The 72089-nt window shown below is 38.5% G+C and overlaps 5 protein-coding genes across 5 annotated transcripts in view; 4 read left to right on the forward strand and 1 right to left on the reverse strand.

Moving 5' to 3' along the window:
* The first annotated feature begins 4280 nt into the window (after nt 1–4280).
* nipal3 (NIPA like domain containing 3) lies at nt 4281–10229 on the forward strand. Its single transcript, XM_062440318.1, has 11 exons — nt 4281–4489; nt 4834–4902; nt 5329–5500; nt 5698–5757; nt 6300–6445; nt 7232–7328; nt 7451–7586; nt 7850–7938; nt 8141–8204; nt 8317–8411; nt 8695–10229. Exons 1-11 carry the CDS (start codon nt 4418–4420, stop codon nt 8871–8873), a joined length of 1179 nt encoding a protein of 392 aa, XP_062296302.1. The 5' UTR covers nt 4281–4417; the 3' UTR covers nt 8874–10229.
* A 1338-nt stretch (nt 10230–11567) lies between these two features.
* On the forward strand, nt 11568–48548 carry rcan3 (regulator of calcineurin 3). The gene is made up of 5 exons (XM_062440466.1): nt 11568–11699; nt 13564–13849; nt 42477–42650; nt 43991–44162; nt 47819–48548. The coding sequence occupies exons 2-5, from the start codon at nt 13628–13630 to the stop codon at nt 47971–47973; spliced, it is 723 nt and encodes a 240-aa protein (XP_062296450.1). The 5' UTR covers nt 11568–11699; nt 13564–13627; the 3' UTR covers nt 47974–48548.
* Nucleotides 48549–64461: 15913 nt separating this feature from the next.
* ncmap (non-compact myelin associated protein) lies at nt 64462–66753 on the forward strand. Its single transcript, XM_062440863.1, has 3 exons — nt 64462–64555; nt 65250–65334; nt 66474–66753. The coding sequence occupies exons 1-3, from the start codon at nt 64462–64464 to the stop codon at nt 66751–66753; spliced, it is 459 nt and encodes a 152-aa protein (XP_062296847.1).
* A 1607-nt stretch (nt 66754–68360) lies between these two features.
* On the forward strand, nt 68361–71642 carry tmem234 (transmembrane protein 234). Its single transcript, XM_062440389.1, has 5 exons — nt 68361–68558; nt 69009–69160; nt 69270–69336; nt 70426–70518; nt 70657–71642. The coding sequence occupies exons 1-5, from the start codon at nt 68546–68548 to the stop codon at nt 70758–70760; spliced, it is 429 nt and encodes a 142-aa protein (XP_062296373.1). The 5' UTR covers nt 68361–68545; the 3' UTR covers nt 70761–71642.
* Nucleotides 71643–72041: 399 nt separating this feature from the next.
* Nucleotides 72042–72089, reverse strand: part of dcdc2b (doublecortin domain containing 2B) — a 5006-nt gene continuing 4958 nt past the window's right edge. Inside the window, exon 12 of the mRNA XM_062440864.1 lies at nt 72042–72089. This exon is cut by the window's right edge and continues 48 nt beyond it. Coding sequence (XP_062296848.1) covers nt 72042–72089 — 48 coding nt within the window.

Below are 72089 nucleotides of genomic sequence, written 5' to 3' on the forward strand. Positions count from 1 at the left end.
ACTGTAAACATCTTTTAGTATTGTGCATCATGAATCAAGTGCTTTGCTAGAGTGTTGATGATAATTGCTGCAGTTGTTTTGTTGAGAATTTGCATATTTAATGACATGAAAGCAAATTTAACACAACTGCTTGATGTTGGTGATGATGATTGTCTGTTGACAAGAAAACACATTTTAAAGGTCTTCTGTTGGGTTTGTTATTTAAAGTAATTAATTATTGCATTGCATTACATTGCATCCATCCTGAAAAAGTTTTATTGATAATGATGGTACATTACATACATTTCTAATATTATAATGTCTATTTATTTTTTCATGATGTAATTATATTGTTTTCCACACTGTTTTCATCATATTGTATTAAGAGATGTTATTCAAATTTAATTTGCTGTCAACATTAAGAGTTTATAAAAAAGAAAGAAAAGATCCTCATAGTTTTAAACAAATGAAGCTATAGTAAGCTAAAATGAACCAAATTAATTGTGTTTTCATGCAAGGTGTTGATGCTATAATTTGTGTTTTCTATTATTCAATTCTTGACACTTTGACTGTGAAGTTAATAGACCGGTGTACTCACCCTTAATGACATGATTCATACCTCATATGAAGTAATGCAGTGGAAAAAGACATTTACTTGAATACCTCCACACACCTGTTAACACCCTAGGGAAGAAGCACCTGTTCACCAGCTCTATTTACTCCCCCTCCCCTCAGTCTGTGAGTTGTAATCAGTGTCTGTGTGATGAGTATCTACACCCCATAACGCCGTGTCTCATTCCAACAAGTCATGAAGGACATTATGTTATAACAGGCATGGCTGGTAAGAGAGGCTTTGTAGTTTGGAGGAAGATGATGATTTAATCTGCAAACGTAATTTGACTATTATAAAATTGCACCTGTCTCTATTTTACCTTCATGAATTACAGATATGTTCACCATGTCATGCAAGACCTGGCTGCAATCCACTCGAAAAAATGCAAAAGTTGTGTTGATCATTCTTTTTAGGATAAAGATGAAAGGAAACAGTAGTGCAACTGGACTGACACTGGATATCACTGAGGAAGAAGAGCACATCCATTTCCAATCAAACAGTATTCAGTTATAACATTGATAAAAATGCAAACCGGCCTTCTATGACAGAAGGCATCAGCTCACAGCTCTGAGCAAAAAACTGCCTCTTGCTGTATGCCAGTCAGAAAAAAGAGGAACAGTTGTGCCAAGAATCTATACTTAATGTCTTGTATTACTTTCGTGTGAAGAATGCATTCATGTATTCACGGTGTCAGATTATTGCAGGCAAGAGTAAAATTAATTGCCAATCAAAATGTCTGCAGAGAATTTGCATAGGAATGTCTTGGCTTTGATTTTAGCACAACGGGACAGGCTGATGGCATTCTCCCAGCCTGGTGCCTCACTCCCTCTGCTGGTTAGCAAATTAAATGTTATTCCAGATTGTATGTCAAAAGTAAGAGGCAATTTTGGTGTCTGATATCAAGCTCAAATTGTCATGTTAGATTTGGAGACTGGGCCAGCCCACATATATCCTACAATATATATTTACAGTTGTATACAATTTGTGTTAGTTTTTTTATTTCCGCTTAGGTTCAGTCTTTCATTTTAAAAATCTGACATTCATAGAAAATGTTCTTAAACCACAAGTGTTACCAGAGCAACTGCACTTTGCCATATTTCTTGCCAATATCGCGTGTGGAAGCAGTGACTCATCAGTTGCTCTCATGATTTACACCTGCTTTTCAAATATGAAAAAAAACACCTATGCTGTCTTCTAAAAGAAAAGCTCACACCCTTCTTTGACCTACCTTTGTTTTTTTTTCACTGCTCCTGTTATAGAAGCACTGTTGCTGACGCAGTGTCCTTTTTTTTATTGCTTCAGCGAAACAAAGAGACAAACATACTATCAGTGTGAGTCAAGATTACAATATGATAACACGATGAGACTGTCATTATCACTTTTTTCTGGGAGGAGAGGAGAGGCTATTCAGTCAGTTTTTTAAGGAGGTGCAGGTGTTTACGTAAATACACTGTGTTGCCTAATTCACACCCAGGCTGTCTGGTTACAATGGATGTATAGCAAGCTTAGAAAATAATGAGGCTTGAATATTAGTAAAGTGTATAAATGATGATAAACCACTGCCCTTTTAATGCGACCCAAGAATTTATTGGCATTTGAGTACCAATTAAATTGATCAATATCAACTGTAAATGTATTTTAGGCAATCCTAGCTAAATGGCATGACCTACTGTCCGCAAGTGGTATTGCAACGTTGCAGGCAAAACAGTTTATGGACTGCTGCAAATATTAGGAAACAACACTGTTGGGGAGTAACTACTTACATGTAAGGGCGTTACGTAATTTAATTACAAAATACATTCCTTGAAATCAATATTTTTTTATATTTTGTAAATAAATCATAAACCATTATTTGGAACACACATGGGCTTATTTGGTGTCACATTAACCTCATGCCAGAATTTTTAGTTTTTTCATAAAATATACTTATTTTGTATTCTAAAATCTACATTAACTAATGAATAAATTTTCAAATGAGAGATAAATATTGCTTTATAAAAAAAATATCTCCCTTATAAATCCATGAAAAACACCTGGGGGGTATTCCAGGTAGGAGGTTCAACAAACTCTGAGTCTAACCCAGAACTCTGAGTTGACTTACTCTGAGATGGGAAACTCTGAGTATCCGGTTCCAGAACAGCTGATCTGAATTAGGTAAATCAACTCTGAGTATGTTAACCTTGAGTTTAGCGCGTGCGCGACCACTATACAAAGCCATCATCAATGGAGCCCCGATACCTTGATTCACCATGGCAACTACTGAGAAAAAAAGCTCGAGTTACGTCACCTCACTGTAACTGGAGCTCCCCCCGCAGGCCTGTGGCGAATATGATCATATATTTCACAAAAAGTAACACCGCTGCAGACGCTAAGGAGAGAGAAGCGGCATGGGAGAAAATTGCTGCCCGAGTCAATTCTTAAATTGTAATGCACTACTCCACTGACTTAACTTACCTCACTTAAAATTGTAGCATACAGGTGAAAAAGTGGTGTAATGTATTTGGAAGCAGCTAAAAATAAAATAAAAAAACAAAATTCAGAAAAGTAAGGCACATTTTGCTGGGCTATGATTGTACCTCGCTTTGATTGTATTCATAGTTGACGTAGGCTATTAAACAAAGTAAATATTAATTCAGTGGCTATTTCAACATGTAGTAATTTAAACCTCAAAGAGAAAGCTGCTTAACACACTGTCCTCTCATCTAATATCCTGCTTAGTAGATTAACATTTTACACTATTTTAACACTTTTATTTAACACAATTTTACATATAATACATATTGGAGTCATTGATTATAAGACTAACATGTGACGATGTGTACATGAATATTAAATAAAATACTTCCTAAAAAATAGATTAACAAGAAGGCAGATATGGCCGGACAATGTTAAGAAATGATTGAGTGTAATGAACAGTGATACCGTTCTAACAGATATTCATCTCGGAATGAAAGCACATCCAATTGAGCCCTGAGTACATCTCCCGACATAAGGCATTGCGAAAATAATTCTGCCTCGATATCTATCGGATTGCGAAGAAACGGACAACCCATGTCTGGCAGCTTGCTGTCTGGCAGGTGGGAGGAGACAGGTAGAAACTCCGGGTTTCTTAAAGAAAACCTGCCAGCGAGCAGGTTGTGTTCACAGAGTCAGTTACGATGGTGACTGACTCAGAGTTTCAGTTACCTCTCTTTCTGGAACGGATAACACGGAGTTTCCCTCATCTCAGGGTTAACTTACTCTGAGTTTTCACATAACCCGCTTTCTGGAATACCCCCCTGAACTTAGATTTTGGTGGGCTCAATGGGTACACTTAAGGTCCGTGTATCTTTTGGTCATTTGTTTTTTTTCTTTTCAGGAACGAGTAATGAAAAACAAAAAATGATTGACTAAGTAATTTAAATATTTACATTACCTATTACATTTTAAATAGGGTAACCAGTTATCTGTAACCCTGGTAAACACAACATGTAGCTACTTATAGTTACGTATCGTTTTGTATGTGGTACTGTATGTCGTATTTTCATAAATAAAGTGAAAAATAATAATAAATGATAGGGGGAAAAGAAACAATAGTCCTATTTGTAAATAGAACCTCGCCGTTTTTCGGAGTCACGTGACTCGAGCGTCACATGTCCTGCGTCACGCCGCATTCTGAAACAGGTGAACTCAATCCGGAAGTGAGATGCTTCGCGACCCGAGGATGGTGTCTTCCGCTACGTAATGTCAGTCAAACACTACAAAAAATAAATGATAGATAGATTAAGTCCAACTAGAGACAAAGCGACAACATGAAATATCTTGTATGTGAGTGTTTGGCTGCTGATGTTAATTAATGAATCGCCTCTGAAGGCTAACAGGATGCAAAACATCAGAGCTGTCGCAGGCTCCTACACGGTGAGGCACAGCAGTTCACTTACTTCACTTTTTAATCGTCGTTTCAGTTTATTATTATTTTTACAAACGTTGAAACTACTTTAAGGACATTATTGTATGTGTATTTTATGTCTTTCCACGTCGAAAAGTGTTAATGACAAAATATATGAGAATACTGCAGACTACGACAGTAAACAAAAGTATCCTGAAGTACGATATGATAACTTCACATCTTGAAGTGGCCACAGAGACGCAATGTTAATGGAAATACTCAACTGAAATCAATTTTTTCTTAAGTATACTATTATTATTTATGCCAGTACCATGAATGAGTTTATTTAACTGACTGTTTCTTTCTTCTGTAGGACAATCTCATTGGGACTTTGCTTGCTATTTTTGGAAATGTACTTGTAAGCATCGCCTTAACTATTCAGGTACAGAGGTACTCCTTCTATTACATAAACGCTGATATTTATATACTCTGGTGTCTGTTACCATATCCTTGATAATAAGGTATTAGTTCAAAGTAAAAGTACATTTATTAAGCCTTCTATATGATATCATTTTACCTTTTTATTGCTGTCCGTATTATGTCATTGCTCTGTGTCAGCATACATCATCTTCAATAGGGCTACACTTTAATTGTTATATAGTCTATTAGCTTTCATACAAGCTTTTATGCTTTAAATACTTTACCACCTCTTTGTGATACATTTGTTTTACCCCTATTGCCCATTTCTGCTATACTGTTGATTTGTAATCTATCAACTGCAAAACCATTTTGGCTTGTTTGTTTGGTTTAAGACGACTTTAAATTTTTGCAGTTGGTTTTCTGTTAATCTTCTGCCTTTCACCTGCAGAAACACAGCCACGTGACATTAGCAGGGACAAAAGACCCTCGTGCCTTCTACCGCACTAAAACCTGGTGGTGTGGTTTTCTACTGACCTGTCTTGGGGAGGTTGCCAACTTTGTCTCTTATGCCTTTGCACCCCTCGCTCTCGTAGCGCCTCTTAATGCTGTGTCTATCCTGGGTAAGTGTTTGTTTCACGCTCCCTAATATATTACAAATAATGTATGAACATAGATATTCAGCAAAACCTCAGATAAATTGTGTACAAAAGAAGCAGTTTCACTCCGAAATAGTGGTATTGGCGGTATCAAACTTGTACATCAAATAAATGAAAAGTAAAGTTTTTATTAACATTTTGCATCATGCTTTGTTTTTCAGCAAGCTCAATTTTGGGCCTTATTTTTCTGCGCGAGAAATCTAAGCCAAAGGACTTCATAAGTAAGTTCAACATAAGTAAAAAGGGATTCTGAATGCATTTGCCAGCAATATGCAGCTGGTGCTACTCAGATAAGGCACAGTACATTTTAGAAAGAAAAACTGTTTATAGTGCCAACTGTAAATGCACTATTAGAGGCTTCAAATCAATCAAATAGTTTTGCATGTGCGTTTGCCTGAAGATGTGGTTGCAGTGGAACTGTCACTGACACTCACAAGCAAATGATACTGAACTTGTGCCATTATATGCAAATTCCTAATCAGTCTTATGGCAGACTGTATTCTGCCTCTTTAGCAGTTATACAGTGACTGAAATTACATTTGAAAGTTTTGCCCATGTACAGGTCTTATTTTGTTGAAAACTAATGCTAATATACTAATGCTACTACAAAGTACAATTTGTTGTGTCGTAAAAAACAAATACTGTTGAGTTTCACTGTGATTTCTACAAGTCCTTCTATTATATCATCTTTTATTTAACATTTTAACACTTTCCCTACTTCACAGAAACTGAATACATGTACATTTTTTGCGTGTTATTTCAGAGCACTATGGGCTGTCCTTCCTGGGCTGTGTCCTTACCGTGGGAGGAACGTACCTCTTTGTAGCATTTGGACCAAACTCTCATGAGAAGCTGAAAGCAGAAAACATTGTGTCGCACATTGTAGGATGGCCGGTTCTCTTGTATCTGGTGAGACATATTCATTTAATTTATAGAAGCTCAAGGCTGTAGACACATTGGATTGAGTTGTTTCCAGTCTTCAAATCTACTGTACTTCCACTTTACACTGAGATATAAAACTATTGGTTTCAGGTGTAGCAGACAAATGTATGAACATTGCTAAGTAGTACATTCAACTTATAAAAGAAACAGCATTTTTAAGAAATTGTATTTTCCATAAAATGCCATTTCTGCTCACCTATTACACCCATCATTCATGTTACACCAATATAACATCTGTGAAAACATTGCAGCCTAGCTTTGGCAGTTCTCATGTTATATTTTTGTTGAGACTGTCAAATATGTTAAATTATATCAGTACTGATTTTTTAAGCTGTAGTTTGTAGTGTTGATCTGGAAATACACCATGTATTTGAGTCAGAGTTAGAGGTGGTCTGGCAAAATGTGTAGTTCACCTTGCATAATTGCAGTTTATACACACCAGAAGTTCAGGCAGTAGCTACTGTGAATCTCAATTATAATGACATCTGCAGAAGTAAGTCATGAAATATTATGTTAAATAACAATTACTAGTATGTGTCATCTTAAATCATTGTCTGAGAGTCACCATTTTTCTGAATTTTTAAGGCACCACATTTTCACTCCCTGAATTTCTTGTGTATCAGTCACAAATCATCTTTTAAAGTGGCAAGAAGTAAATGTCTGGATAATCATTATGCTATTGTTGAATCTGCTGTGATTCCTGTTTTGTCTGTTTGATATTAATTTGGTGTTTGTTATTATCCTTATTGACAGCTACTGGAGATTATCATGTTCTGCCTGCTTTTATACTTCTACAAACAACGTAGTGCTAACTACCTCGTTATTATTCTGCTGCTGGTTGCTCTACTTGGTGAGTTTTCAGTATTAAGGCCAATCATTTTCATACCATCTTTAAATTGGTGCAATATAGGTTATTTTTCCTAATGTTTTGAATGTGTTTTGTTTAATTGTACTTTTGTGTTTGGTGCTCAGGCTCTGTCACTGTTATAACAGTGAAGGCAGTGTCCGGCATGTTGGTTCTCACCATCGAAGGCAACATGCAGCTCAACTACCCGATCTTCAGTGTCATGTTTGTGTGCATGGTGGCTTCAGTGATCTTCCAAGCCAGGTGAGTGTCTGGAACGCCAAAAACAAAGTATTTACTGCAGTTGACTGTTGCAAAAGGTTGTGGTAGCAAAAAGTCATGATGACAACAACTAAAGATACATACACCTTCATGAAAGAGCTTTTATATATTAACCACTGTAACACTCGCTTGTTTTTAATCATGACTCTGTTGCAAGCTACAGATGAACAAAATGACTCATGGTCTTTCAGTAAGTTTTATTAAATAGCATTTGTTCATTATTCTATGTGTTACTATCTTCTTAGATTTCTGTCCCAAGCTTGTAAGCTGTACAACTCCTCTATGATCGCCAGTGTCAACTACGTACTGTCCACCATCTTTGCAGTGACAGCTGGTGAGTTCTGGGATTCTTTGCTTCAGGGTTTTTTTTGTGTTTGACAGTCTAACTGGGATTAACAGGTATGTGCAGTTCACTGGCCAGAACAGAAGCAGCGGTGTTATGGAGCCTGAGGAGGAGTGCTCATTTGCTCCTTTTACACATCTTTACAGTCACAACATGTTAGTCATCCAAGGTTTGTTTTTGTTTTTATTTTCAGGAGCTGTGTTTTACTTGGAGTTTAAAAAGGAAGATGTTCTTCACATCAGCATGTATTTGCTGGGGTGAGTGACCATCAACCAGTGCAGTATTTATAATGCTATAGGCCAACTCTAAGCTACACAGAAAACAGACATTTGACAAAGGCTGTAACTGATTACTTTGTACCATGTGCAGATCTGCAGCCTGTTTCCTGGGCGTTTTCCTCATCACCAAAAACAGGAAGAGGACCAAGACCTTTGAACCTTATGTCACAATGAATATGGCTAACGGTTGGTATTAACTGCACATGAATAGAAAATACTTTTATTTAGATTTAAAGCTACACTTGGCACATTTCTTTATCAGTAGAGATACGTATCTATGTATTTTAACTAATTACCATGCACACCTTTAACTGTCTCACCAAACTTACCTAGTGTACCCTTAAAACACTAAATACAAGGACTGTGAAACTAAACATTTTGTATGAGATTTTAACTTTGCAGTTGCTTATTTTAAGTTGTCAAGGAAGTGTGTACGGAAGTTAAACTTACATGTCTTTTCTGTGATCAGGTGTCCCAACTATTCATGACAAGGGCCTGGTAGTTCAGCCAGACTTCAACGGTTCTTTCTCCTATGGTGCTCTGGTCAACAATGATGGAGTGGCTCCAGCTAATCTACCTGTAAACCTCGAACAACCGTCGGTCAGCTCCAGATCCATCGATCCATCTCATGACCTGAAGAAAGATTAGAACCAACCATTTATATCTTTTTTTTTTTCGTCTTCACTCCATTTGACTATAAACACAATTCAAGGACATGGAAAGGCCAATATGGGTAGCTTCAGATTTCTTTTCACATAAACACCAGTAAAGGAAGATTTCCTGACTTTCCAAACTCTCCAGCGAGTTGAAGTTGTCCATTGGGTGCTTTAATGTTCTCTTTACTCTGTCTTGCACACCTCTCTACATACCTTCTTTTTTTTTTTTACATCTCTAAACCAAAACGTAACCGTTAGAAGCTTTCCTATTTTCAGATGATGTCAGATATATTCATTCCAAAAATGAACAGAAGTAACCTGAAGCTGCTGGATGTCAGTGTTGGTAGAGGCCATGTGGATTCACAAACATGGCTGCAGAAATACAACAGCAGATACAGTGTTGTGCCTTGAAGCTTACTGCCCTGTGTTAGCTTTGAGATGTGAGGGCTGACCTCTATGACTGTTAAGCAATGCTGTTCCCATTTACTCTTAAATGGGAACATACAATGATGCGTTCTTCCATTTGTAAAGAGGATGGTCAAGTGACTCCTCAATTTCAGGTCATTATCAACAATATTATGTACATAATGTTGCTGTAGACTTTTTCAGAAGACTTGCCAATGAACATTTGAACTTTGAAGCTGTTTTAAATATCTGCCTGTCTTCTTTGAGCAGTTTTCACTCCACAGTCTTCTGCCTCATTCGTGGGATTGTATTAATACTTATTTCCGATGTGACCAAACAATAGCTGCAATTGTTTTAATTTATTGTAATTTATTTATAACATTTAAAGTATGCTTTTAATGTGCCTTTTTAAAAGTAGCTTTACACTGGGTATACTACTGTAAAGGCTGTACAAGTTAGGGTAGGTGAGGGAAAACCTCACTGCAGCAGTTCAGTTATCAAAGGGAATTGGATCTGTCATAATGGTTTTGACAAAACATTTGCATTTTGAGATTGCTCATATACTGTATAACTAGTTACACGTATAAGTAGAGAAAGTCTATTCGAGTCTAAATTGTTTCTTTTGCCTTAAAAGAACAAAAAACATATTCATTTGGGCTGTCATTTAACTTAATGCCTTGGAGTTGATGGCAAATCAAGAAAACTGAAAACATGCAGTTGATGTTGCTAAATTACCATGTTTAGTGTATTTCTGATGTAAATTGTTCATGCATTTATCAGAAGCTGGAAGATAATACAGCACTAAATGAAATATCTTTAAGTGCTCTAAAATAAATACTCCATAATGAATTAAAGGCTGCGTAATATATACACTCCACTTCTACATACAGTATGTGGCAATCTGTGTATACAGTGTTAATAAAGCAGAGTCTTGGCACAGTATGTAGTACGTGGTTATTTTGGTTTGGCCCATGATTGTTGACTGAAGTGTGTTGTGTGTCAACATTTGCATCCCTTTGTGAACTATCTGAAACCAGTTTTGCTGTTAATGTTGACTTCTAATGAAACCCGTATAGCCTTCGAAACACTGTCGTACATTTTCTCGTTGTAAATGATATACTGATAATTACTTGTTTGTCTTTTTTTTTTTTTTTTTTTTAAGCAAAAAAAATTTCCTAATTTTCAAATTCCAGTTCTTGAATCTCAGCATTTTCTGGTCTTCTGTGATAGTAAACTGAATACCTTTGAGTAGCAACCCTTCATCAGTTCTCACAAACTTGGCGAGTTCCAATCAGCAGCGTAGAAAGAATGAGGCCAAACCAGCACCGTCACTGCCTTTTGCCCGTGAGGCCATAAAGGAAAATGATGAACCTGAAAAGAAATGGTTTTTAAAAGCTTGTTATAGGTCTAATACTGTAGTCTGTAGACATGGTTCTTCTCACTGAATATAATGAGGCAAAAGCTGAGGATGAAACCTAATTTTCTTTGTAATTCACACTAATGTCACCACCCTTCTTTTGTTAGGATAAATGTGCCAACATACTGGGCTGCAACAGAACAGTCATGTTGATGTTGGATCATTCTACAAAAAGGAAATCTTCCAGCTCTTTCTGATGAAAAGTAAAATCTACTTCACAAACTGCACACTCCAGCTCTCCACACAAGCTCTGTGACAGCAATGAGGAGGATTATTTTGGAAAATAGCAAAAATAGCAACTATTAAACGACAATTTAATTTATTTAGTTGTATGTGAGTGTTGTCACAATCCCGTAATCATGTGTGCACTCTGGTGCGTAAAAAATGCTACTAAAACCAACAACCTGGCCCCTTTTTGAAACTGTATGGCCTCATGTTGTCTGCAACAAGTAATGCAAAGTTGAGGAACTAACTATCTTAAATATTGAAATATTTTGTCCTGTAAAAGTGTGAGCAACAGGTGGACCCAGAAGTATGCATTGGAATCTATCAAACAAACATTAAAACATTAAAAAGGTCGTTACAGATGTAACTATTTCGTAATGTTTACACAGTAGATGTGATTAGTAATTGATCCACAGGCGGAGTGACACGGCTCAAACAAACCGAAGCGTGGTTTTGCAGCAGGGCGTGCACTGGGCCACTTTGCCGTTTGATCGCCACCAATCTTGACCCGGAGCATCCTCCCCTTTGCTACAACGTGATTGGTCACTTCGAGGCTGCGCCGGCATTTCATTGGTCACACCTGCAGGCCCTGACGCTGGAATAGGCTGCATCAGATAGTGTCCAGTAATCCAGCAACAACAAACAACAACGACGGCTCTGACAGCAGCCTTTAAAATGTCACAGCAGCTGCAACAAATTAAACTGAAAATTCTCATTTTAGTCCTTTAAAAAAAAAGAGTTGTCGTGGCTACTTTCTGTGACGGCAGTGAGGTGAGTTTGACAGTCATTTAACAGCATTTAAACCGAGGAGAAACAAATTATAACATTAACTTCATTTCCAGGGTTTACTAGTCGTGTGAGCGCTATGACTCTATGGAAACTTTCCTTTCACTATAGGCTGAAAATAGTATTTAGTTTTGGAGATTAGAAAAGGTGCCTTCAGGAGAGAATCTGTTGGCTATCATAAACGTGCCGGCAATTTTTGCAGGAGCCCTGTGCGTAATGTGTGGACTTTCCTGTTTATGCAATGCAAATCTTTGATGTCACGATCCTCTCCGGCCATTTATACATCATACGAAGACCCGTGATGTTACTGGTGCCACTGCCTTCGTGTGCCCCAGCTCCACGTCATTGTACAGGCTTAAATTTACTGCAGGTTTCATATCTATAATCAACATCCACTCTGTTTTCTGAATATATGAGTCTTACGACGTTATTGTGATTAACAAAAATACAGATGATAAGCTTCATTTGGTTAAATGTGCCGCTAGATGTCACTCTATACACAGTACAGTATTGGAAATTTTGGCGTTACAGAAAATCTGACAATTAGTGTCATAATCCCCCTAACCCGTTTCAGATTTGGCTTCATCATAATATTTTCTTCAAATTCTTTAATCATTACAAATTCTTTATATTCTGGGCTGCTTTTAAAATTGGGTTCTTATGTTCTTTGTTGTATTAATATATATTTAAAGGGGGAAGTTTGTTAAGAGACTGTTACGTTAATATAGATATTAAGCATCAGATAACTATAATAATTTTTTATTATGGATTATTTCCAGTTACTCTTTGGATTAATCGATTAATAGTTCGGTCTATGAAAAAAACAAGAAAAAAGGCAAAGGTGAAGTCTTCAGGTGTTTATGTTTATCTTTATTTCTAACATATAGCAATTAAGAAAAAACAAGAACAAAACAAGAATACAAGAAAAATGAACAGTAAACATCCACTACAAACTCTCAATAAACAAATACTCATAAACAACTTAAATAAACAGTATAAATAAATATGTCTGAATAGCAGTAGGAAGAAGTATACGCTTATAGTCCTACCCCTTCTTCATAACTTTAACAATTGACTCATGGTTTATCATCAATACAACTCACAACCAACAACCTTAATTATATTATGTATAACCCAAATATTCACCAAGTGCCAATCAGATATATATATATTTTTTTTTAAAACATAACCAAAAGATATTCAATTTACTCTTTGTCATATATTTAACTTTTAAGATGCTGGAATCTGAGAATGTTTCCCCTTTTTTTCACAGTTGTTGCTTGAAAAATGACTGAAAGATGAATCCATTATCAATTGTTTTTCTGTTGATCAACTGATCATTTCAGCTACAAAAGCACCTCTGCAAGATTGCAAGATGGTTCTCTAGTGACTTTGTACTGGGAGCAGCTGCTATATTTTCTCTTATAGTCACCAATGAGTGCCCAGATGTAACTGAAGCATTAACAGACAGACTGAAATTGTGATATTTTAAGCAGGGAAACTGACATAAAAGAAGGATCTAAACATGGAACTTGAAGCTATTTTCCTCCTCTCTGTTTTCCAATTATTTCTTTTTTTACTTCATCTTTGCTCCTGTTGACATTTCTTCCTCATTGTGTGCTTTTTTACTGCCACTCACTCCTTAATCTTCATTCTTGCCACTCTCCCCGTTTCTCTTTTATCTCTCCTACACCTTGCCTAGTATCATCCCTTGATGAACACTTTACTGCGGTCCTGAAATCTTCACGCACCAGTGTTTCACTATCACCTCATTTTCTCCACAAACATCCAGCCAGTATATTCCCCTTATCTGCCGATGTCCAATCTCTTAACCTACCCTTCTCCCTAGTCGGATCTTACCCAGCCTCTGTGGTCCCACTCCTGCCTGTCTGCAGCCTCCTAAAAGGCTCAAGATGCTGCGAGAGAGCTCCAAGGCTTGGAGCAATGGCTCAGAGGCCTACAGCAGCGATCCTGAGGAAGACGACGACGACGAGGAGGAGGAGGAGGAGGACATGGTGTTTGGGGAGAATGATCAGGACAGCATGGTGGAGGAGATGATGGATCTGAGTGACCTCCCCATGGCTCTCTTTGCGTGCAGCGTCCATGATGCCGTGTTCGAAGAGGACGTGGACAGGGTGAGATGGAGCAAACTCACTTTCTGTGTGTGTGTGTGTGTGTGTGTGTGTGTGTGTGTGTGTGTGTGTGTGTGTGTGTGTGTGTGTGTGTGTGTGTGTGTGTGTGTGTGTGTGTGTGTGTGTGTGTGTGTGTGTGTGTGTGTGTGTGTGTGTGTGTGTGTGTGTGTGTGTGTGTGTGTGTGTGTGTGTGTGTGTGTGTGTGTGTGTGTGTGTGTGTGTACTCGGAGCCCAGCAACACATGCACAACGTAATCCACAGCTTTTGCTCCTGTCTGTCAAAGTCCAGTCACCATTTCAAGCTGCGCTGCTGATTGCTCAACGGCACAGGCACACAAACACACACGCACCTGATGCCGGCTGTTTATTTGCCAAGGAGAGAGGATAACAGTATGGCTTGCACGGAATCGTGAGCCTTAATCCATGTGCCTGTGCATGTCATTCAGTCATCACCCCATGCAATGTCTCATACATGCCCACTTATTCTTCTAGATGTGGCAACAGGCATCATACAAATGCATCAAATACAGTCACATTTATGCATGCACATTTGTGATCCTGTTTGCTTGGAGGAGGACACAAAGATCATACTTTACATTTTCAAAAATTTGCTGTCCATCCATTCCTCCATCCTTGCAGCTGGCATGCTTCATATCTTCTTTACTCTCTTTGTATTTTGCCCATTCCAAGTCTTTGCTTTTCTATCTATTGTATCTTAAAGCTAACCATCTAATCTTCCTCTTAACAGTTTTCTCTCATCTTTCTGATCACAATATACACACTTGCATGTTAACTTTTTTCTCCTTTCTCGATTCTTTTAATATTTCCCTTTCTTTCTTTCTTTCTTTCTTTCTTTCTTTCTTTCTTTCTTTCTTTCTCTCTCTCTCTCTCTCTCCTAAGTGTTCGTTATTTATCCTCTCTGTGTATATAAATTCAAAGCAGAGAGGCTAAATCTGGCACATACACAAAATCCCTTTAAATGAATCACTCCTGCTTTGTGAGTTTGCTGTTTGTATACCCATTGCTCCTAGCAGTGGAGCCCCCCCCCCTTCACTCTTTTCGTTTTGCCTCCTCACTTCATTACGATTCACACTCCGGCTTTTAAGTGGAAATGCCACCCACGCACCCTTCAGTCAGAGCATGTCAATAGATTGTTCTCCATATGGTTCAATTGAATGAGCCATGCTAAAAATAGAACTTTTGACATTTATTTAAACTTTCAAAATGAGGACAGGAAAGGGATGAGGTATGAAATATAAAAAGCCAGGTTGCTTGTGATATTTTCAAAGCACGAACAGGGACTTTATTAGGTTGTTTTTGGCTTGTAGCAATACTGGTCGGATTTGTACATTCACATACACCCATAGATTCATTAACTTATTTTAAATTGCAAAATTTCAGCATTTTCTTAACTGATAAAAACTTGACATCTCTAAACTCTACATCATCAGTGAAGAACAGGGACATGGCAACCTACATTTTTGTGTCTTTGGGCTCTTGGCTCTCTCCCAACACAGACGTTACCTTCTGTTTCTGTTCTCAAAGGCTTGCATGCAGGAGGATGTGCTGTTTCAGTAATCACGCTGTTCTCCTTTAGAGAAGGAGGGAGGCAGAGAGAGAGAGAGAGAGAGAGGGAGATATGTGCCCTCATATTTATAAGACACTCTTAGCAAGCTGTAAAAGCCTTTTCCTTTCTTCTGCATTAGTGCAAAGAAAGTAAAACCTAGTGGCACACTTTCTCTTTTATGTGCAGTATTTGTTTCCTTGACCAGCTTTTAGATAAAATGGAGAGACGCTTTAAAAGTGTTTGTTTGGAAGTTCAGCTGAGGTATTGCCACATCAGCCCACCTCTTCACTGAAACAATTAGGTTAAAACTTTTAATTAAAAAAGCCTCGGACAATATACATATTGTGCAACAATAGAAAAACATATATTGTTTCATATAATGCTCTATCATTTATTTAGTTGTGATGCAAATTACACACTTTACAGCAATATTTTGTGTATCCATCTTTCACATTTATAAATTACTCTTCTTGGAGTACATACCAACTATTTATTAATTTAATTGAAATATCAGGTATCATTATCGGGGTATGAAATGACCTACATCAGGATGTAAGATTTTGGTCATATTGCCCAACCCTAATTCTTGTATTTATGACAGAGCTGCACTTTCATATTTTTAAACATTTGTCAGATCAGTTGCTCAAATGGCCATTATTTTTGATTCTTTGTGTCTCCATTTAAATTAAGTCTAGTAGCCCATTTTGTATTTTGTACTTAATGTCTCAAAAGGTCAAAAGTCTGAATGCATTGTGAACATCAAGACTATTTTTCAAAGCCTTTTTAAGGATTTTAGATTAATTAATTAGTTTTTTCCTACCGTCTGGACCACTTTCAATAAATATCAAAATTAAAACATGAGACTTGCTTAAAGATACATTTTCACAATGAAAAGCACGTCAGCGAGTCTTTCCTGTTGAATTCTTTGGAAAAATGTCACACCAATACCAATACATCCTTCATTCTATTTTTCTTCCTGAACTGTATTTTTGTACATATGATTCAATTTTTTTTAGTTTTTTAGTCAAATGCCTTTCTTCATCTCAATAAAGGTTGGTGGACTGTATAAACAGCAGGAACAATAATTGGAAGTAAGCAGCTTTATCGGGTTATATTTCAATGTTGTCTATAACCCAAAATAAACCTTCACCCACCCTGCAATTGTTACCCAAATTGAATTGTACTGAATCTGCACTGAGCTATATCAGATTTGACTTGTAAAGTGCTGAGTTGGATATAGCCCTGATTAGCTTCCTTAGCCTGATTTTCATTTTGGTCTGAGGAATGTTCATCTCATTACATTGTGAATACGATTAACAGTACTGCACAGAGTGAACACAGCTGTAGCCAGTGAGGCTTCTAATTTTGACACGATTCATTATCTATAGCACACTCAGCAAACAAGTGTGCACAAAGAGTGAGGGAGGTAGAGACAGAGGTAAACGAGGCAAAGTGGTTACTGTGCTTGTCAAGAGAAGGGTCACAGAAGACATTATAAGTGGTCCCTCATAGGGCCCAGTGTATATCAGGCCTAATCAGCACAGAGCAAAGCTTTCATCACTGCTGCTACTGCTGTCAGATTGAGCTCTCCTCAATCCATAATCAGCACAATCAAGCAAGCGCCAGCTGCTAGCTTAACACAGCACCAGGGAAAATGTTTTTATCTGCCATGTAATCACAACCGAACAAAATGTTTTTAAGTTGGTGGTCTACAGTACATTGTTGCAGGGTGACGCTAAATAATTGTTTTCAACTTGAAGCTGCACTAATCAGTATTTTTTTATATATTAAGAGTGGGTCAAATTGTCAAGTGCAATGTGAGAGATGCCACTCATAGTGTTGAAGCCACACAGAATTATCACCCAACGTAGGCCCTTATGAAGATAGGAGATAGGACAAGAACCCCCCCCTGGAGTCTAGGCACTGGCGGTGGTGGAGTGGAGCCAGCAGGTGGTTGATGTCTTCCTCGATTTGAAGCTCATGGTGGGGATGTGGAGGCGGTGGGTAGGGCTGAAAGACAGAATGGCAGAGTTGAGAATATTTAAAGAATGGCATCTAGAGGCATCCAATTGGCTTAAGGAATATGGGTAGAAATATTATTGGTCAGGTATGACGACATCAGAATTGTGAATGAAGGGATTTTGAAAGCATGAGAAAACAGATGTTACGGAGAGAAATGGAAGGGGAGGGATAGCAGACATTCAGCTGTAGAGGAATAAAGTCAAAACTCGGAGGAAGATAGTTCCTTCTTAAACTCTTGCCAAAGCTTCATTGCCCACTGTTTTTGCTACATGCCCAGCACCAAATGATAAAGAGACCATCAGCCGCTAGCAGGTAAACATAGTGGAGTATTTAGCAGCTAAAGAGCTAGATGTTTGCTTCAGGAGTTGATGGAGAGTTGAAGGACACATCACTTGAAATGAATGGAAATAATGACCTTTGATTTCTGGATGTGTAAATTGGCAACTGTTTGCTAAGACATATTTATATAAGCGGATAATATGTCAATGGTGTGTTCACAGCTTGTTCTGCTGCCCCCAAGGGACCAAATATATTTAGACTGCTTTCAAGGTTTGGCTTACCCAAATTACAAAAAAACATATTTTCTCTCTTACCCCTAGTGATATCTATGCAGATAGTTTAGATTTTACGTCTGTTTTTGAGATTACTGCCTCTACATCATTAGAGGTGAATGTAATTTGTTTGTGTTGCTCACAGCATTGAAAACTAAAATTCACCAGTAGGGTTGTGTATCTTGAAATTCCTCCGATGACAATAATGCCTAAGTTTAAAGAGATCACTAAGCACAAAAAGAATATCTATTCTATCTGCATGGCTAGGTACTACTAGAAGAGAGAAAATATGTTCCTCTATTTGGGCCAGCCAACCCTTTAATGATATGCACATTGGTTTCCCAGTACCAAGAATACCAGCAGCAATGGATAACTTTCTCTATCTTTGCTGCAGAAGTGCTGTAAGGATTTGTCAAACAGTTCCACTTAACGATGCATTAGCAGTGTAGCAGTGATAGAGTACTGTAAGTATGTGAAAAGTTGAGCTGCTCTGATGGACCAACTTCAGTCTAATGTGTTCGGTAGTATATAAATATATATGTGTGTGTATATATATGTGTGTGTATATGTGTGTGTATATATATATATATATATATATATATATATATATATATATATATATATATATATATATATATATATATATATATATATATATATATATATATATATACACACATATATATATATATATATATATATATATATATATATATATATATATATATATATATACACACATATGTATACATATGTATACATATACATATACACACATACATATACACACACACATGCGGTTTCTTTTTTCATTGGGATGAAAAAGTACAACAACCCCAACTCAGAGTGGAGCAATGAAACACATCAGGGACTAAATATAGCATGATAGAGGATGTGAAAAGGGAGATGTAAAGTGAGTGTCAGTGCGTGCACCGGTCATCCGCACACACTATACATGTACATACAGTGTGCATGCAAGCGCATTTGTCAGACTACAGTCTATTTTTGGGCGTTGGTCTCGGGGGGGCGGGGGGGTGAACATGAGGGAGAGGGTGCTTGGCAGGCTGAAGGTCAGACATGATGCAGTGCAGTGCAGTGCAGTGAGTGAGTGCCGCTGGCCCCTGCTCCTGCTGCGGCCTAAATATATTATTCTGGTACACTGACTGGGGTTGTCTCACCGACCTGGTGTGCTTGTTTTGCATCTATTTATCAAACTGAGGAAAGCATAGAGCAATTTCATTGTTGAGCAGACTGTATATGCAACACAATTTAAACAGAAATTTCTAAATTACTTATCTTTTATTGAGATTAAACCAATTTTTGCAAAGGTTACCAATTGTTGGCCTAGATTACAGCAGCTGCATTAAAGGTATGTTTGTGTGGGCAGAACTTTAAACAAGGAAGAGATAAAGTAACAGATAATATTAAGGGCCTGTACACCCATGGTAAAGCCACACACGTAATTTTAATAGTTTTGGTTGATTAGATCTTCTCTCATGACTGTGCTGTGAGCAGATGTGATTGGCATCCGCTTGACTCTCCTGTTAGCTTTGTTGTGCGTGTTAGGGCAGGACAAATTGGTGTGATCACACTAGATTTTACCTGGCGAAAATGTGCTCATGTGGTGTGTCGAAAAGCAGACAGGATATGAAATGGGACCGGTGTGGTTGTAAGCATAAATCGCAGCCTTGTTAGCTAGCTGGCTGTGTGTTTTCTCATAGTTCTGAGACCATTAGTTCTGTCAATAAACAACTGTTTTGACAATGATTATTATTTAATGTGTTAAACAAACAAAAATGTCAAACAAAAGCAGAAAACCTCATATTCTCAAACATGAGGTTTGCTGCTATTTCCTAATTTCATATCATTGCTGGAGTGCTACTGATAAGCACCTTGAATACATTACATTGGGCTAAGAAAATTTGATAGGCATTTTTAACTATTTTCTGCCATTTTATTAGCATTAATCAAATTATGCTTTAACAAGAAACTTTTTTATTCACACTGTCTTGTCCCTCCTTTTTATATTCTTCAAAGTGGCTCATCCCAGAGTTGGCTCATGTTGCATTTTTGAATCCAGTAATCATATCTGTACTCTGATATTGGATTAGAAAATACCTCTTGAACACATTAATTGTGTTTCAATTCAATTGCAATTTGGGAAAAATGCTTCCCACAGCTTAGTTTATTATGTCTTGCTGTGCTTTCTAAATCCCTAATCTATAAACATCTATCTACACGCATCTATTTAAAGGCATCATAATATTCCCTCCATGATGAAAATCATTTCACAGCAGCAGTTTGATCTTTTTTTTCACTTGCCAGTCATACAGTACCACTCCCACACCTTCAAATAAAGAGCTTCAGGGAAACACATTTTTGGCTCTTTAATGAGTGATTATGATTTGGTTTTGTGCACGGTTGCCTCAGTAAAAGCATCGGCTCTTCTTGCCCCCCACCTTTCCTCGCCTATTACACAGGGGCTGATTATGAAACTATAAGATTTAGGATGCTATGTAAGCCGCTGTGTCATTTGTTCTTGTGCGATTCTATTTAAATTAAGATTATTTTCTGGTTCAATCAGTCTAAAAAAAGAAGCGCACTGTAGGCGCATTCAAGAGTATCAGTTCTCAATACAACAAGAGTATAACCACTTATTTAACTGATGCCAAGACTATGAATTGAGGCATAACTACAATCATATAATCCATAAAATTAGCTAAACAGCTAACTGTGACTGTGAGGGTTTATGAGAACCAGTCAATTCTTGGATCTGTCTATTTGTCTATATTCTATTTGTGCTTTAAAACTATATTTTAAAGAGGAAAAGGTTTCCTCTTCACAGAAAATCTGCTGGACTGCGTTGTACATCTTAAACTTCATAATAAAGACATTATTTTATCTTTTTGTTTACTTGCAGAACTTTTGTTGTTGTGTTCAAATCTGCAAAGCTAGCTCCCCTGTGAGGCTGGTTCATGGAGTTATTTAATAGAAGGAAGGTGGGGAGACCAGGATTCAAACCAATTTCTGCTGGTTGTCATTTACAGAAAAGGACTATTGACATTCTCCTGGCAGTCGTGTTTGTAGTGTTGTTACTTTGCTGGAAAAACGATCATGAATGTGTCTCTCCCCTATTCATACTTTGGTTCATGTTTATTTCTGTTGTTCTTTAGATCTTTCATTTGTTCATTTCTCCATTGAGTGTGTTTTCATTTAATGTATAACCACCTGAAAATAAGAATCATGTTTTCATTAGCTTAGAATGAGCCCTTGAGGGAGCGGGTCCTCATCCACGGAGCCCCCCATTTTTCTACAGAAGCCCAGACTGGACAAACCAAACACTGGCTTTGGAGAGGGCCTTTCACGTTTTTTTTTCGTGAGTTTCACGGCCACTGTAGGTTCTCCTACACCCTTGGAAGGGGAGGAAGTATTCATTTTGTTACATTCTGCAACTTCACCTCTAGATGCCACTAAATCCTACACACTGCCACACTGCACCTTTAAGCCTGTCTGTGTTTGCATCTCACTCTCTCTCACTCTCACTGTCTTCATCATGTTGCTTGTTGACAGTCTGTACCCATGATAGCGACGTCTGGGGGTCCATGTGGCCGTCTGTGCCTGTGATTTGTACAGTTTGAGCATCTGTTGCTTTGGTGGCTGCTCAGTTGTCTGAAACAGATCTGAAGCTATATCAAAAACTCTTCTTTTCTTTTTCATTTAGTTTGCTTATGGGCCAGCCTCATCCTTTTAAAGTTTGCAATCTCATCGCACCAGTTTGCCACTTAGGCTCATCTCAGTTGCCATATGGATCCCATGGCTTTAAATTAGACCTGTTTGAAGAGAAAGAATAGAGAGCTCTTTCTATCCTCTGGTGAAGCATCTCTTTGTTTGCCTGCCTCAGAAAATGGCACCCACTTCTCAGATTGCTATGTTGTCTTCGGAGCAGTGTGTTTATGTAGATCTGAAACCGCCTCGGGTCCTTTCTTTCTTTTCTGAACGTTTTTTTTTTTTCTTTTGTATTTTTTGTTGTGTCTGGTATTCTAGCAGTAGCAATGCCTGAATGGGGGTTAGAGAGTCTGCCTAACCCATCCTAGGATTTGACCTGATTTCAAAGCAAAGTAATCAGCAGAACCATCGGCACGTGTCGCTCTGTGCTTCCTCTGTCTCTGTCCTGCTCACACAGCTATGGCAGCTCATCTCTGCAGCTCCTAAGCTGCTGGACTGGGTTAAAACACTGAACAGCTGCTGGTGGCCCACCAGATGTGGGCTGTGAACCAGAAACATACTATACTCTTATATTTCTGTGGCACTGTTTCTCAATGTACAATGTACTGTACATAACGCAGCCTTTTTGACAGGTATTTGTATTAATTTTTTACTGTTTTACAAATTAACATCATCAAAAGGTGTTCCCAAAGTAGTTTCTGTGATATCCTTCAGCAAGCATGTTTTTGAGTGAAAAACTCACTAAATGATCACTGCACGTTCTTTTAGCACAAATGATTGTACACATTTCCCGTGAGAACATCGTTTTTGTTAATAAGGCGAAAAGAGTTGGAGTCAGAGTTGCCCTTTGGGAGTTGTCTATCACTAATAATTAAAACTTGATTGCCAGAGGCCATGTAAATCCATATCTGTCAAAATTTTTAAAATCCAAATGACTAAATGCTGCAGCAGCCACATTCCCTCCTGCACATTTCATCCTGTCAGCTCGTCTGCAGAATTCAAACCACCAGAGAAACCAACTTGGAAGGAGTGTTTATCAAGACTACTCATGTTAGTCATTTACAGTGGATGACTGGTGTCTGCTCGTCGTCAGGTATTCATGCCATCTTTTGCACCTGACGACCCCTCCGCCTGCATCTCTTTCTGTGTCGTTTTTTTTCTATTTTCATTCACCCTCTCACTACTTGTGTTCCCTCTGTGCTATCCTGCCTCTCTGTGCCTCTCTGTTCTCCACTCCTCTGTCTCACCTACACTCTTTAGATCTGTCTCTTTGCCCTGTAGACACTCTTTTATCCTCCCATCCCTCTGTCTCCCCCTGGCTCCCTGCGCCTGTACTTGGCTGCTTGCTTTATAAATAGCTTGGCCTAGATTACAGCAGCTGCATTGGTGCTGGCACTAGGGGTTGATTTGGCAGAGCTAAGTGAGGTAGCCTGGTATAACAAGGGGTTGGCAATGAAGAGATTGTGTGTGTGTGTGTGTGTGTGTGTGTGTGTGTGTGTGTGTGTGTGTGTGTGTGTGTGTGTGTGTGTGTGTGTGTGTGTGTGTGTGTGTGTGTGTGTGTGTGTGTGTGTGTGTGTGTGTGTGTGTGTGTGTGTGTGTGTGTGTGTGTGTGTGTGTGTGTGTGTGTGTGTGTGTGTGTGTGTGTGTGTGTGATGAGGACTGCAGTCCCAGCCTATCCACATTCACCAGAGTCATTCCTTTCATTCTTCTGCTTTCACATCACACACATACAGACAAAGCTCATATAATTTGTGTGTCTGTGTGGACTCATATTTTTATACATTTCTATTTTGAGTTAGTGTAGTGAATAAATGTTTAGTAATATCTGCTGTCTGTTAGTATGTGTATGTATGTAGGTGTTTGTGTGTGTGTGTTTCTGTTTGAATCCAGCGATGTGTTATAGCATAAATACAATATATATTTGATAGCAGATTCCAGTGTTTGTGTTTGCTGCTTTGTTTACCTCCTGTGTGTGCGCCTGCATTCACATACATGTGTGTGTTATGAGCATGCGTATATCAGGACACCGTGATGATCCACTGCCCTGATTTCCTCCCTCCTGCTCCTCTGCACAGCTCCACTTCAGAATACAAATTCTGCTCGTCAGTGAGTCTGAGACACAGCTTCTCACCCTTTGAGCCTCTCTGCCTGCTCCTCTTCTCATCTCTTACAAAGTGCATCATGCATTTTAAGACTCTGCTGTAACTAGATTTGTACCCTTCAATTAACTGTGTGGCTCATCAATGAATTCATACCGTATGCATAATCATTTATTGTTACATGGAAATGAAAAAACAGGAAAAGGAAACACTAGTGGAGCATAGATTTTCTAAATCTAACCATCTGTTTGTATTTTATAAAAACAGTTATTATAATTCTATTTTACTTGCATGTTATTATACATATTTACATATATTTGATGGACTAAAACAGCATTTCAGAGGTGCTCGTAGGTGGATTTTGTGACTGTTACACATATGATACACACATGATATGAGTAGTATTGATCTTCTCATCTAACTCGCAATAAAGTAAATGTATTTCCCAAAATGTCACAATATTCCTTTTTTTATTGTGGAATAATCTATTCAATAAATTAGACATTTGAAAAGAGTAGCATCTCCTATTTTGAAATACTTGTTGACATTAAAGTAAAACACCTACTGTTATGAGCATTTGAAAGGTTGTAATCATGTGAAATGCACAGTCGATCTCCACAGTCACAAATCATTTTTTCCCCCCCAAATAGAGAAACATGTTTATACTTTACAACATGGAGTCTTGTTCAGGCCATGCTAACTGTGAGAACTAGCAGAGGGAATTGTGAATGAGGAGCGGAGAATTGAGAATGAGGAGGAGGAGGAGAACTGCAGAATGAGGCCAGAGAGGAAGAAAAGTGCTTCATCATCCACAGCGATCCATCCTACTTATCAGCAGTGACAAAGGGATCAGAACAGCGCATCGACGCAGTGCTTTGATAACCAAAAAACATTAATCCAATGGGCTGTATGTTTATGGCTAATACTATACAGCAGGAAAACATGACATGACACTAGATCATGTTAGACTGGACCAGATTAAAGTGCATGTGAGGTTTTAGTTTAGCCAGGATGGCTTTGAGGACCCTGGTTCAAATCACTGTGCGCCAGCAAGCATCTCCTCTGCTGAAGTTTCTTTGAGCAAGACGTTGAATCTCCACCAGCTTTTGTTGACCCTCCACTTTGTAAATAGGGGCAAGTGAAAAGAGAATTTTCCAACACTGCATAAATAAATTATCACAACCTTCGGCAAGCTAAGACTACATTAGATCCCAGAAAACAGCGTAGATTCAAAAGAAAAGGTGACACAGGCACTCTGCTTTATCTTGTGATTAATGAGCTGCGGGGGTGACTCTGAAATTATATCTAAACCTGTCATGTAACATCATCTGTGTCGCCCGCTCTTACTACCGTGACATGAAAGCATAAAACAGATTCACTCCCAGCAGATGAGCGGGCTGACGATGCTGTCCTGGCCTATGGGCCAACATGCTATAGTGTCTGGTGTGTAGAGGCAGATTTTTCCAGACTTGTGCGGGTGACTGACTGATGCTGTCTGGTTGAGGAATGTCACAGTCATCCTCACATATCTCACTCATGTTCTCCGTCTGCTCAGCGTGGACAATGCCTGACACACACAGACATAAATAGCCCTTACCGCCTAGAGCCTTAATATTAATGGCTTATAGTGGACTTAGCTGTCTCAGTCAGCTTGGCAATTATTATTATGAAATGAAGAGAGAGAAAGAGAGAAATGATCTGAGTGATGGAAAGAAGACTTGGTTTGTTAGGATATTATGCAATGGCATAATGTCTATGGGATTTTTTTATGATCTGTCTTGAGCTCGAGTGGAAACTCTCACTGTATCATCGTAAAGAAAAAAATGAGCTGTAGCAGCAGTGGTGCAGTCATCAGCTGCTGCTTTTATTGTGAGTGATAAAGAGTCACGGTACAGTTAATCTCTCATCAACAAGTGAACACTAAAAGTACACTACAGCTCACTGAGAAGTTATTTTAAAGTTTTCATACGTTGGGTCTTAAATGAGATCAACAAAGTATCTGCATGGCCATTGTATAACCTTTAATGCCCAAATTAGGTGCCTCTTTATTTTCTACCATATCTATTAGCTGCATGTAGGTAGATCCTGTATCATATCAGCATGTTCACCATACACTGCAGCCATGCAATCTGTCTGTTATTCTTAAGCCAGCAAAGCCACAGATCATGTCAACTGAAGGCTGCTCTAACTCCGGAGCATGCAGCTGAGAGGCTTGCTTATGCAATTTTGCATTGACGGGGTGGAAAAAGTGGTGTGGACGCCTACATTAGGCAGTGAATGTTGACACCCAGTAATTTGAGCCCATTTACTGTATATAAAACAATATTTTGTGATTTGTTAACGGCTGTTCAAATATAGCTCTTATATTATTGTAATTTAAGTGACACAGACACAGGAACCTGTACAGTCTGATGCAGTGGTTTCCAACCTTTATTTCTTGTGACCCCTTAATACAAAGCATCATCTACTTGCTTCACAAGGAATTTAAGACAGATTTTCCATTTTTTCATTGGCTACTTTGAAGACTGAAGAAATGAAACAATACAAAAATACACATACAATGATGTAGAAGAATTTAGATTTTCTTGTTTACTATCCCAGAAATCATTTCACAACACCTTAGATTCATCTCATAATACCCTGTGAGGGTCCAGAGTAGTAGGGAACCTCTACTCTAATGTAATCCAATAGACAACCCTTCTTTGACGTGACTGTGTGAGATGTTGGTTTAACTTGATGTTGATTTTTGAATATTAATTTTGCAACTTTGTGAGACTCGATTTGCGTCATACAGTAGATGTTCCTGTTATTACGTCCAACCTCTATGGCACTTATTGTGTTCATTGTCAATACAGAAGAAAGACATAACCGCTAAATCACAGGCTCTCTGCTGGAATGCAGGGTTAATCGGGGACAGGGATGCTGGTGTGCCATGTATAGGTTGCCACAACACGCATTTTGTTTCACCAGCATCTCAGCGAACACACAACACACCAAAAAATATAAGAAAAAAGAAAAAAAGAAAGCGGAATAAACCGGACCGTGAATTCTGCATTGCCCGTGCCCGGTTCGTCGAGCACTGTAGTGGCGTAAAAACGACGAACGTGAGGATGGTAATGACGTCAATGTGAGGCAGAGGGGAGGGGGAGGACAGGAGAGAGTTTGTGCGGCTGCTGCAGCATCACTGTCAGCAGCGCGCCAGTGCAGTGAGGAGTCCAGCAACTCTACCAGCGCACACAAGACACCACAACAGTCCGCTGGACTTAACGTTGAGTTTGGGGAGGAAAAACAGATTGACTCTTTCTCTGCGACTAGCTAAAGAGGGAAGAGAAAGACTTCAACTCCATTTTGGGTTTTTTTTCTCCCCCCAACCACGAAAGGGAATGCCATCGATAAATATGAAACTGGAGATGGTGACCATCATCGCCTGCGAAGTAGACACCGAGGTGTTTACGTCAGACAAAATGCAGGTACGGTTTTAGCACAAAAACGCACGTTGCAACTAATCAGTACGGTTTTGCCCTTGTGGTGTGGTTGTGCAGCAATGTGCTCGGGACCGACTGCATGCTGCCCTGTAGAAGTGTATGCATGTAGTGACGTTGAATGCAGCCCTATATCTCAGACGAGGATTTTTGTCAATGGGAGCCGCAGCTCGCCGAGACGCACGGCACAGTGATTGACGTTGGATGAATTGCAGAAATGGGTTAGATAAGGCAAGAATGGCACAAGCATAAAACGATCCTTCATGCACCAATTGTTCTATCGTTTGGTTTCAAGTTTTTACAGAACGAGTTTGTTGGGAGATGATGCGCAACTTGAACGGGAGGGTGTGATGAATTTGATTGTCCATGCAAGGCACATGCAGTGGAAGAAGTGAGGCAGTTTTAGACGCAGTGGCGGACAGACCCTCATGCTCCCCCTCTGTATCTCTGCTCTCTCCTCATCCCATCAGCATTGCAGGTGCGCTAGGTTAGATGAGATACCGTAAGAAAAAAGAGCTACTGCATTCCAAGTAAACATTTTTGAGAAATTTTATAGAAACGTCACAGTATGCCAAAATATCGTATTTTAAATAAAACTACTACAAGTGAGGATGGTATTGATGCCATTGAACCTACAAATACATGTAGCATTGGTAATGTGAAGGTTTTTTTCTTCTGCAGTTTTAAATTAAAAAGAGAATTAACACAATGTACATTTAGGTCATTAACTTAGTACTGACTAACCAAAACCCACCCTACAAAGGAATACAGATTTGTCTGAAAGGCAAGCACAGGAAGCCTATTTGAAATGCATTTGTCAGTCACAGAGCAGGAAAGCAGTTGCACTTCAATGTGTTCAAAGTGAGCCTTGGATCCCTAACTTTGGCACTGTAAAGTGCCAGTTTTGGGGCTTAAAAGGCCACACAGATGGTCTACCAAAGCTTGGCTCCCCCACTAAACCCTTTAGAAATTCCATGTCAGAATGTATTCCCTCACCTGCTGGCTGCTTGTCTGATTTGACTCATCACCAAAGAGACGGAAAGAGATGCAGGAAGGGTGAGAGAGAGAGAGAGAGAGAGAGAGAGAGAAAAAAAACAAGTTACAGTGCCACTCAGCAGTCTGACACCAGTGAGAACACCTCACCTTTGACCATGATCAGCATGTTTACAGACATCACATATATGCATAGTTAAACAAGAGCAGCCAGTGTAGGCAGGGGATGTTCTTTTCTGTTGTGGAAACACAAAGAAACAATCACATTTCTTTCTCTGTGCCAGGTACTCTTCCTCGCCAATGTGCTCTGGTGCGGGGAAGACTGAATTCAGCTATTTGTTGCAACTAATAGTAGCAGTTGCAGATTTAAAGCATTCAGTCACCCCACACTCATCCCCCACAGCATCTTGATCAGCTATACTTTATATATTTATGTCCATCATTAACCTTACACCAGACATCCAATGTATATGTGTGCGTATACTGTTCCTACAAAGGCATGATTTGCACGTAAGAACGGCATGTGCTTGTGATCTGATGTCACTGAAAAATGCCCACACAAACAATGCATGTTGAGCCACCCTGTGGTCAGTGTTTCCCCCTTTGAGCCAGGCAGCTGCTGTTCTATGTTTGCTTCCAACTCTCATTACACTTTCTAACCACTGCAAGGTGAAAGACACCAGTGTGTCACCCTGCAGTGGTGCTGTAATTATGTGGTTGTGGTTATATGTACAGTAAGATTTCCAAAGGCCTCAGGTTGAAAGAAAATATAGTGTGAAATCTCAGAGGTGTTGATTGTGCACTGTTTCTGCTGAATACAACTTCTAATACTCCTGATCATGACATAAAGCAAATGTCTCTAGTTGTGTGTTTCAATAGCAGATTTGGAACACACATGTCATTGTTTTGTCAGCTTTGTTAATGAAACTTGGTTAGCACTCTAAGATTAACCATCCTCCCCAGACAGGCTTGTCACAGTCTCAGACAGGACAGTCTGATCAGAGTGTAGACTTCACTAAAGCTCCCTGTCAACCAGCTCTTATCAGACAACCTTTCCCATACCCGTCCAAAGAAAAAGGGGGTCCACACACAATTAAAAGAGCAGACAGAGGGTTGACTTTCGAATGGCACAAAGAACACCACTAATCCTGCTTTCTGGCTCACAGAGAATGATGGAGAGCGCTGGGGGAGAGGGCAGATTAAAGCTAGGGCACGTGGGGAACGGCTTCTGATTGAGCTCACCTCCCTGTCAGCCTGCTTTTGTTTTTGTTATCGGTCGACAAGATCTGAGCCCATCTTAAGGCCCCTGTTCTTATTAATATCCCTGAATCTGAAGATGAAAAGCAATAATCAGACTCCTGTTTTTTTGCAAAGCACTTTGGGTGAACTAATATGTGGATTGCTGCTATTTATAGACACTTCAGGGAGAGATTAAGCAATGGCAGTGGTGCTTTAATGGGCGACATGAAGAAAATAAGTGAATGGTAGGCTTTTAATTAGAGGAGGAGGGTTTGTGAATGGGCTGTGGTGTTTAGGTGCCATTGTTTTGACACAGCTGAAATGGCTTGAATCTGGAAAGCTCACACCTTGGCTCAATTCCTGCTGGTTACATTATTAATGAGCCAAACCGAGAGAAGCTGTAGACAGGACAGTTGATAATAATAATAATAATAATAATAATACTAATGGCAGAGCCTGTGGTACTATACAGTAGGCTCTGACTCCAAAGTGCTGTGTGTCCATTTTGGAAAGAAACAAAAGGACTATTGTTGGGAGGTTTAGTGAAAGCAGAGCTGTGGGTCGAGGCCAGACGCTGTAGTATGTGTCTGTTGGTCACAACACTATCATTACCTGGAAAATCTACCAGCATCAGCAGATGATAGCACAGGACACATGGTGAAGGTCATAGCATGTTGGCAGGCCGGCTGTGAATGTATTACTGAACACAGAGTGTGACGCAAGCTTTTACAGTTACCTTGCATGCTTGATTTGATGCTGGCATTTACATGTTATCATTTATTTTGTTGCTTGTCAGTTTAAAGGTTGCTCATTTATTTGCTCTTTTTTATACATAATAATAAATAATCAGCCTGTCAACCTGTTTTTTTTTCATGATAAAATGCCTTTCTGGCTTCAGCCGGTTATTAAATGAAATGTGCTTATTTTAATTAGGAAACATTTAACACATCAAGGTTTTTGCTTGGAAACAGTTTGGACATTATGGTCTGTTCTCAGGTCATTATACTTATTTATTCAAATTAAACTCAATACCATATGGACTACATCACAAGGCACAATGTACAGTTATTTTCAACTTAAGCCTGCTATCCCACACACAGAAAACTGTAGTAACACTGACATAGTCACACACTCCAACCACAACAGTGAGTCAGCGGACTCACAGACCTACAGACAAACACCTCTGTCAGCAAAAACACACACACACACACACACACACACACACACACACACACACACACACAAACTCCTCGCCAAGGATGCCTGGAGAAGTTTCCATCAGCCTGGGTCACTTTCCGTCTGTCCTCTTGTTTCTCTGACATTTGTGTCATGTCTGTTCTCAGGCGTTATCATCAAAGAAATCATGCTGGTTATAAGGAAGGAGAAGAGATTTGATGACTAATCTGCTATTTGTTGTTCAGCAAAACTGGAGTGAATTTTCTGACGTCTATGATGTTTTCTTTCTCTCACACAGTATCTTTTGATGCACTGACTACCTTATGTAAGATGTTGTCATTCCCTTTGATTAGTGATGCTTATTTTGAGTATCTACGCAACAAAGCAAGGCACAAACTACACATAACTGTATTATTTAATGTGATCAAATGTGGAACTCTTTTCTGGGCCCACTAAATTACTGGCAGTGTAGGATGAGTTAGTGTAATGGTTGGTTTGAATATTATTTTTAATAGGGTTGCAACTAACAATTATTTTTTATCAATCAGTACTCAGATTGTTTTCTACAGTTAGATACATTGATTGGTCAATATGATGCCAGAAATAGTGAAAATCAGCCTTCACGTGTTCCCAGAGCCCAGGTGCAAATTGTTTGTTTTATCAGATCAACAGTCCAAAACCCAAAAATATTCAGGTAACTAACAAAGAAAACTAAGAAAATATACACACGATAGAAGCTGCAACCAGTGATGTTCTTTCTAATATATTACTATATTCATTAATTCATCATTCTATTCCTTAATCGTTTTATCTCTTATTATCTACTTACAGTAAATACCAAGTCTGCGTATCATCCTCGCCAAGTTCTTGGTTAATTCATCACCAGTGTCAATTTTAATTGTTTTTTATTAACATGGTAGCCGTTCATGTCGAACATTCTTTGCCCCTTTTCTGAATAGCTCTTATTTTGGGAAAGGACACTACCAGACCTCTCAGGCCATGCTCATCAAACATACATCAGATCTGATTGTTAATATGATCTAGGAGCATCATTTGAAAACACTGTTGATGTACTGTACTGACCAGACATTGAGGTGAAGAAAAGAGGCAGAGGAGCACAGGCAGGACAGAGAGGATGGATGTAGACGGTGACAGTATCATGTTCTGAGCTAGTAGGAAACCAGATCTGCATCTTGGCAGGGTTGAGCGATCCTGGGCCAGAGCAGTGGGCTCAGGTGTGCCTGCCTCCCCCAGTCTGGGCACTAGGCAGGTGGAGATGGGCAGCTCACATTGGCCTGAAACCCTAGAGAAGTGCATGGGCTCAGGTGTCAGCTAAAGGTTAGCGCTGTGTCCGTTAGGGTGACGTAGAACAAAAGACAGTCTCCTGGGTGGGGTGTCTGGTTACCATGTGGCCAAGATGACACGACTGTGAAGTGATAAGATTAGAAGCAAAAAAAGGCCTCACAATAGATTGTAAAGGCCCACAATTTATCCGCCAAGGAAGAACATGGCGGAACAGCGTCACACAATAATTAGCCTTTTGTCATTGAAATGACCAAATGAGCATTATTTTTGTGTCAGAATTTCCAATCGAATTTCCACTCTGACACAAATGCTTCTGGAAAGACTGTACTTCCAAAAATAGTAACACCTAATCCCATTACCGTAAGAGAATAGGACTTCAAAGCATTGTAGTCTATATAAATACAGCGCACGGCAAGCTAAAGGTAAACTCCAGCAGTGTTTGCTTTTCTGAGGACATGTTGAATCTGTAAGTGGATTGACAAAAGTTAAATTGACTACAATTTGGATATTTGATTCACTGTTAATGTCATTTATAATGACAAACATTTGCTGGCTTCATGCTTCCAAATGTGAGGGTTTGCAGATTTTCTTAGATTACTTCTTTCTTTGGTCATGTAACGCTTGATCATCATTAGAGCTGTGAGCTGCATCACCACCAAAGTGATGCACTGATGCCACCAGAGAGATAGGGAAAGAGGGAGAAATAGAAAATGTAAGAGAGAGCAATAGGAAGAGCTCATCGGTCCATATACTGTGGTGGCATAAGGTAGGAGCTGTTGGTGCGGCATCTCTTAGCCACCTTATGTAATGTTGTGTTTCTCTTTGGATTACTGCCGCCTTTAAAGTGTGTGGGTCTGCATGGGAGACTGTGTGGACACTCTTGCATGATAAAAGTGTGTGATGTAAGAAGAATTTGTGCATGTGTGTTCAACTGAGCCTAAGTGCCACTGATGAGGAAAAGCTCCTGCCGCAATAAAAACCATAACGACCAGATTGCTGGTAATGGGATTAATGTGTCCCCGCATGCCGTAAACTGATTTCAATCTCCCTGCCATGGACAGAGTGTCCCCGAGGGAGCGACAGTGTAGCGCCGCAGCGTCGGCCCCTGTCGATACCGCTCCCTGCTCGAGGTATCGATCCCGCTGTAATAACACATGCCCCATTCACATGCTTCCCCGGTGCTTCTGCAGCCATCACAACGCAGACAAAGCTGTCATTCATTGGGTGTTTTTGTTGTTTTGTAATGCTGAGGATGTGCTGTTATGCTAATATTAATGGCTGCTTTGACAGGAGCCATGTTTTTCTCTGTGTTGCGAATATTGGGTCACTGCACACACAGCCCCCAGTTTATCCACTGCTGTGACCACATATTACATCATCATAAGTAGTCAGCAAGCTAACTGCAGATTACAGTCTTTCTTAGTGCTAAACTATTGACCACTGAGTTACAGGCTAAGTGTACAGCCACCAGTGTGATTAACATCCCTGGGTAGACTATGTATGTAATTAAAAGGCATCTTTGGAAAGGATAAAGTAAGGTAAAGGATAATATTTAAAGGAAAATCTTCTATATTTATCGTATTGTCAACAAATTCCTTAAAAAGACCAAAAGCAACAATGAATTGGTCTGTGTAGCCAAAAAAGGCCCTTCAGTGTTATCCAAAAAACTATTAAAAACTCATCAGTGAGCCACACTGGGTGACATGTTCCTTCATTATAATGAAGACAGGCACTTGTTTATCTTCAGTCAGTCCCACAAACACAATCCTGCTGCGGTAAATACTCACTAGAGCATCAAATGTGTAGTAATCTGCGGCCGAAGATGGTCCCCAACAAATGCACGATTTACTCCTGTTTGACTAACATTTGCAGACAATCACAGTATCTAGGTTTGAAGAAAGTACTGAGTTGTTTTTTTAATGGAACGACATATTTGTAGGTTGTTTGTTTTTTTGTATTTTTATTTATAGTAAGAGTCCCACAGACAGGGTAGGGAAGTTAGACAGTATTAAGAGGCGGGTTTTGGTCAAATCAAACACTCTTTTTTCCCCAAATCCTTTCAAGATGCAGGTGTTTTAAAGCAATAAAATATTAGGCAGATATTTTTTGCAAAAATTCTAAATAATAGGTGGGGATATTAATTTGCACAATTTGGCACTTAGTAAAAGTAACTGTTATTCTTCAGCCCTGTTGCTGTAGAACAAGGCTGAAGACATGACAAAACGTAATGGAAACATCTTCATATTTTGAGTGTTTGTTTTGCTTTAGATAGTATTCCTATTGGAGTGTGGCGGCTGAAGGCTCTGCCCTGTTTCAACATAATATATTTTCATGTCACAAAAGATAGTTGTAGCTGCACACAGACAGAACCGCAATGGAAAGTTGGCTCTGCTTTATGGAACAGTCATGGAAAAAAATGTGGAATGTGATAAGCAAAAATGTGCTGGAACAGGCACGCATGCAGGTATGAGATTTTTCATCCAGCTCCGTCTGTTATCTATACAATCTCTTGTTCGACCTCATTAGACTGGTTCCAGTTTGGCCCTTTAGGGAGGACGGTAATTAAAAATGATGGTCTACACACTTAAGAAATGAATTTTCTTAATTATTCCAACGTGATCTGTCTATTTTTAGTGTAACACTGTCCTTGACTCACCCTGAGGCTCCGTGGCCTAGTTTGTTGGTTTTCACCCAAATCCCATTCAAGCACAGGGGTCTGGATTAGACTGTGCTAAACCCATGCACGTGTCGCAGAGAAAGATGAGTGATTTGCCAAAGGAAAAAAAAACCCTGAATAACCCTTCTTTACGTCCCAATTAGGTTCTCTTAATCTCTTCATTTTGATCCAAAATGCCAAATGGTGTAATTCAACATAAAATTGAACTAGCTTATGGATTACAGCAATGGACTTTGGTATGGGAGTGTCAGTGTTACTTAAATACTATGTACTAGCTTAAATGAAAAAACCAAACCAAAATAGGACAGTGACTCTGTCAGTGAATTTAAATGCTACAACTGCAGACACTGCAGGCACTGAATTAGGGCTGCAAAGAACAATTATTTTCATTATAAATTAGTCTGATTTCTTGATTAATCGTTTGGTCTAAAAAATGTCAGAAAGAGCCCATGTTAACTTCTTTAAATTACAACTGTCTATAACCTAATAATATTAAATTTACTATCATACAAGTCAAAGAAAACTGGCAAATATTCACATTTGATAGGACAAAACCAGTGAAATTTGGAAGCTTGGGTTACAAAATGAGTAATATATTGAACGGCTTATTTCTTTGTTCTATGCTGAATTCAGTTCTCACTTCCTATATGACTATTGTACAGTTATCTCTATCAGTTGTCTACATGCTGCTCTCTGTCAAACTGAACTCCAGCAATGTAATTGTATGCTGTTTGCTCTGTGTGTTTAGAGCATATTTGAGGCACATGGCCAATCAAAAGGATGATGCAGCGTGTTGGTGTGTTGCAGACAATGTGACTCCTCACCAATGTGACTTCTCACCAGTGACAGAGAACAAACAGCTGAATATGTGAACCTTATTTAACTCCCTCAACTGCACGATGAGCTGACAGTGACAACAATGAAAGTCGACATCATGCAGGAGCTTTTGTTGAACATCACGGTTTGCTGACGATACGTTCATTATCTAGTATTTGAGCGGAAGTTTTGGTTCAGTCACGGTTGGTTTCTGTTTCTGTGCGTGCAAATGCATGTTTATCTATCTTTGTGTTTACTGTGCTAACAAAACAGGACGGACCTGCAGCTCTGTTAATTATCAGTGATCCTTACACATTGAAGAAACATAATCCTGCCTTTACATGAGAAAAACACTGAAGTCACAGTTATCTGCCACAGGGTTACACCTAAGTTCGCCACTTGACTGATTCATTACCTGGAAGGTGTGATACACGTGCATATGTTTTCATTCCTCAGCTTTATTAATCCTCCTGTCCTCCAGGTGCCTCTGCACTCTTCTGTCAGTCACTGATGTTTATTGTTATGCCGCGGGACTTCGCCCCAGATATGAAACCTTGTCGACATCACCAAATAAACCCGCGCCTCATCCGTAAGATGACTGATCTTTTGTTCAGATGATTGTGTGTCAGGACTACTAGCTGGCTCTGCGCTGTGCTGCTGAATGTGAGTCATGCCCACAGTCATGTCCTGTTGCCACCGTGATGACAGCCTTTCCATTACCGTCAGGAACATAACTGCCTCATTACCCAGGAGGCAATCTGCTGAAGGATGGCCCTGCAGCCACCATCGGAGTGGCTGCGGTTCACTAGCAAGCTTTACATCACTCCACATTGGACTTTTTATGGTGCTTTCAGTCTCTTTGTTGGGCCTCTTGTATATATCTTTTCTTTTCTTTGTCTATTTGTACTTCCTGTTTCCCTCTGGACATACAGGCTTTGCTACAGCAGTAACTTGAGTGAATGTTAGCACTCAAAAGTTGATTTACTTCACTTCCTTCTATACATATATAAATATCATAGAAAGGGTTCATGCTACATAATATTAAAAACTGTGTGGAAATTTAACATTGAAAATACAATTAGCAATGCGAAACTAAAAAATGGCTGTCAAGAGGACTTTATTTATTATAAAATGTGTTCATCAGGGATCAGTGTCATTTTGCAGCGGATACTTGACCACTTTTGATTGTACAGGGGCATAATTTCCATAATTTTTTTGTTTTATCAAATAGAAAATCTGTAGAGACAGAAAAAAGTAACCCAAATTGTAGTATATTTCCCTGCTGTACAATGTGACCTTATTTCCTTCTGTATTTCTTTTTAAACTATTCCTTCAAGCTTATATTAGCTTTTTTTTTCTGGATCACTTAATCAGTCGCGCAACCCCAGAGCTGCAGTTATAGACACATTCTGGGAAAGGAGAGGAAGGAAATTGAACCTGTTGAGGTACACACTGGCTGTTATGTAAAGGTGACATGGAGAAACATGCGGTCAACATTGACAGCACTTGCCGTTTCAATCAAGCCAAGTCATTAGCTATTTGAGAACTGTGACTTAACACCTCCTCCTCCTCCCAAAAATACATCATCTAGATTCTCTTATCAGCTTAACAAAACGTGTGAGTAAAACATGACAGTTGTATCAGCAGAAACACTAACTTTTAAATGTTTTTGCTCTTCAAATAAATCCTTTTTTTTTCTTGTTTTCTGTAACCTAATTACCAAGATAACTCACTATTACTCTACTATTTTCATCCAGTTTCCCCAGTAGATGTTGTCATCTGCCTCGTTGAGAATGAAAAACAAGAACACATTGTCCTTCCCAGCACTCTCACCTGTTGTCTTACAGCTCTCACTCACTGCAAATACAGTGGCAGGTGCCGCATCAAGCTGTGTGCATGTGTGTTTTATGTGGTTAAAACCAGCCCATCTGTGCCGGCAGACCAACAGTCATCTTTTAGTTGTGCTTAGATACCACTTGTCACGTTATTTTACCATGCAGACATGCCCTCCCTCTGTGTGTGTGTGTGTGTGTGTGTGTGTGTGTGTGTGTGTGTGTGTGTGTGTGTGTGTGTGTGTGTGTGTGTGTGTGTGTGTGTGTGTGTGTGTGTGTGTGTGTGTGTGTGTGTGTGTGTGTGTGTGTGTGTGTGTGTGTGTGTGTGTGTGTGTGTGTGTGTGTGTGTGTGTGTTTTATGAGCTTGGGTACCTACACAAATAACAGCTAACTAATTGTAGAAACACAGGGAAAAATCCTGAGCACATCGTCCACATCACACACATGCTTACTCACTTGCTAAGTCTCCCTTTCTCTCACACACACGCATAGAGAACAAAGGGAGTGGGTCACCGCAGGGAACATTGCGATGGCAGATGAGTAGGCCACTTTTCAGCCGTGTGTAACTCAACACCCCTCTCCTCTTCCTCATTCCCCCTCCTCTTCCTCCTCTCATTCCCTCAGGATGTCCGCTCAATTAGTGATCAGCATGCTCACTTGTTACACACCAATCTGTCGTGGGTGTATCACGGTCCATGTGCAGGGTTCAAAACAAACAGCGCATGCTATTATGGAACATGATCTTGGAGCTTTCCCACATCTCTCTTCATGCCAAAACATCAATTTAGGTTAAGGAAGTACCCGCTGTGTATGTGTGTGTGTCTATTTATGTGAAAGACTACCTTATCAGTTATCACACATGGAGTTTCATGACATGTGAGTCATAGTAGCTGGCTAAGGCTCATGGAAAATTCACGGTTTGAATAAGGGCTTAAGTGGGCTGTGCAGACAGGGCAAACAAGTGCCTTGTTGTTGTTCTCAAGCTAATTATGATCAAACCCAAATCAAGACAGTTTGCATAAAGCGATAGCTGGTTACTGTAAAATGCTCTATAATTAGTAGCTTGATTGTAATGCTGTTATATAAGCCTCTGATGTTTTAGTCTTATTTCAGAAATGATCCAAAATATACACAGACAGTTTTGGCCAAGAGCATACTATGAAATGTTCATGCTGCCACACAAACTATGTTTCTTGGCTTTGGAAATGATTTACCAACATTTCTTCAAAAAGTTACACAGATTTTTATAGCTGTTAATTGAATTAAATAATTTAAATAATGCGTAATTGAGTTTAATAGATTTACCAGCAATTTATCACCTGCAGTTTCCCTCAGCACTTATTTATTATTATTATTATTATTATTATTATTATTATTATTATTATTATTATCATTATATTTCAACTCACTGTTTTGGTTTTGCTCCCCACAAGGCACCTCATTTCTAGCAGCATGCAGCTGTTTCCAGTGAAGAAGCTCTGATATATGCAGATCTACTGTATGCTACTTGCCCAGCACCAAACAGCAGACACCAGTTCCCAACTAGCCAGTGTATATATAGTGCATTAAGCAGCTCCAGAGACAGAAATGTCTCTCAGGACTAAAAGGAGAGTGAGTTTTGGAATAGCATTCACCGGGTGGTAACTGCTGTACGTGTGAAAACTGTTTGCTAACATGTTTGCCATATCAGCTTTATAAGTTGATAAGATGTTAATGCTCTGCTTACGGCTTGTTGTGCTGCCTCCACATTGCCAAAAAAGAAAAAATCAGTTAATCCATGTTTAAACAGCAACACTCTTTTAGAAAGAACGAATATATAAAACTGCGCCTTACTGGGTCACATAAAAACTTGCTATGCCCATGTGAAAGCCATTTATAAACAGTTTTGCTGCAGGATGTGTCCTGGTTTCATGGGCATGAAATACCAGGAAACAGCCCCATAAACAAAGACTGTAATTAAAGGGCTGCTCCATGGTTTTCTCTTTTATTTCAATTAATTTTTGAACCTCGGAAGAGACTGACGCTTAAAAGAACAATCAGAATCGATGCTAAAATCTATGAGGATATTCAGATTTTTATTCCCTATAAAATTGGAGGAGTCATCTTTTAATTCAATATTTTGATATGTTGCTCCTTCTGCTGTCTATGTACAAGTAAAGAAAGGAAGGTATTTGGTTAACTACTATTTTGCAGTTGACTGTGTTGTCTGTGGCTTGAGAGAATCAATTTTAAATGAGCACACTTAACACTTGGCTGCCCTTATCGTGGTGGCTCACCCTCTTCGCTCTCCTCTGGCTCTTTGGGATGGTTGCGTTCTAGTTGCTAAGTTAGCTGGTAATTCTCCCCAAATGCAGAAAGATATTCACACATTCCTGACTTGACCTCTTTTCCTTGCTTCTCTTTTTAGAATGCACCTTGAAAGGCGCAGACCTGACTAAAAATGGTATCACAGAGCCTGGATGTGACGTTAGCTCTCGAGTTCAAACTGCAACCCTTAGGTGTTTAGCAAGGGAACACCAGATGCTCTTACATGGGGAGAAGAAGGGGAAGTAAAACAAGAAGGGAATGGGAGGATTATGAGCAAAACTGTTAATCTGCTTATTTTCTAAAAATGCAAATTATCTTACCACAGTGTACACCACACTGCAGCATAACTGTGGCTCACAGCTTGCTGAATCATTAACAGCTCTGCATGTGTCAGACAGAGTGATGGTGTGATTTCTCCGCAGAGATGCAGTATAAGCTGTATTTTAGAGCATATTCATTGTCTCATAATAACAACTGCTAAAAGTACTTAGTACCTAACTGTAGTAAAAAAGGCACTTGATTCATCAAGGCCTGCAAAATAGTGATACGTAGGTTCATCATTATAAGATGTTACAATTGCTCCACTACACTTTAAAAGGAAAATCAAAGTTCAAATACTGTTACATCTATGTGTGTTTTTTGTCTTGTCAATTGTGATAGAATATGTATTTTTAGGTGTTAAAATGTGCAGATGATACATAGTATAATAATATACTACATTCTAACATAGTGACTTTATATATTTAGTGCTCTCTGCACAGTAGTATTTATGTTTTCATGCCCTGAAATTACATAACGCAAAGTAGAATGAGAGGATTTTTTTAATTCGACTGAATTTGTTATATTCTAAGCTGATTCTCAGATGATTTTTAATTTAAAGGTGACTTTAAGTGGATTTAAAGATGACATTTTAATAAGTATTTTGGCTCTTTTCTGTATTTTGTTGATCCAACAATTAATTGCTTAATGGAGAATAAGCGGCAGATTACTGAGAGATAATAAAAATAATTGTTAATTTCAGCCGACGGCCTCTTTCAAGTATTTTGTAATCAGTATGGAAATAACGTCATATTCACCTTCACATTACCATAAGGTCCATGTAATAAGCACACTCAAAGCTTTGCAGTGTGTTGCTTTGTGACGTACAGTTTTAAAAGCTGTGAAAAATAAGATTTTTTGGAATCATAACACATCAAAAAAGATAAGACTATAAAGTTTATGTGTTACAGTTTGTGGGGATTCACCAGGACTAACAGGACACATACTGTAGACAGAAGTAAGGTGCTGAGTTTACAGATAATGCCTCCCATCAGTAAGCTGTCACCGATGTGCAGAGGCAGATCTCACAGCCTACATGCAGCCTGTGTTCCTTCAGGTAACAAGAACCCGCTCCATCCTGGTGAGGGGTGCTGTGTCAGCTCAACAAGGGAAGTGCTGTCGGAGTATTTCAGTCTTCTGTCTCCGACTGCCTGGAACTGAAAAGAATATATTTGGACAACTGCCACACAACAATACAATCACAGACTGATGCCATAGTGATACTGATATTGATGCCACTGCCTGCACACGTGAGCAAAGCTGTAAATGTTGAGTAGAGAGCATATTTGACACTTATATTAATATATTATGTGTTCAGTTAATTCTTAAAAGGGCATGTTGATAGTTCAATCATTTCTGCATCGCTTTGTCAATGAATGCTGCACCCTTGGGAACTGACTGCAAAACTCAAAGCAGTCTGAATCAAGTCATGCTATTCATGACAATCTCCTATCATCAGAATGGCACATATAGTCCGCCATCCATCTTGATTTTTAGAAAGAAGGCTCGGTTTCATCATCATGTTGCCGCAGGTGCTGAGAGATGGTCGGCTAAAAGACAAAGAATGGTGCTACTGATTACTTAGAAACCCACTCTCCCCACGGCCTTTTTTCTTTTTCCTTTAGCCCTCCTACTGAGCTGCTTGATTGAGTTCACAGCTGAGGAGGCCAATTTGGTGCCCATGGAGAGGACTGAGTAAAAAACATGGGAGGTGCAGGAACATAACGTATGGGTAAAGACAAAGTGCCATAAAAGAGGAGGAGGGGAAGTGTTAAGAGAAAGGAGAGTAGAGAGAACAGAAGAGTCAGAGAAGATTGCAGGATAATGACGGGAAGCTGGAAATCTAATTTCCCAATTAACTCAATAGCAAATGAAATGGGGGCAACGCAGTTAGAGTCACGTCTGCTGCTTGGATAGAGGTGTCATTGAATAACTTAAACTCCGGAAAGGTCTCATCTTTTCGCTAAATAGTGGGGAAAAATGCATAGATGGCATAGTTTGTGTCAAATTATTGTGTAAGATGGCATTGACTGCTGGTCCAGGGGATATTTTACTGGAAGGTAACCACTTCTCTGTGCAGCTAGGACTGAAACAGTAAGTCGGTTAAATGATTAGATGATAAACAGACAATTAATCAGCAAGAATTAATTTTTTAAATCATTTATCAAGGGAAAAAAACCTATATAAACCAGCTTCCTAAATGTGGGAATGTGTTACTTTTTTCTTTTTTATATCATTGTAAATTGAACATCTTGGGGGCAAAAGAAGTCATTTGAAGATGTCACCAATGAGTCTAGTGGTAATTGTAACCAGCATTTTTTACTATTCTTTTTTTTTTTATTTCTAGTTCTTGCCTTTTTGCTGTTGATACCGTCTCACACTATTATCCACTTTTAAGTGCGTTTTATCTAGATCAGATAATGGGAATCTTCTCCTACATTATCCACAGAGTATAAACATACACATCAAAAAAGTGCTGAACAACAACTTCAAATCCATTTCTTTTTTTGCCCCTCTACAGGAGAGATTTGAGGCATTGTTTAGGATCTACGATGAACAGACGACTTTCCAGATGTTCAAAAGCTTTCGGAGAATCCGGATCAACTTCAGCACCCCAGAGGCTGCTGCCCGTGCTCGCATCGAGCTGCACGAGTCCGAGTTCAACGGCAAGAAGCTCAAGCTCTACTTTGCCCAAGTGAGTGTCAGTTAAGGCTCTGGGATATGGACTATAAGATGAACAGTGCATCATTTAGTGTAACATACATTCACTCACAAATACACTTGCAGAACAATGACAGAAAACTCTTTTATAGTGATTCTCTCTATTCTACCACACCTGACTGCCTCCTCAACCCACCAACCCTCCTGTCAAAACCCATCAGTCATATGATTGAACTCATGAAAACAGTAGCTGTGTTTATGTGTGGGTGTATCTTACCCTTACCTGTGGGAAAGAAAGAGACAGGAAAAGTAGAGTGTATTCTAGTGTGCTGATAAATCAGAAGAGCATATATCTTCAGCACTGTGATGGAATCATTATGAATATATCTATAGTACCAGTTGAAAGTTTGGACACACCTTCCCATTCTCTTAAAGGAAAAAGTGTGTCCAAACTTTTGACTGGTACTGTTTATTATTTCATATCCATAAGAATAAGAGAGTAAGCATGGATTTTATCATTTGGAGATGAAGAGCAGGCTAGTAGTTTAGATTAAAAGAGGGCAAAACATTTTTGAAATTGGACATTTAGCTGGTTACAAATGAACAAAGCACGTCCTAACTACCACTGAAATGTCGCCATCGAAATTATGTCAAAACCTAGATTTAAAAAATGTAGCCATGTTGTAGCTTACACGTCAAATCATAAAATTCATGCTTTTTCATGCGAAATCAGGTAAATTCTAATTTGTGCTCACTTTTATCAAAAATATATCAGCAGTAACGACCCCTGCTGCACCTCTCAGTACTTAGATATAAGAGGATTAAGGATTTTACAGCTCAGACAGATGCCACATGTAGGTATTGTAATTATGGCAATTGGCAACTATCAAAACACCAAAATCCCCTCATAAGACAGACTTTGGAATTTGAGACTAAAAGACTGAAGCTGTGATTGCAAAGCTAGTGTGCTTTTGGCACTCTTAAGTATAAGAATTGCATGTAATAAAGTAAAAGAGAAACTTTGACTGGTATATATCAGCGTGAAAAATTCTCTGAGAGGAATCTAACAGTCTCATGCTCTTTATGTCTGTTTTAAAAAGCATAAATCACAGACTAAGATCTAAAAACATAAAGCATAGAAAAACAACACACTAAAGCATTTAACACACATCATTATCACATATCAAAAGCAGATCTGAAAAGGTGAATTTTTAATTCGTGATTTGAACATAGATCAGAGCAGTCTCGGATGTGTTCGGGGAGAGAGTTCCAGGAGGAGTCGGTAGCTATGGAGAAGCCTCCGTAGCCCCAGGTCCCGTGCTTGGACCTGAGTGGTGAAGACAGGAGGTAATTTTGTCATCTCCCTTCCGACAGGTCCAGAATGGCGACGAGAACATTGACAAGTCGTACCTGGCCCCTCCTCAGCCCGTCAAACAGTTCCTGATTTCACCGCCTGCCTCGCCACCTGTGGGCTGGAGCCAGAGTGAAGATGCTACACCCGTTATCAACTATGACCTGCTGTGTGCAGTAGCCAAGCTAGGACCAGGTTAGTAGTCAATTACAAGTTCAAAAAGCTTGTACATTACGCTCATTCATGCACACAATGAGCATAATGTATTGTGTGCACAACACTGTGGAAATAGTGTATAATGAAGGTATAACAATCTAATTATAAAGTCTCTATTTGAGCTGTTCATCCTCATATAAAAAAGAAAGTCATTTCACCCTCCTCCGTGGGGTGTTGTAGAAAGGTTATGTGGCTAGGAAGCAATTAGGACAAAGGAACTGGAGTGGATATTGTTGACTCATCACTGTTTTATTCTGGACGTTTCCTGCAGGCTTTTGCCTGTGAAGCAGGATCAGATCTAATTTGCTTGATCACAGATGCATTGTTATGTAAGACTGCCATTACGTACCTTTTTATAATGTCATTATGGATTTAGAGTCATTTTGAAAATGTTCTGTGTGAAATGGCTCTCACCATAAAAATTCTGCTGCAGTGACACTGTGCCTGACCCAAGGTCTTCGTCAGGCAGCAAAAAAAAAGAAAAGAAAAAGAATCTTAAAATCCATAAATCAAATACACAGCGCAAGTCACTTTCTGTCAATATGCTCCATACTTAGCCCCATTTGCTGCATTCTGACATCAGTGCCAATATGTGTAAGATTGTTCTTAATGGATTTGCAAAAAGTCAGCCACAGATGCATTTTCAACCAACCCACAGAGCTAATGTTAGCATAATTACAGCAAGCTATTCTATAAAGCTATACAGCTTATGAAATCTGTGAGCAACACTTGTCAATTGAGCCCACAAAATTGACAGTTGGGGGCTAGAAATGAGAAGCCTGCTTTTGTCTACCTTTGTCTGAAATCAAGGAAGAATAACAAAGGACTTTTATATGTCTTCAAAACTGTATTACTAATTCAACTCTTGTTTTCACTGTCATCTAATTGTAACTGTAATAATGTTCGAGGGTACTTATTTGTTCATTACGTGGAAATTAAATAAAACCAACCGTTTGATTAAGCTGTACTTGGGCTACTTACGTGGTATTTGCGCAAGTCAAGGGGTCACCTCATTAATCAAGCCTGTTCCAGTGTGCGTTGATAAACTTCCATACATTTGCTGTCTTAATGAGCATTTGGGCGCTGTTCGCAGTTACTAACATCAGTTTAAAGGATGTCACACTAAAGGGCACTTGGCTACTTGCAAATACCACAAATGTGGACACTCAATTCTTCTAAAGAAGGCAATGAAAGGATCATTTTAAATGAACATTACACCATAAACTGATATAATTAGTAATATGGTTTAATCAGGAGTGACATGTGACTGAAGTAAAGATAATTGTAATTGTACAGATGATATTGATAATTAGTGTGGTCAAGTCTTTGATTCTTAGACTCTACAAGGAGATTTTGTTATTGAAGGACATTAGTCCTCAGCAGCAGCAAGATAAATCCCCCATGGAGTCCAGGAACTGAGGTTGATGAGGATGTGGTGGGGTGCACATAATGGCATGAAAGCATTAAGGCAGAGAGGGAGGCAAACATATTTAAAAAGACAGCAGCAAGATAATAGGCTGACATTGGAGGTGTGTCACCATGCTATTGGATAGATGCAACCAGCTGATGTGAACAACTGATAGCTCAATTGATAGCCCCAGATATGATCGCAAAGGAAATGATGAGTTAGTATGCGTGAGAGATGTAAAAGCTATGATGCTATGAGGAATAAAACTACAGTCATATGTATGCAAAGATAGTCTCCCTGATTGAACTTTCGCTATCGCGCCATGTCAGTTTCACTATACCAAAAATAGTCCTTTTTGCAGTTCCCATCCTATCACAGTTTCAGGAAGTACATGAAATGTGTAGGCAACTCAGCATAGCACCGTTAGATTTGGATGGTTTTAAAATCTTTCCCAGTAGCCTCACTCCGTGGCAGCTTTTCTGCTCAAAATAATGTCACCACTGTCTGCCTTGTCAACAAGATTTCAGATTGCAGCAACCTTTAGAAAATGTCACCTAACACACGTGAAAAGGTGTACCATGCCAACAATGTCTTTCCATGTTTGTGTGCTGTATGTGAATGTGGGTATACTCGTGCTGATGAAGTGGAAAACATAACTTCTGAGTCTGTATTTATTTGTACTGTATTATCTTTTTTATTATCAACGAAAACATGAATACACTTTCCACATGCACACACACACACGTTGTCCAGCCCTTAGAACCACTTTTGACACCTTCTTCTGTAACCATAGCAACACGAGGCATCAGGAAATGGCTTTGTTCTTTTGCCTCACATCCTGGCATCTAAAATCAGATTAGCACTGGGCTGCAGCACAGCGCGCTGACTCCCTCTGTCAACTCCCTGTGGTAACAGCAGGACTCTTATTCTCTGTCCATCTTTCTGTTTGGCACCACAGTGAAAAGCCTCTAGACCAATTTTGTCCTGTCTGCCAGCCGTCTGATCTCATCTCCATGGAAACTGTGATACAATCTTGCGAGTTTACGTATGTTTTCAATCCGAGTCAGCTGAGTTTGGCATCTGGACAAAGGAAAGTCTTTCATTCTCTCTTGAATCCCTGTCCTTCCTTCCACCTCAATGACGCACTGATCTTGAACAGACAGACCAACAGCAGATTGTTTCTGTGCTGTAAAAATACCCCTAATATATAATACATTGCCACAGTAAATAATAAATTGAATAGTCATATTATTTGAAGTAGAGCTGCTTAAGGCTATCTTGAAAGACACGTGGTTATGGTCTCACCATCCACAGTACTCAGATCCTTCAGTAAAACTAGCAATACCACAGTATAAAAAATACTCCACGACAAGAATTGCCCTACCTTAAAATTCTATACTCAAACTACATAAATATAAACAGAATTTATTATGATATTATTTATTAAAATGGAAGTATTACTATATATGTTATTTTGAATTTTGATTATTTGTACACATTCCTTATCTTGTAAGCAGCATTTAAATGTTGGAACTTTAGATGTTGAATGTCTAATAAATCAAATTTTATGAGCATATCTTAGGTTTTGTGTTTGTAAAATCTTACTCTTAACAGCATGTATTGAGTACAGTTGTCAAATAGGGAGAAGAATATATTTTCCACTATCAAAAAATTCCATTTAAAAGTCAAAACAACAGTGTTATATACTGTAATACTTTTCCAACTTCCCTCCCCTGTCTGATGCTTCCAGCCCATTTGCAACTAGATATATAGTTTAAAATAAGAATCATAGGCAAAGTAATATCTTTAAAATAGCTATGCACTGTAGACTTAAGTAAACGTCACTCAAATTTTGCATTTGCTGTGGGCAGTTTCTCAGATGCAAGCGAGTATTTAATTTAATTTATTTAAAAATCAAGACAGTATATGTGGGATCAACTCAAAATAAATTAGTGCAAGTGCCATTTCTTTTCATTTGTGTGTTTTTAGGTTTCAGTCAACAAAAGCGTTTGCTACATTAGGACTTGATTCATAATCCTTCCTTCGTCTTTAGTAACACACGTGCTTTTCCTATTACTTGTCAAAATGTCTGCTTTTCATCTTTTCATGGGGTTTGCTGACCATAAGAAAAATATAGATTGACCCTAGCCTTATCCTTGAAGTACGTGACTTGAATACATGAATTATTTTCCTCTTTAACTCCTTTTTTTCATCCCCTCTCCCCCAGGTGAAAAGTACGAGCTCCACGCAGGTACAGAGTCCACCCCCAGTGTGGTCGTCCACGTGTGCGAGAGCGAGACAGAAGAGGATGAGGCAGCGCGGCCAAAGCAGCAGATTGTCCAGACCAGACGTCCCGACGGACCCCCCAAAGTCTTCAACTAGAGAGGCCTCACCCCCCGACACCGGCGCGGCCCCCGACCGCCCCTTAACCCGCAACACACCTGCCCTCTCTCTCTTGTCTCTGCACTCACAGAGAGCGTTGATGCCCCTCATTTCAGTTCAACTACAAGCAAAAACAAACCAACAAGCATTGCTCGAAACGGTGTTTGTGGGGAGCGTGGCGATGGAATGAGGCGGCTTGAAGGGGATGGATGAGAATCACACACACACTCATCACATTCTGCGGACAGCATAGGGAGCGGCGGGCAACGCTTGCCTCCACCCCACCAACCCCCACTTGTTTTTAGCAAGAGGGGTCAAAATACCTGTCCCAACGCAGGCACCTGTCACTTGTCACACACACACTCAGCTCTCATTGCTAGTCCTGCCCAGTAGCTTGCTCGTCCGTTAGCTTGTTAGCCATACCTCTCCCTCTGTCTCACAGTCATCTGTACAATAATCTTTGGTTGAGGACATGCAATACCTCAATATAGACATTTTCTTACATTTTCTTCTTCTTTTTTACAATGAAATGTGTTTTCAGGTTGTTATTTTTCTTCTTTTTCATCCATTTTCATATCTCCTGGTTTGTCGCTTCAGCTTGCATCAAGAATGAGTGTGTGATGTTCCCGCTCTTGTCTGCATGTATATACTGTATTACAAAAAATACGTACAGAAACACAAATACTAACAAGATATATCAAGAAAAAGGAACCTATTTAACATCACACACAGCACGAAGCGCCATATGTGACTAACAACGTTGTGGTGGTTGTTTGACTTTTCTTTTCTTTTTTTTTCTTTTTTTTTGCTCGTTTTCGCTTTCTGTCTTTTTTTATTTGGAGAGGTGTTGTTTTTTGCTAAAACTACTAGATGTGTATTCTTAATATGTATTTGATACCCCAACGCTTTTTGCATGCTTAGTTACTTCTGTAGATGAGGAGCTGAGGTGTTTTTTTTTATTGTTGTTTGTGATGACAGGGAAATGGTGTGATGCTTTTGACGCAAAGTGCATATCCCCACGCAGAGGTTAAAGTGACGTCTTAGGGAGGAGAAAAAAGCGTAATGGTTCGGTCTTCAATTCAATGGCAAATTTGCATTTGTGGCTTTTGTCGGGATTTGATGGATCAGAGACAGTTCATCCCCCCTCATTTTCTTCAAGGGGTTTGGGATGGGTTTTTTTTCTTTTCTGATTATAATTGTTATAATTCACATCTCAAATCTAATCTCTTGGTTATGTTGTTTGATCAAATTCACTTTCTATGTGTCAGGTTTTCCTCTGAAACCTACCACTTGCTTGTTTTGCACTGAGTATCTCTTGATATCTCCAAGCAATTTCGGGGCTCTCGACTCATCTCCTGCGCACCAGAGTACTGCGCTGCTTCTTGCTGTACATAGCTGAGCAGTAGATTTGTGGAAATAGTCCTTTTAGAGTTTGTAGTTTACCTGAAAGCATTTTGCTGAGAAAAGGGAAAATTAGGTAGTCTCATGAGATATCAACCAAAGCATTCAGTCACCTCATATTATCATAGCAACACAAAATGATTTTTCTTACTGAAAGATGGTATATTGTCAAACTGTGTGAAAAGAAATCATATTTTCCCAACACAACTGCAGTACTTTTTATTGTATTGTGTTTTTTTATTTTATACTAACCTACATACCTTTTTGCAGTATGTTGTTCAGCATAAACCCAAACAAATATACATAAGAAGTCATAAGCTCCTTACATTTATGGTTAATTCTCCCCAAAGTCCCTTATAGATCAGCGTGTTTCACCTTGCCATTTGATTAATTATTTCAGTGCTTTTGAAGCAACATGAACAAATGTTCCTAACAGGGCTTTAAGATGTCAACGGTGAGTCTGAACCTTATTTGTTATTAGGCAGCATGAAATCTAAAAAGACTTTTTTGCTATATAACAATATTAGTAAGCAAAAGACAAGTCTGTCTGCATGTGAGCACTTTATTGTCAGTGTTTGGTTTCCTTCACATAAAATAGTCTTTCTCAAGACAAAGTAGGAAGCACATTGCATTTCTTCTGTTTCTTTCTTGTGTTGTCTTTCTTTTATCTGAAGCTGAACACCTGGTTAGCCTTTTTCACCAGCATATTGCAGTGAGTGAAACACTCCACTTCCTTTTTGCTAGTGTGAACCTTGGAAAAAAATTTCAGGCCTTTTGGATCTGTGGGAGTGTGTGTAAAAGGTGTAGACATGCAGTACAGTTGTAGGTTTAAAATGGGGCAGGATGACACAGCAGAACAAAATCAGTGTCTTTGTTTTCGTGTTTGTCCACAAGAAACATTCATCTTATCTCCCGGAAAAGTTAGAGCAGGTCTTTGAAATGCGCCACGTTGGCAAGTGTTACAGATGTTTATTGGCACTACAGTAGGGCTGTCACAGTTATCTAAGCAGACTGCAGTTTGGTGGAACTACTGAGGTGAATTATAATAAAGAGGAAGCAGGAGGAAGACACTCGTGAAGACTTTTTTACTCTCTGTGGTCATGGTGTTTAAAACTGGGTGCATTTTGGTCACAGTTGAAATGAAAATGTATATTTATGTACATATGCCAAGTGTTTTTTCTTTTCTTTTTTTCTTTTTGTTGCTGAGGCCAGTCCCAGTGTGCGGTTTGTTATGGCTTCTCTTGGCAATGTTGTAATGGAGAAATTAAAAAAACAACAAAAATGTGTAATAATAAGTTCTGAAGATGCTCGATCAAAACCAACTGTCATTGTGTTGTGTTCAACATGGATTCTGTTTGAATGTTTTATTTCTGGGGAACGTCTACTAAAAAGGTCAATAATACCGTTTGTGACTGTTGTACCGTTTTGTTGAAATATGAATATTGTGTCTTGTATTGTAGGAATCCAGAAAACAAAGTAGCAAAACAAGCAATAATTTACAGTTCTATAATACCGGTTTGTGTATTTTCATGTTCTGTACTTATTTCTCAGAGATGGTCTCTGTCTCTTACAGTATCCGCTTCTATTTGTGTAGTATAATAGTAATTTGTTTCACATAGAGAAATACATAAAGACTTATTCTTAAAGCCATGTTTAGTGTTGTTTATTATAAATTTTACTTTCACTTTTAAAATGAACACCCTTTGGATGCAAATGCAGAAACATGAGCATTTAAGTTAATGGAAGTTTCATTAATTAAAGTTAGCTGTAAGTAATGTTAATATACATTCACAACTAACCTTTAGACCCAACTCCTCTTTTACATCACAGATCCAAGCATCTTTTCCTGAAAGACAAATTCCTGACAATCTCCAAAAACCCAGAAGGTTGTTTTACAACACCTGAATGTATTTCCTGAATCCTCAGACTTTGGTACAAATGAATTAAATAAAAAAGATTATGCTCTTTAGAAAGTTGTGGCTTTATTTCCTAATATAAACGATGGCTGAAGTGATATATTGCCTTCCTTGCTTGCTCACCTTTTTACCATGTAAACCAAGATTTATAGTTATCTTTTATTGGTTTCAGAAATAAAGTCACAACTTAAAAAATGTAATTGAAATTTTTTTTTTTTATTGAGCAGTGGACAGAATATGTTTTACCCTTATAAACAAAAGAGTTTTTCTGGATGGAAATAACAAAAACTGGTAAGTCATCAGTCCACCTTTAATCCTTTTTTCTGCCATGCTAGCAGCATAGCTGTCTAGTCTCATTAGTCAGTCCACCACTTTGGTCCAAACTGAAATATCTCAAATATCAGATGAATTTACATAACATTCCCATCAGCTTCTGCTGTACATTGTGTTTAGTGCTAATTAGCCAATGTTGGCATGCAAACACTTTAAACTAAGATGATGAATGTAACATAAATTATACCTGATAAACAGCATGTTGTCATTGTGAGCATTTTATCATGCTGTTGTTAGCATTTAGCTCAAAGCACTACCTATAAGTACAGTTTTGTAGAAAGATTAAGGAAGGGATTAAGAAATACAGATGACATGTATTGTCAAATGTAATGATAATACATTAAAGACTCAAAATGGAGACTACTGTCATTCGAACACACCAACACAAAATATAGTGTTGTTCCAACATCTTGGTCATACACTCCACCCTCCTAAATTCAGCATTTCTTTGTTCTCTTTATTTCAAAAGAGTTCAGCCTAGCCTTGTGCCAGTGACTCAGAAGGTTTCAATTCCCATAGGATTGGTATTGATTTTTGTTTCACACAAGGCTATACAGTGAAAAGCCTTTATGACCACAGTGACATTTATTTACATCTTTCTCTATAGAATACAGCAGTGGTACTGTCACTTGCACTTCACACCTCATATTTTCCAGAAAGGATCTGGCCAGAGACAATCACAGCAGGGTCAAGTTAATGATTCTTTGAGTGGGCAATACTAGACATGAATTGTATAACATGAAAGACAAGTAAATGTTTGGCAATACAGCCATGACCTACACTTCAGACCTTATTGAATTTCACATTTCGCCCTGTCAGTCACGAAGAAAAGACAAATGACTTCTTGTGAAATCAGTAACAATAGATTGCTCTTATCCATTTCCTTCTGACAGACTGCACTTAATTATTGTGTCAAACAACAAAACCAAAATGTTGGCACGTTGTCATCCCTGTTTTGTGAGGTTTTGCAAGCACATAGTTTGCTCACAAAGGGGGAAAATATGTTTATCTACATGAAAACGATATCTTTGCTTATATAAACCTAAAATATCTGGTTTGTTTGTCCTAACCTCTCCAAAACTCTACATGCTTCACATTAAGAAGCAGCTGATCCAGGGTTGTAAAAGCTACCTGTGTCGTTGCTGATGTACCTAAGTAACAGCTTAGTAACAGCTGTGAGATGAGGCATACTGTCTGTCTTCCTCACCGTGACACAAAAAGCCCTCTCTTCACGGTGCGGGGAATGGGGAATTCCTCCTCACAATGACCCCTACTGTTGAATGTGACGATGTGTGTACACCTAAGGGAAACAGATCAGGTTAAAACGTGGCTCTTGTGGGTTTTACTGGGGCCAGTAGATTCCCTCACAGGGACTCTCCAGAATTACACAGCACAAAGTTGCTCAGTAATCCTAAATGATGCATTAGTCATGAGCTGACAAGAATACTATAAATAGTTTGTTGTAAAGTGGATACTTAAAAGTACACAATGGCGTGAGTGTAATCAATACTGGATTGCCTTTTACATTGATGTGCCCTAATGCAATAAAGTATCGTTCTTCCTCAGGACTAAAGGTCAGCTGATGTAAGACCCATTGTTTTTGAGCTCAAGAATATGTTTTGTACTGTCAGGAAATGTCCAAGAACAATTATCTTGTTAGATAATATTATTATTATCATATTATTATTATTATTATTATTATTATTATTATTATTATTATTATTATTATTATTATTATTATTATTATTATTATCATAATTAGGTTGTAATTGAGAGAAATTAGATTCTTGGCATTGTATATTTGTTGTGTATATAAGAAATTATGACAAGAGACAAGAGGATATTAATTTATGGTTTTAGTCATGTTTGATGTTCCTAGTTTTAAGTCTGTAGGTTTTAGAAAATTGTCTCACCCCTGAAGAGTTGGTTTTTGTTTTTTTACTTATATACCTGCTGTGACCTTCCCACTTTTGCCCAGCTTTGTGTTCACTTTTAATAGGCACAGGTTAACATACTAACATGCTAAACTGAACATGGGAAACATATTATACCTATACATTAGTATGTTAAAGCGGCTATAATATTTTTTTTTAATATCAAAAATGCTTCAAATGACAATGGCAGAGGCATCACTCAGAGTGATGAACCTACAGAGAATTTCCCCAACTTTGCAGTTCCTCTCAGCTCCTCTCAGTGAGTTTCAGCTCATCATTTAGCTGTCCGTTACAACGTCCTTGTTTTGGTTCATTCTCACTGCTCTCACAGTGTCTTTTTCAGAGAAAACATTCTTAAAACCCACTGCATACTATACCGGCTCAACCCCAAACGGCAAACAAACACAGTGACTATCTTGTGAACGTTGGAGCATTTAGCAGCTAAATAGCCAGATATTTCCCTCAGGAGTTGATATTGGACTTACTTTCAACAGATGGACAGAAACACAAGACAAATGAATGCTAATGTTACTCCTTAACTGCTGGAGGTGTAAAGAAGCAACTGTTTGCTAGCAAGTTCAACATCATCAACTTAAGAGGTGATGATGTGTCAGTGTTGTGTTTACAATTGTTTCTGCTGCCCCCAAGTGGCCAAAAACATTAGGTAATGCAGCTTTAAAATTGTCATTGTGAGCGTTTATTTTAAAAGGCCACTATGACTAGGAAGTACAGCTTCAGTACATGTTTAAGGATAAATAAATGGATTAATTCTTCACCTATTAAATCCTGATTAAGTACTTATTAACAAATAATGACTCTCCTGTCTTTTCACCTTCAAACTATTTTGGTACATAGAGCATTTACACCATTTGTACTGGTCTGAAACCAACCCAATGACAGGGTGCCATTTGGAAAGATGTTTTTCTCCTCTGTGAAATCTGACCTCCAGCTTTTAGACAATTTCTTATTTAATGGTCTTCCACAGCTGAACATTAGGACATGGGGACACCAACACTTAAGCAGGCTGTAAACAGCACTCTCAGCCCATTGGGTAAAGCAGAACAATGTGTGTCTGCCCAGATGAAGTTTAGTTACACTTACTCACAAAAGCACAACACTGACTGGCTTCATAGTCATGGGCACCACCTAGCCCCTGGGGGTAATATGAGGCTCAATCCAGGCGACTTGTTGGCACTGTTTGGGGCAGGTGTGTTACAGCAGCTTGCTTACTACAATAAGACTGGGACAAGTAGTAGGACAGTTAGGAATATGGGCTGACTTGCAAATTGATGCCTGTAAAAACATGTTTCCTATTCAGTACTCGACTTTCACACGAATGCTGCCAAATGTTTGAATATCTTATTTTTTTAAAAACAATCTCTCCTCCAGTTGTTGGAAATCACTGACACAAAGAAAAATGATTATATACTGTATTTTTACTGCAAACACGCCCAGTACCCTTTGGACAGGCTTTGTAATTCACATAGTTAATTTTCAACTACATACATGAGATGTGTTCATGCAAAGATAAATGGATTTGTGATAACATTGAAACCACATTGTCTACATAGTATACACACTCTCACACAACAGGAGCACATTCAATGATTACATGATCATGACTTATTTTCATCTTTTCTGACAATATGTACTGAGCCAAACCCTTTGCAGTTCATGTGAGACATCCCACAGATGCAGCCAGTGTGATTTTGAGAGGTAAACATGATGGAGTGAAGCAGAGCAGAGCAGACAGACTATGGAGAGGAGCCTCGCTTTTTGATCAGTGGCCGCGTCACGCCTAGGGGCCAAGCGGAAGGACCTGAAAAACCAGCTGCCTGAGATTATTACTCTCAGAAAGGAGCACTGAGTGAGCAAGCGTGGAGCCTCCTCCTTCTCCTCACTCTCCTCCTCCTCTTATAAACACTCTGGTTCCCACACACGGAGGCATCTCTACTCATTTTTTGTTCCTGTTTGTATCTGTCCCGTCTGTTTGTACTTGTGGGACTGTCACTTTTAGCTGCAGGTGTGACATATTCATCTCTTGGAGTAGCATACTTTTCAACTCCATCCTGCCTCACTTCCTAGACGTGGTGTTACTGTCACCCCTCTACCAGTGGACTATGCCCCCCTCAGTCAGCTGAGGGAGGGGGCTCTGCTCAGGTTGCTGCTCAGGCTCTCATTTGGAGAAAGCTTGGGCTGAAATCAAAGAGGAGACGGTTAGGTAAGTCTCAAGGCTAATCACTGCTCATGACTTTTCTGGATAGCTTTTGTTTCTATCTAAGCTTTGTCTCTTGTTTTTAAGAGTAACTTTTCAGTGAGTTTGTCAGTCTATTCTCTGTAGGTGTGTGTCTGTGTGGTCCAGGTATTCCTCATGTTGTGGGGATGTAAACCCTTTAATCTAAATCATTCATTTTGGGGTGAGGACTTGGTTTAAAGTTTAGGTTAGGGCTATGGCCAGGGTTAGACATGTGTTGGTCATGGTCAGGGTTAAGATAAGTCTCCAGGAAATGAATATAAGCCAACGTAATGTCTTCTGAAGTGATAAAAACACAACTGTGTGTGTGTGTGTGTGTGTGTGTGTGTGTGTGTGTGTGTGTGTGTGTGTGTGTGTGTGTGTGTGTGTGTGTGTGTGTGTGTGTGTGTGTGTGTGTGTGTGTGTGTGTGTATGTTGTGAGAACCGGGGTACTCCCAGACAATATGGCGAGACAGCAGGTGAGTGTCAGATGAATAGCTCACATTCCACAGAGCTTTCATATTCAGAAATCCACTATTACTGCTGAACCAATAGAACGACACAGATTTGCGTCTGTGTTGGGAAGGTTAAATATAATTTCCCAACACTATCTGACCATGTATCTCTTATTGATAAGTGACTGTTTGATGGAACGGCTCCACTTATCCTTTCATCAGTTGCCACTACGTTGTAGGAAAATATGACTGCTGTTTGTATGGCACTGCTGCTGTAGAGCTCACTGGTTTGTCTGCCTGAGGGACATGTAGTCTATGATGATAATATATTTACTCATTTGGAAATTGTTGCTTTGTTTGGGCTTATATTAAACAAATATACTCTAGTTTAACTAATTCGTAGTTTCTTGACAAAGGGAGTAATCATCAAAGCTCTAAACATAGGAAAGTTATTTGTTCGTACAGTCACTCCCCCAAAGGTTAATAACTATGTTTGCATACCAGCTACACCACTAGCTTGAGTGAAATGTGAGTTTAGCCTGTTACTTTGGCTTAGTTTGACAGAGTGCCAGTGACCCGCTCATACATGTTGTATATTGAGTGAAGTAAGATTGCTTTGGCTTTTAGTGTCATCAGTGCCTTTAATTAAATTGACTGGGAACAGAAAAAAAAGAGTTGTAAGTGGGTAAGATGTGAAAGGATAGAATATTATCTTCTGGCTGGCACTGCAGATGATAAGCACAGTGTATTATATTTCTGTCATTATCATATTTAACTTTGATAAGTATTGTTTGATTGTTTGATAAGTAGCCTTTGAAAACATATTTTACATATGAGCAAGAAATGATTTCGATTAAAAAAAAGGCTGTCAATTTGCACCTCTTACTGGAAATGAAGCCGTATTTCAGGATGCTGAATTGAGACATATCCTTGACATCAGCAGAAAATGTTTTTTATCAAATACTAATTAGAAAATGGGGGATTTGTTCCAGGACACATCAGAGCACACTGAAGTGTTAATATTAGATTAATAAAGTGTGATACAATAAGAGGGGGAACTCAAAATGGATAATTTGAACAGGTTTCTTTCATGATAATACAGAGATTAAAAAGACAATTATCAGCCTCCTGTAAATACCTTGTATGTATCTCTCTACTTCAGCCCTTTGCCTTCATGCCAAAAGCAGACAATTGTTGTCTATGGCTGACTAACATAGATGCATGTAACTGATTTTAACTACAGATTTAAGTTTATTAATTCTGATCACAGTAAGTGAACTCGGAAAACATGTAACAGTATGTCACAGTTAGACTTTTGGAGTTCCTTTTAACAGTGGCTGTCTAATTCTTTTTTTGTTACAGCTTTAAATGTGAAGTGAACACTATACACTGTTTTTCAGCATTACGTCTCAGAGTTAAGAGTTCATTTTCATGTATATTTTTCTATCTCGGCTCAAGTTCAATTGTTCAAGTTACAACAACACGTGAGACACAAATAGTAATGGGCGCCTTTCAGTTTCTTTCAGTGTTTTGGACCAGAACAGACACTGAGGCTGTTCCAAACTCAGCTACATTGCTGGTTTAGACAATGAATGGATCAATCAAAGTCTTTTTAAAAAGCCAAGACTTGTTTGTGCTGTCAGCTCTTTTATTTTTGCTGCCTTTCTATAAGTATGAATTTGTCAAGCTTTTCATAACTGCGAAAAAATACATCGAAAGCCAAGAATGCAAATCATCCCTCAGTGACAAAGTGGTTTTCTTCTTCCATCTTATTGCTTTTGTGTGACGTTTTATATAAATAATTATTTCTAAAATTGGTACTTTTTCTAAACCAGTTTGGTATTTGGATGACAGTTGCCCATCTTGATTTGTAGATATTTCAGGGACAATGCAGCCTGTATTTTCACTACGACATGAAGAGTTTATTGACGAACTCTAAAGACTTCACTTAACTCTTCCTGAGATTTCTGGCTGTCACAAACTCCCACACTCTGTGCTGAAACACAGTCTGGATATATCTCCTCTTTACGACAAATATCTTTTTTAATTAGCACGTTTTTAAATCCCTGATGTCATCTCATCATTTACATCAGTTACAGGCCACTGTGTGCCAAGCCAAAGGCCTGTCCGTGTTGTGACACACTCCTCTGTGACTTATTGAGGTTGTTAAAGTCATAGTTAAATCCCACTTCAGTGTGACATCCGGATAACAAATGGCATGGTAAAATGTATATCCTTACTGGTTGCAGATGACCTCTCTGCTGTGACTTCAGACTGCAAGGCTGCTCTTACAGGGAAATCTGAAGCAATAACTCCGCCTGTTTCTTATCAACCTGGGAACTGCTTCAAATTGACTGCTTAAATATTGACTCAGACCATCATTTGACGAAGGTTATACTTTGAATGTGTTTGTGAACATACATGCAGAAGATGCGTGTGTGGACGAACATGTACGCAGGGGAAAAGGTCGAGCCAGTCAACAGCCTTGTCTGGTTTTTCCTCATATAAAAAAAGAGGAAACTAAATAGTTCCTGTTCTGCACATTGAGAGAACACTCTCTGAACAGGCAGATAAATTGTTTACTAAGGGTGGAAGAAGGATATTGAATCTGCAGTGTGAGGGAATAGCCACAATTTGTGGAACAACAAACAAACTATAATTACATCAAGGGGAAACTGGCCAATGAGGAAGCAGATACAGTCAAAACAAAGTGATTTACTTTGGCTCCAGATTCTAAGGAAATGCATTCAAATGATTTCACATTATTTTAAACTGAGAAAAATGATTTTTGCTTTGTGCATCAGCGGATATTTCAAACTGAAATGATATCTCACAGTAATGTGACTGTAACGTTTTTTGAAATCCGATAAATGCGAATAATTCATAACTGTACGTGATTGTCCTATAGGAAAAACCTATATAATTTTAGGTACTTTAACCCCATAAATTGGATATTCTATCATGCTGCCATGATGGAATGGGGGTGTGGGAGTAATGTGCTGATTGATAGAAATCCTCAAAACTTAACATAAACAAAAACAAAAATATCACTCAAGTCTGCATATTGATGATTGTGTAACAAATGTGGTAGTTTAATGCTAAAGTTTGTGTCTACCAGTATTCCTCTCACACACGTGAGATGTATTTTCTGCCCCTTGATCGAGAAATTGGCCAACACTGGCAGTAACATTTGAATTTGCCTGCCAGATTTCCCTTCTCTCAGTCGGACAATAAAAATGTGACGGTATCATTTAAATCTTTCAAATCTGTGTCTCATGCCATTGTTAAATGACTAATGTTTGATTTTGCTCCTGTGTTTGGTTAGTATGTGAGCCATAGCTATTGATGCTGACGCTAGGCTGAAGAGATCACAATGTAACTGCTTCTTCAACACGCACACAGCCCGTCTCTCTTTAAAGTATTATATATGTGTAAACAATTGTTTAGAATCAAAATTGATTGGCATTCTAAAGCAATTCTGTTTCGCATGGTTTCAGTTGATATTAATGTGGAACAAAAAACGTTTTTTTCTGTTTAGCTTTCTACCTCTGTAGCTCTAGAGCTTCTCAATGGGCACCAGAAGAATGGATGCCAGGCTCTAGTTTGCGTAAAAGGAACACCTTTCCAGCATGTGGTAACTGGCTAATGTTTGTGCGTAATACTTTTGGCAATGTGCACTGCTTAGAGCAATTATAGTATGTGATATTTAAACAGCCCCAAGTGCTGGTTGTTTGTATTCCTGGGAGTCCAAGTGAAGTCATGATCTGGCTGCAGGATGGCGGTGAGTACAAGGGTTAGGTGCACATTTAGAGTAATGATTGTGTTGAATGTAGGTGTTTGCTCAGTTGAAGGTTCTCAACTGTTGTTTTACCACACCAAAGCTTCACCAAAACCTAACCTGCCATCAATCTGATGTATTACCTATTTCTATCGACACACCCCATTCCGTGGGAGTCAACACACCCACCTACCACTGATGAAATACCAGGGATGTGCCAAGTCATGCAGCTACATTGGATACATCCTGTATGTATTACCAATAAGATGGTGATTTGCCTAACTGGAGTGACTAAGTGAACAAATTACAATATTTTGTTTGGCAATTCTTAGTTGCAACAACTTTGTGCTACTCCAGCAATTAGATGTTGACAGGCACAGTTTCGATTTATTAATACGTTTTGCTTATTCCAACCATACCTTTTCCTGATAAAATCTGATAGACACAATTCATGGCAGAATCATGTTGTGCTGGCCAAGACAGTGTTTGTTGAGAGATAGCAGTGATGCCATCTGCAGAGGCATCACCACTGCTGAAACTACAAAACACATGAATAACATTGAGTGAATTGTCACACTCAGACTCAAGATTAAATTAGCTGGATTGATCCACTTAAAACTATGTTGTAAAGGTTATATTCCAGCTGACTTTAGGTGATATATAGTATAATGATGTGCAAAGTTGGAAAATAAATCATCTCAGTTTCCAGACAGCCCAATTTCTTAAGGGTGTCATTTTGGTTGTCTTGGTGATAGCAAGATGCTGTTGTGTTTTTTTCCTCTAGGAAGCCTTCTGCCATGTTGTGATAATTAAGCATTTTTTATTTTAAAACAACTTTCCCATTGTGACAGGACATTTTTCTTGTAATCACATCACATCACACACAAGTTTTAAACTGATTTTAGTAGTGTTTGCAGCTGCTAAATACATTTGTGTAATGAACTCCATTAATTAAAAAACGTCAAATGTAAGGAGAGCATTTGTGGAATCTCATCTAAAATTTGTGAACAGGATGTATCTTGTGGACTTAAATGTAATCCCATCAGTACACAATTGAATAACTCTTTATATCTATTTGTTTCTTTTTTTCTGTCACTAATAGATATACGTCACTCTTAACGGCATACTGTTGGTCACTGAACTTTGCCAACATCAACAGCATGCTGTGTTACCAAAGCAATGGTGTTACCAACCTTAGACAGCATATGATCAGTTAGCCACTTATCAGAACCTGTCACCTTTGCAAACAGTAAATGTGATATATGTCATTACTAATCTGTATGGGTAATGGTATGTCAACAGTGGGAGAATTGGTTGTGCAATATTTGCTGTTGAGCAGGAAGCTGGATAAGGCACACAGTACACATGAGTATCAAGTACAGGCTTTGAGTCTATTTTGTCAGCCTATAGTTTCAATTCTGATTTGGTCTGTGAGAAAAGTCAAAATTCTCCTTTTTGGAATATTTTTTACTCTTGTCCATAATATATGAAATGCAGTACTTTACTCTTTCCAGGATATGTACATCAAAAATGTAGAAATGTACATTTTTACCCTCCATTAATTGGTTAAAGATACTGTATGTAGACATGCTCAAATATCCAGATATCATTCAAAAACAATCTAATCTCACAACCTCTGTGAAATTTTATGAGTGTTAAATACATTTTGAAGCCTTTTTATAACTAGTTAAGATGAAACCTTAATTAAGAAACAACGCACAGCAGTGACAGCGAAAGAAAGAGAATAATTAAGTGTGTACGTTACAGAGAGAAGAGAAAGTGTTTCAATGTGTCTTTCAGCACCCAGGTCTTCTTTTAATTCCCACTCTTTCATTTATCATAAGAGGCTCATTGTAGTTGATGCACATACCTGAAATTTAACATGGATATTAAATTTGAATGCAAACTCAGTCAATAAGCCGAAAATTAGCTACTGCATGTCTATCATTTATTTTCTCTAAACACAAAAGTTTCCTGCTATCCTCAGTTAGTCTGACAGCAGTCTGATGTCTGTCAACAGCCTCTCATTAAGTTAATCTGTAGTTTATATAATTATTCATGTTCAGCGGTAACTTCACAGGCCGTGATGCCATGGAATCAAAGGTTTTGCATATTTTCTTGTGAATTTGAATACAATCAATAGCGCAATCAGTCTAACCTAGAGAAGAAAGACAGTGAGGGATGGACCAACACAGGGGTTACTCTTCCGTGTGCTACAGTTATTGAGCTTTTTATAGCTGATGCAAATTTTGTCCCCTTGAAGCACCTGCTCTGATTGTGCTGCTGTGCTTCACTCCCAGCAGACTTGGGATTAGTCACTGAGGCTGTGAACAAAGTGAAAATGAGAACTGAGAGTGAATAAGCACAAAAAGCAAATAGAGTTTGCATTTCAGAAGTCAATAAAAAACATTTTTTAAACTGTCTACAAAAAGAATTAGACTTTGTATTAGGGTGACAAGTCAGGTGCTATAATTAAAGATGTTATGGCTCATTATACTTCACATATCTGAGTCACACTTGAATGACTCAATGACCTCATTATTTACTTATTGTTTTACATTGCTCTACGTGAAAAGCGGATGAGGAACTCCCATGATGACGCGCAACCAGCTCCAGAGCCATTGAAGTGTAAACTGAAATCCAACTGACATGCTAAAACAAACTCTCTGTGAAGATTTCTGCAAATAAACTTCCAAGTATTCACATTTTATTGTTTTCCTTAAGGAACTTTAAAACAAAGTGACTCCAATTGTAATGCTTTCATGTGAAGTGTCTGTCTCTGAGCATGCAAAGGCTTATTATCATGACACTGGGGAAGTATTAGTTACAGGGACAGCCCTGACCTACAGCTGTGTGCGAATTGTTTCCTGAACAGTATCAGGGATCCTCCTAAATGACAGATGATCTCCGCATGACACATAACAATTACAGCACAGTAGATTAGATCATAATCAAGATTAAGATTTGCCAATATCAATAAAAAACATAATAAAGCTGCTCTGATAGTCTGCCTGAGGCCAAATAACATCTGTGAACATACATTGTTGATGATGTGTGATTACATGAATCATGAGAGAGAAAACAAATCTTATCAGTCTGATCTTGATTTCACCTTTATTTATCACAGCATGTGTAGCATGTTAAAGAGAGTGGAATGACAAATTCAAAGGAGGATGTGTTTCCTAATTTCACATGCAATTTTTCTGACTGGACACCAAAATATAGCTCAGAAAGACGAGAGAGCAGAGCGCAGATGTTTCTGATGGACTCAGACAGGAGTAATAGTGAATTTGTTGGGGACTGTTTTAAGATGTGGATTAGTACATTTGGTGTGCTAGTGGGTATGTACGGCAGTCATACAGTGTACGACATTAATTAATAATTGTGTAGCTAACTCACATGTTTTTAATCGTTTTTAAACAAAAAGGAGGTCTATGGCACAGAGGAATAGGCTGTATTAGACTTGACTGGATACACAATACTTGTCAGTAGGATCAGTTCATTGTTGGTCTTGGACTTTTCATGGGATTTATTGACAATAAGATTAATAACCTACATCATCTCCAAGGAAACAACATAATAACTGTCATAAACAGTCTTAATCTGTTTAAATCCTGTTGCACATTTGAAATATGGAACCTTGAAAAACAAGGATTTGATAGGTTGCATATATGTGTATACACTACATGTGCTTATAATCATCTAATGAATATATGACAGAATGGCCATTTAATGTATGCTCTGCAGAGCAGTAAATGCACTTGATTGTAAGTCGCTTAGGGGCAAAAGGGTTTGATGTCTAATGAATGTAATGGAACTGTCAAACCTGTCATCATTCTATCTAATGATAACACCTCTTATACCGCAAATGTTTTTGTAACACTGCGGCAGACAAGACAATGATGCATGACCTTGCTGTGTCATCCTAAAGCCAGAGAGCAAACACAAAGCTGTTCAGTCATGTATTTGCAATACATTAAAGGTCATTTATAAGTGATATAGGAAGTAGCATGTTTCTGCTTGGATAAGAAAAAAAAAGTGTACTTAATGAGCTGTACTTGAAAATATCTTAATAATAGCTTTAGTCTGGATGACTGGCAGTGAGTAGTCTGGTAGTGAAATTTACTTTGTTTGGTACTTCATCCATAATGCTCTGCTGAAGATCTTCATTCCTGTGGTTTATATAAAACATGAATTAATTTCTGCCACTTCCTCTGCTATTCCACCTACTGTTTATACAAATACGGTATACCATACAGATAATTAATCTTCAAATGTTTTCCTATATTCTTCTTTCCTCAGTTATTTGTTGTATGACTGTGGCAGAAACAGGTTTTTTCTCAATATTTTGAAATATTTCCATTTATAAATTATGTTTAATTTTGGTTTCAAGGAGTAAAACAATAGTATTCTCTGTTTTTGCAGGTTATCACTGAAGATGCAAGCTCCAACTGCCTCACCTGTGAGCAACACTACAACACCTTCAAACACAACCACCGTCACCAAATCAAAAGAACAAATACTGATCCAGAGTAAGGACATCATAAGTCACCTCTATGTGTGTGTGATTGTGTTTGTGCGGTATGACTTAAGTCACTTTCAGGGGTACACACTAGGCCTAAGACCAGTTGATTGGGAATGGCTTGAGGAACTGGGGACAAATACCCTGTCCTCAATTGGTAAAACACTGATTTTTGGGTCAGTGGTTAAGTTTACAGCAAAGGTGAGATTTAGGCAAGTAGTGGTTATGGGTAGGGTTAGGGTAATTCACCAGGTAATAAATGTAAGTGTATGTAAATACCACAAAAGTGACTTTGTGTGTCTGAGGGAAAGTGTTTGTGCACATGTCCACACAGACATCCCTGTATGTGATTTATAAATAAAGGACACCCTTATGAATGAGTTGTTTGCTGTTGAGACAATCAGATCTCGATGTCTATCATGGTGGCGATTCAGATGAAAAATGATATTAATAGCAACCTCTTGCATCATGCATGATAATCTGCATGGTTTGCATGGGAGTGGCGCCCGTGCATTTAATAGAACATATTTAACATGTTCTGTTTGTGTTGCTAAGCTACTAGACAGGAGACAGGAGAAAAAGAAGTAGCACTGTGTGGAGCAGGGGAAAATGTAAAATGTAAAATGCAAATTTTAAATGATATGCAAGACTGAAAACAATTTCAAACATGTTCATCGCTCATTCCCTCTCTGTGTCTATCTCAGGTTCTGGGGCAATGATTGCTGTCATTGTCATAGGTATTATCATCATTCTTGCCATTCTACTGATCATCTTGAAGACATATAACAGGTGAGGCCACATTCTTCATAAACAGAACAGTTGCTTCATACTGATTGTCATGAGTCATGAAAGACACAATGATACTATTTTTATCAACTTCAAGGCAAGGCAAGGCAATTTTATCTAGTGTACATTTTATTACTAATAAACTCAATGTGCTTTACACTAAAATGCATCAAATGACACGAAGAGCACAAGAAACATAAGAACAAACAAAACTGACCATCGTACAGAGAGACATCTCATTAATCATTTTCCAACTGCAATAAGATTTATCTTATTTGACTGTTATGACTCAGCCTGCAGTGGTGGCAGAAATACTTTTTTGTTTTACTGTGATAAAAGCAATACTTCAATTTAGAGATACATTTTATATATAATATCTAATCTAGTATCTAGTATTAGTAGCAAATTATACTTAAAGTATTAAAAGTAAAAGTATACTTGAGGCAGCAGAATATCTCCTGTCTGTGATATTATATAATGGAATTTTCATCATGGATGCATAACTGTGTAAGCAGTATATTGATTTAGAAGCTGTCTGGTTTGAGCTAATTGTAACTTCTTTATATGCAGTTGGTTAATTTGATGTATAACAAACCACCACATTTTATAAACTGAATTAGGTAAAATTGTACATAAGTACAGTACTTAAGTAAATGCATTCTGTTATGTTCTACTTTAAACAAAACAAAAAATTGATGTTAAGAAAGGAGAGAATATAAATTTAAAAAAAAAAAAATACTATATAGTTTCAGGCATCATACTCATTGCTTCATTTCAGTCAGACTTACAGCATACAGCGTACAGTGTAGGGTATAATATTAACAGTTATGACAGAAAATCCCAGCTTTATCTTTCTTATTTGTCCTCCATGTTTCTGTTCTTATTTTTTGGCAGTATTTATATTTCTCTTATGCACTCACTTGTGCTTGGTACCTTTAACTCAGTAATTAAATCATTATCTTTGTCATTTACAAATAAAGTAATACTACTGACTTTTTTTTTTTTAAATGAGAAGGCTGGGGGGCAATATATACCGTGACCATACACATTTAATTGCTGAAAATATTGTTCAGTAAAATTAAACAACATTGTGAGTGACCGATGTGAGAGTTGTCTTAACATCATTTTCTCTTTGTGGCCAGGCGGACACATGTATCTCGAGTCCTGGGAGTCAACAGGGGCTCCAAACCTCGTCCAAAACTGTCACAATCCACAGTTCAGAGCAACATGCCACTGAGCACCATGGGAGTCAGCTCTGTGTCGGGCATCATGACCATATCAAACCCAGCCTCACAGAACGGCTTCCAGTTTCCCAGAGTGGAACTGAACAGCATGGAGGGAAACCAAATAGAGCAGTTCAGCACAACCAGTGAATCCACGGTAGTCACCATGCATGACCATCCATCACTAGGAAACACATAGCAACAAGACTGCGGTTTAGTCTCACAACAGGCGTTGACTGATGTGTTGTCTTCATCCGTGACCACATGCTGCGTGCTGACTGAAATCTGTGGAAACTCAATCCGTGACGTTAGTGTTGTCACCGTCACTCTCCGCCCACTGAGCCACTGCCGGCGACGACATGGATAACAAGACAAAAATATACATTATGAACAAAACTAGACCATAAATAGACACAATGGACTGCATGAAGGATGGACAAAAACAAAAACTTCCTTGTGAAGAATCGTTTTTTGGCTACAGTCAGTGTTCAAAGTATAGATGCCACAGGTTCCTGTACTCTTACAGATGTTCCATCACAACTGATACAATGAAGAAAATGTGTAGTAAAGACTGTAAAGTTGGTCTTAAGTGTGTACATTTCTATATTAAAGAGGACCATATAGGTTCATGAGTAGAATTAGTATAAACTTTAGAAGAGACAAAGACAGTATGAAGTATGATAGTGGTAAGCAGTATGATTAATTTGTTAATATTGCAGATCTATGCCTTAATAAATTTAGTTTACCTTGCATCATACTGCATATCTTTGTCTCCTGCACATAGATTTGTCAGATATTTTTTTTGATTAAAAAATCTATAAAATATCTTTTTTAATCCTGTAGAGTGAAGAGACCACAGAGATATTTTATTAAATATCTGATTATCAGCCCAATGCGCTGATCCTTTTTTAGTTGGACGCCAAAGGATTTTGCACTTTATTTTTGTTGCTCCCTGTATTTGTATTGTTTGTGGTTCTTTAAATGAAATGAGATTAAAATAAAGTTAAAAGTTTCTAAATGTTTCTGGTTGTTTGGTTGTAATGTTTTCTGGTTGTTATAATTTAGTGTTATTTACACAGAGAAAACATGGCATGAATACTGGAAAGGAAATTTGAAATAATGACGTAAAGCCTTGCAGGTGAAGAGAAAACAAGAAAAGAAGAGAAAAGAGGTAAATGTACGTAAGTAATGCAAAGGACTACTGTTGAATTAAACCTGGAATGTCAAGTAATTGAAATCACACAGTCAAAGGTCAGTGACAAAGAATTGTGAGTAATTTAATGTAAATGATATAAACGTGACATTCATGAAGAAATGTTGCCAGTTATTATCAGATTGTGTTTATGATATATGCATGCATCAAAATATGTGGTAGCATGTTTCATTGTTTGTTTTTTTTCTGTCAATTTTTCATTCCCACTTTAAAAAATGTGGCCTGAAATGTGGGACAGCATGTTGTTACTAATGTGGGACAATAATACATGTTGTTAAATTGTTGAAATATGCATTTAGGCACATTAAATGTGTGATACCAATAGTTATTCGGGGGTCTTAGTCTTGTAATGCTTTTTTTTGAAAAATATATTATTACTACTAATAATACATAATATATACACTATTGTAACAGAAAAGACATTGTAATAACTGAAATCACAGACTGTCTTTTTAGTTGATGCCTAAATTCCCCCCATGTTGTGTAAGTCCTAAATTGCAGGCGCCCTCAGCTGCCAACTCCTGGCTTTACAGTGTTAAAAAAAAACCTCAAAGCTGCATTCACGACAACAACAAACGTTGCAAAACGTTCACGAATGAGACTGTACACATAAAATCGGTGCCTGTCTGGATTTTGATTTATCACTCAATCTTTTAATAACTGACGATAGACAGAAGCCGAAGCCTTTTAATAAATCAGGGCGTGTATATTTAGGTTCACCAACAGCTGGAAAACAGTCTTGAATGCGACTTCACTGCGAGGTGTTTGCATTATCACGATGGTGACTATTGGTGAGTGGATAAACAAGCTAATTTATCATCTGGAATCATGTATTTGCTCCAAAAAAACAAAGACATATTGCCTCTGTAGTTTGTGTTTTATAATGTATTTCCGTACGCTTTCTCTGTGGCACTAATAAAGACGGAACTAAGCCAAATGTAGCTATTATATTATACAGCTCATGCTAAGGAAGTAAGCTAAACTTCACCTCTCCAGCTAACACAGGTGCTAGCTAAAGCTACACAGCTATTTGCCTCTTTAATAACAGAGACTGTAACAATAACAGGAGTTGATAGAAGTCGATATGATGCTTGATGTGTGACTTTGTGACGCCTATTTTACACCAATGGGGCCAGATGTCGAAGTATTTAAATAATGTATAATCAGAAATGTAGCTGAATAGACTTCTGGTTAAATGAACTAAGTGTAAAATAGTAAAATGAGAGTGACCTGTGTCGCAGTGGAGCTGCTGAGTCTGCTGCTGGTGGCAGTGCTGTGGGGCTGCACTAATCCATTCCTGAAGAAGGGTACAGAGGGGATAGAACATGTTTCAAAGACCAGCAGAGTATCGCAGCTACTTGCTGAGGTTAAGTTTCTTCTCCTCAATCTAAAGGTAAACCCTCAGATCTTTTTTTTTTTTTTTTTGCGCCATTGTGGAAGTCTGAAATGATTGCAAAATAAATTGGTTTTAATTGCACCCTCTTCCTTGTCTTGCTGCCCAGTACCTCATCCCATTTCTGCTGAACCAGAGTGGCTCTCTGGTCTACTATTACACACTTTCCACCACAGGTGAGCTGCTTCAAGTTTAACATCATCACTGTTAGACAGCATCCTTTAATTCATTAATTCATTTTTAACTCTGGTTTTCAAAAGTCCAGGTGTTACTATATATCAGTTTCACTAAGCGTCCCTAAATCATCCCAGTATGCACAACACCAGGGTCCCAGAGCCAGCTCATCTAAATAGTCATTTTCTTTATTAAAAACCTCTGTGCCTTCCCTGTGCTGTGACAAGTCATTATCGCTCATTTACTCATTTTCATGTATGCACTGCTTGGCCACACAAAATAAGTCACACACATTTTACAGATTTCTTTTTTTTTTTTTAAAGAAGGGGACTGTAAATATTTTTATTTGAAACTTAAAAAAATGAATAAACATGCTTATGAAAAAGAGATCAACACTAAACTTTTCCATTAAAAATAAAGTAACTTTGGGAGAAAACTGGTGATAACCGACCACACCTTATTTATGCATTCATGTTTTTAACTTGTTGTAATCGGTAAAGGTAGCACAGGTGTTACTAATAACATGAACAGAGGTCCTGTTTTAATTACTGTCCCAGTAAGCTGTCACTGTGAGCCAGCATGCACAACTCCAGGACCCCGAAACTGTAGCTAAATAAATCACATTATTTATGCATATTTACACATGCTTTTTCTACTTATCACGACATGTCAATTTCAGTATGACCACTGAACTGAGATTTCTGCAGACAATTGGATTGTACAAATTTTAAAAATGTGAAAGAAAGGTATCTTTCCCCTCAAACTCTGCTACTGTGTCAACCATTTTCTTGGACATCATGAGACACACGATTCTTGTCCACTTACTCGTTCATGTTGGAAGCACTGATATTGATATTAATGTGTGTAAAAGCCTTACAGCAGAGTCAGTCAGTCACCTCATCTTCTCTTCATAGGCTCAAAATTCATTGATAATATATTGCAGCTATGCCTGATATATCACTTGTCTTCATTAAGAAAACCAGAGCTGGGCTTTAATCAACATACCTTTTTCCCCTCCATGTTGTGTGATAATTGAAACCTTATATAATAAAATATTATGCCCAGATTTTCCTCCTTTTCTTCTTATCCAGAGTTATCGCTTGCTGTTCCTGTGGCCAATACTCTCACCTTCCTTTGCACTCTGCTCACTGGCAAGTTACTTGGTGAAGAGTTTGGAGGCAAACGTAAGTGTCTTCTCTACATCCCTCCTTCCCCACTTTTGGTGAGAAATACTGTTCTGCTTGTGCTTTATCTTTAAAGATATGCTTTAAAAAAAAAAAAAAAATCCTCCCCTATATCTTTTTTCTCTTTTCTCTTTTCAGAGGCTGTTGCAGGAATGTTCCTCACCATGGTTGGCATCACTTTGTGTGTTATAAGCTCTATGGAGGACCCTGGCAAGCAGAATATGAATCAGACTGTGCACTAATGGTGACCTGTCTCGATCAGAAGATCAGGGATATACCCTCCAGTCAGCTGTGAACATGAAAGTACAGAAGTGCAAAGCAGAGCTGGCGCTGCACTGGGGGGGGGGGGGGCAATTTAGATTCAGGCAGCGACTCCTTAGAGCAACAGTTCTGGTGGGAGAGTTGTGCCTAAATGAACTCAGCGTAAGCTTCAAAAGACCTGCCCAGAAACTCATCCCAAGTTGGAGCAGAAGTGGGTTCACGTAGGGTTCACCCCCAGAGTGACACCAGATTTATGGAGCTAACATAGAAATTGGTGGTTGTTAACTTTGACTTTTTAGCAATGAGCTTCCCCACCATGACTGGCATCTGCATAAACGCTATAGAGACTACATACAAATAAAGCTGGGGTTTGAAATGGGCCAATTAAATGTCAGCCCCTGGTTTAACAGGAGCATTTTACTGCGACTGCCTTTTTCTCAGCAGTGGTGTGTGGGAAAGAGCAAATTTCTGCTAAGCTTGAGGATAAAGTTGTTTTTCATTCACTTAATTCTCTTCTCTTTCTTCTCCCTTGTTGCCTTGTATACATGATGTATTACTAAATTAGACGCACCATAGTTCATTTGTTTACAAAGATGAATAAGGACCTAGTTGCTTTAAAATCCAGTGACCGTGTTTGTTCTTTAAAAATGTGTCAACAAGTTATGAAGTATTCAGAAATATGTCTAATATATAGTAATATATATTTTTATTGTCACAGTATTTAATTGAACCAAGATTTTCTTCTTGCATTGTTGTGATCTATTATTGTGATTTCACATCACAAATGTCAGCAGCCGAGATACATTTAGTGTGGAAATGTCCCAAAATATTGTTTCTTATGTACATTTTGTATATTGAATAAATTGCATCATTGAACAACTACACATTACCTGCATCAGAATTATTCTTGCATCAAATTCTACCTTAAATATGTAATTTGTGTAAGACTGTGCTGATTTAACTGTGTGATCATTTTCAAGGTGAGTTCATGGGATTATTGCAGTGAATTGTAATGCAAAGTAATAGATCATGTGATATTGTGTCCATCATGTACTGTTCTTATTTGGTCATGTTCTGATTTTTGACACTTACAATTGCTATAAAAAAAACCCCCCAACATAAATTCAATGTTGTAACTTGGCTCATAACCACAGGTAAAGTACAATAAATCGAACATTCATTTAGGCGCATAGGTCACGTCAAAGCAGTAATTGCTAAGTTATTTGTTGTGCTTGTGGCTGCAGTTCAGCTGTTGGGGGTTATTATGATGACGTGTCCTCTTTGATGAAGCCACTGTTCTCTTTGGCCAC

Source organism: Scomber scombrus, chromosome 19 (genome assembly GCF_963691925.1).
Source record: "Scomber scombrus chromosome 19, fScoSco1.1, whole genome shotgun sequence".
Taxonomy (NCBI): domain Eukaryota; kingdom Metazoa; phylum Chordata; class Actinopteri; order Scombriformes; family Scombridae; genus Scomber; species Scomber scombrus.

What these genes read in the sequence shown, in the direction of transcription:
- ncmap (XM_062440863.1), top strand. Translation starts at nt 64,462, where the DNA reads ATGCAAGCTCCAACTGCCTCACCTGTGAGCAACACTACAACACCTTCA. An exon ending in AGAACAAATACTGATCCAGA is followed by an intron (nt 64,556 to 65,249) that starts GTAAGGACATCA and finishes TGTCTATCTCAG; the next exon opens with GTTCTGGGGCAATGATTGCT. An exon ending in ATCTTGAAGACATATAACAG is followed by an intron (nt 65,335 to 66,473) that starts GTGAGGCCACAT and finishes CTTTGTGGCCAG; the next exon opens with GCGGACACATGTATCTCGAG.
- nipal3 (XM_062440318.1), top strand. Translation starts at nt 4,418, where the DNA reads ATGTTAATTAATGAATCGCCTCTGAAGGCTAACAGGATGCAAAACATC. An exon ending in TAAGCCAAAGGACTTCATAA is followed by an intron (nt 5,758 to 6,299) that starts GTAAGTTCAACA and finishes GTGTTATTTCAG; the next exon opens with AGCACTATGGGCTGTCCTTC. An exon ending in ATCAGCATGTATTTGCTGGG is followed by an intron (nt 8,205 to 8,316) that starts GTGAGTGACCAT and finishes TACCATGTGCAG; the next exon opens with ATCTGCAGCCTGTTTCCTGG.
- rcan3 (XM_062440466.1), top strand. Translation starts at nt 13,628, where the DNA reads ATGCTGCGAGAGAGCTCCAAGGCTTGGAGCAATGGCTCAGAGGCCTAC. An exon ending in TCAAGCTCTACTTTGCCCAA is followed by an intron (nt 42,651 to 43,990) that starts GTGAGTGTCAGT and finishes CCCTTCCGACAG; the next exon opens with GTCCAGAATGGCGACGAGAA. An exon ending in AGTAGCCAAGCTAGGACCAG is followed by an intron (nt 44,163 to 47,818) that starts GTTAGTAGTCAA and finishes CCTCTCCCCCAG; the next exon opens with GTGAAAAGTACGAGCTCCAC.
- tmem234 (XM_062440389.1), top strand. An exon ending in TTACACACTTTCCACCACAG is followed by an intron (nt 69,337 to 70,425) that starts GTGAGCTGCTTC and finishes CTTCTTATCCAG; the next exon opens with AGTTATCGCTTGCTGTTCCT. An exon ending in TGAAGAGTTTGGAGGCAAAC is followed by an intron (nt 70,519 to 70,656) that starts GTAAGTGTCTTC and finishes TTCTCTTTTCAG; the next exon opens with AGGCTGTTGCAGGAATGTTC.